The sequence below is a fragment of the Cavia porcellus genome, unplaced genomic scaffold (genome assembly GCF_034190915.1).
Source record: "Cavia porcellus strain 051 isolate PalLab524CR breed Dunkin Hartley unplaced genomic scaffold, mCavPor4.1 scaffold_21, whole genome shotgun sequence".
Classification (NCBI taxonomy): Eukaryota; Metazoa; Chordata; class Mammalia; order Rodentia; family Caviidae; genus Cavia; species Cavia porcellus.
This window is the reverse complement of record NW_026947504.1, coordinates 49,888,679-49,960,767: the sequence shown is the minus strand read 5'-3', so window position 1 is coordinate 49,960,767 and position 72,089 is coordinate 49,888,679. Positions and strand designations below refer to the sequence as shown.

The 72,089-nt window shown below is 37.4% G+C and overlaps 1 pseudogene; it reads left to right on the top strand.

Annotated features, from left to right (window-relative positions):
• The first annotated feature begins 20,496 nt into the window (after window positions 1-20,496).
• Window positions 20,497-21,956, top strand: LOC100726979 (elongation factor 1-alpha 1-like; annotated as a pseudogene).
• Window positions 21,957-72,089: the final 50,133 nt, after the last annotated feature.

The following is a 72,089-nucleotide window of genomic DNA, read 5'->3' as shown; positions in this document are numbered from 1 at the left end:
ACTCTTTGTAAATTATAAATTAAATGACCAATATATGTGGAAAAGAAAAGCAATTTGAATGAGTTCAGAACTTGCTTTATTGTGTAGCAGAACGTGGACTCATCAAATCAATAAGACACTAGTATAGGGACACATAACTAGATAAATAGGGCAGAATAATGTTCAGAAACAAATCCAAATTATACATGACAATTGGTTAAATTTCTTAAATTTTTTCATGTGAGTGGAAAAATGATAGATTACTTAATGAATTTTGCTGGCAAAACTGAATGGTAATATGAGAAAAGAAAATGATCCCATTTTAGACAGAAAAATAAATTTCATAGTCAGCTAAAATATAAAATGAAATCTCATTCTTTCTAAAAATATAGGGTAGAATATATGAATCTGTGAACAGAAAATTAAAATTTCTGAAAAAATGAGAAATTTGATCATTCAGAAATTTTTATTTTTGGGGCTGGGGATTTAGCTCAGCGGCAATAAGCGCCTGCCTTATAAGCAGGCAGTCGTGAGTTTGATCCCTGGTACCGATAAAAACGAAAAAGACAAAAAAAATTTTTTTAAAAAAAGAAATTCTTATTTTTAATTTTTATTATTATTATTGTTGTGATACTAAGGATTAACCCAGAACTTTTGTGCTAAACTATATCCCCAGAGTTTTTTTGAGACAGGGTGTTCCTAAGTCATTAATTACCCAGGCTTTTCATGAGCTCACCTCAGACTCGAAAAGTTTTGGAATTATAGGAGTGTGCCACCATGCCTGGCTAAAAGTTGAACCTTAAAGTTCTACTGTATGACAGGCTATTTACAAAGTCAATAGACAAATTACTTATATGTATGTGTGTAACTATGATATAAAGATGTATATTCATCATTTACCATTACATAATAAATTATCTTTATAATAAATTACTAAATAATACCAAAAAGAAATATAACAAGACAGTTGATTGTCTCACAGTTTCCTTGAGTTGGAAATTTGGGTGTGGTTCACTTGGGTGCCTCTGACTCCAGATTTGTCCAGAGGCTGAGGGTGAAGGTCTCTCCACAGAATCACCTCACAACCTAGCCACTAGTCATCCAAGAAAGAACAGGAGAAGCACTCATGGTAGAAGTCACAACCTTTTCTATAATCTAGATTCAAGTGGCATTTTATTATTTCTGCTGCATTCTGTTTTTAAGAAGTTAGTCAATAAATACTTAATATTAGGGGATTACACAAAGATAGAGATAGTCACTGGGGATGATCTGTGAGACCACCACCACCACAGTAAATTACACTTACAATTTTGAATCAAGTCATATTTCTATCCTTGGATTATCCTTGGATAATATCTCTGACTATTATAAGATGAGAAGACTACTTTTTCTGTCTCTCTGTTAGGAGTACCCACCTGTCATTTCTGTCAACTAGACTGTTATGCTTATACTTGACAGTTAAACCTGTCAACCTGATTATTTGGGGAGTCACCTAGGGGACTAGTAAAGCACACTTCTGGGTGTGTCCGGATGGATTGTGGAGGTCTAAACTTTGCTGAATGTTCCTCTCCTCCTCTTCCTGGCCACCATTAACTAAGCAGCTTCGAGCCAAATTAAACTTTTCCTCCATTAAGTTGTATTGGGATTGGATCCCTGTTCTGGAAAAGCTGGCAATACAATATTGTCTAATTTTATATTGTTTACCTGACAGATACAATGAAATCTAGTGATTGCCTTACCATCGAGCACAAATCCAGGAATAGTCAAGAGACTTTTCCCCTCACCCTTACTCTGAGGAGGGTTTACACCAGTGAACAGCCTTCCCTATAGAAAGCTTAACCCTTTTCTGGCTGGTTATTCTGTGTATTTTTTAGTCTGGGAGTGAAGATGAAGAAACCTGCACTGCTGGTCTATAGATATTGCTACACATGATGCCATGGTATCTGTTTTACATCTCACACCATATTTCTAAACCTAACAATAGAGAAACTTAAGTCTTCTATGGCTTGACATGAGATAGGCTCACATCCATGATAAGCTTTTCTGTTTAAGTTTTTGTCCCTAAATTTTCCTACTCAAACTATTAAAGCAGGACAAATTAATGTGAGTCTGAGAACTTTCTGTCGTCTTGAAATTCATTAAAACATTTTATCTGTTGGTGTTTTTCCTTACTTTTATTTGGTTCTTTCATTAATGTATTCTGTTTACTTCTTTACTAATATTTGAATGAAATTCTGGGGAGAATGAGAGATAAAAATCTCTTGGCTCAGAGTGCTGTCATGGAGCAGAGTCAACTCTATTTACAAGGTGGTTAAGGAATGCTTATAAAAGAGATAAATTCACAAACAAATGGTGAGTTTTATTATGTTAAATTCTATTGCTGTCATAGGAATTTACCAAAAGTTAAGCTTAAAACAACAGAAATGCATTATGTGGTGGTTCTGGAGATCAGAAGTTTGGAATGGGTCTCACTGAACTGAAATCAATGTATCAGTAGAGGCTGTATTTATTTCTGGAGGCTCTAGGGGCGAACTCATTTCTGTGCATGGGGAGGGTGCTGGCACAATTCTTGTCTTTGTAAATAGAGCTTCCCATTTCTTGCTGGTTGTTGGCTAAGGGATAGTCTTAGTCTACAGAGAACACTCACTTATCTTATCTCAAGCAACAGTTACAAAGAGTTTTCAGATGAAATTGAAGATACTTGCAGGAGAGCTAGTTTTCACACTGAGATTTCAAAATATGTTTTCTTAGGGGTCAACAGATATGGTGAAACTAATGAAGATAAGTATTAATTATCTTTATATGTATCCTGTATAATCTTATTACTATTTTTGGGGGGTACCTAGGATTGAATTCATGACCTCATGCTTGGTAGGCAGGCACTTATGCCACTGAGCTAAATCACCAGCCCTTTTCCCCTGTAGTTTTAAAACAAAACCATTCATAAAAATCCTGTTTCCACATCAGCAGTGTTAGAAAGCCAAATGCTGTGTGCCTGTATAATGGTTACTTTTTCTCCGTCATAAAGAACAATTTTTTCCTCCTTTTCAACATATTTTAAAATTTCCCTTTATTGTTGTTATACAGATATTTGTGTAGTAAAATACTATTAATAAATCAATTCGCAGTTATCTTTCATTTTTCCAATTCTATGCAAACTATCACTAATTGGGACTTGATAAAGCTGAACGGTAGGTTTAATTCTTATTTCAAGATTTATTATCATTGTAGCCTTACTGTGTAGATGAAAGTAAATGAGCATTCATTTTATATTTATATAAAACATTTATATTTTTTGTTTATATTTTATTGATGTTTATATGTTATTTATATTTTGTTGAATATGCAGGTTATATAATCAATAATCAACCATGTTGTCTATATATAATGCTATGTTGCTTAAAAAATGTATCTTTGACATGCTTATGTGGGCAAATAAACATTGAAAAACTGTTGTGAATATAAACGTGTTTAGTATTTCTTATGAATTGAGAACTCTATGCGATTAAAATAGAAAATAGATGTAATATTAGTTTTAAAAATATGTTTAATATTCATACTTAGTGTCCACAAGTGCAAAGTTATGCCAAGTGCATCGCAAACATCTTTAAGAATGCTAATTTTATTTTATAGAAAATTTCTACGTAGTACCATTTTTATCATCTTGACATCATATGATGGTTATGGGTCTATGAGCATTTTTCTAATGTCAGAATTTTAATATTTTAATTGTGAATAATATTATGAATTTCTTCTATAATGACTCTGACATTTTTTGCAGGGAATACATAATTTTTTTAAAGCAGAACAAAGTGTTTCTGCCTTTTTTTTTTTTTAAGTATTTCTGCTTTTAAAAATGTCATTTGTGGACTTCTGGGAGAATGTGGTGGATAGATAACAGCAGCTATGGAGGCTATCTGAGATAGCCAGCTTAGAATCCAGGAATGGTGTGGTGTGAGGAGTCCTAAGCAAGGGGAGATATACCCTGCCCACCCAGGAAGCAACTAAGCTGAGAGAAACCAACTGGAAATGCAATCCTGGTGTTATAACTGGAACAGATAAAATCTCAGCTCCGAAGCTGGAACCCGTGCCTCTGGAAACCGTGCCTTGAATTTCCTGCTGCCGCCGCTGCATCTGAATCAGCACAGCAGGGACAGAGATGCGAAAGCTGTGAGAGTGGGAATCGGTGAATGGAGTTGAGAGTGGAACTGGCAGGGAGCCCTGCATCGACCTGTGGTGAGTGAGAGGGATGGGGACCCTTCCATAGACTAGGAGGCTCCAACAGAGGACATTCTGGGACCAGGCAGACTAGCCGGAACAGGATGCTGCCATGACTTTAGTTGCACATTCCCCTCTCAAGCAGGATTGGTGGGGAGTGCTAGGCCTAGGTGACACCGGTGGACTAAGACCCAGTAGGCTAGCCTAAACCAGGTCCCAGCACCTGGCGGTGCACCCTAGCAGTGAAGCCTTCAGTAGGTTTACCTGGAGGGGCGGGCCCAGCAGAGGCTGCCCAGGTTTGTGTCTCCCTAGTACACTGCAGTGGGCAGGAACACCTAGCCGGCGGATTCAAACAAACTGTAACCAACAAAGAAAGAAACTGGGCCTCCTATATATACTTGTATGGAAGGAACAAAAAGTATGGGAAGAGGGAGCAACAAAAAAGGGTTCTTGGCCCCCAATCCTGAGAACACTGATCTAGGAAAGGTAAATGCAAAGGAGAATGAGGACATAAAACATGCAATATCAGACATGGCACCAATAGACATAAAGCGATATCTCTGGAGCCTCATAGACGAGTTCAAAAGTGAAGTATTTAATGAAGTAAAGCAAGACGTAAGTAGAATGGTTACAGAAATGCTAAGCAACATGCAAGAATAAATAGATGATGGAATGGAAGAACAGGAAAAAAGGGGAGAATTATTTTGAAAATAGAGAAAACATAGAATATGTGAAGCAGGTTCAAAGAGATTACCAGGAAACTAAAAACCCCATTGAAAGCTGGCATAACAGCTTGAAAGAAACTAAGGATAGATGATCTGAACTGGAGGACAGATTTGTAATGTGGAAGCATGAAATGAAAACCTTCTTAAAAATAACAAGGAAACAAACAGCAATAATACAAAGGCTAGAAGATGATAAGAAGATTCTATAACTTAAGAATTCAGAACATAAAAGAAGTAGGGACTCAAACAAATTATCTACAAAAGCTATGCACAGAAATAATACAGGAGAATTTCCCTAATTTAGCAAAAGGTAAAGATACTCAGATGTATGAGGCATACAGGACCCCAGCCACCTACAACCCAAACAGAGCTACACCCAGGCATATAATAATCAAAATTCCAGAAATCCAATATAAGAACAGAATATTAAAAGCCATCAGAGACAAGAAACAGATCACTTACAAGGGAACACCCATCGGAATTACAGCAGACTTCTCGGCACAAACCATCAAATCACAAAGAGCGTGGGGGGAAATAATTCAAGCTTTCAAAGATAATAACCTCCAGCCAAGATTGATATATCCTGCACAACTGTCCCTAGAAATTGATGGAGAAACAAGGTACTTCCAGAATAAAGAGGAACTAAGGGAATTTGCAACCACCAATTCAACTCTACAGAGAATACTGCAGGACAGTCTAAAAAAGAAAAATTCCAAGATTCCAGAAACAGTGGCAGAGAGGCCACAATGAATGGAGCAGAAAGTGAAATGAAGAAGACAAACTGACAACTAATGACAGAAAAAGAGCTCAACAGAAATGAGGCAGAGAAGGTTGGATGGTAGGAACAGCTATTTTGGAGAAAACAAGACATCATAATAGCTAGTGCTGATTTAATATCATCTTGTTTTGAAGTCCCATCAAGCTTTTGTTCTTCTGTCTCCATTGGTCTTAACCTGTTGTATCTTATTGGATTTTATTATATGTGATAATATAAACAAAAACTTTTATAGACAAGGAGATTATACAGAAACCATTGTTCATTTTCTGTTAGTTGGTTCTAAATATCCTGTAATACTGTCATTCTCTTGAATGGTTTTAGATTGTCTTGATATGTTTGATGCTACAGTATACGAAGCTATACTCAAAGATTTCAAGGAAAGACACACTATGGTAACTACTTTTATGTCGGGCTATCTTGTGGTGAAACACTATTTTGCTTAAATGGTTATGTTTTGACCTGTTTTGTTGTTATGTCCTCTTTTATCTCAATCTCCTTTTTTTTATTATTTACTTTTTTATTTTTATCTTTTTAATTAAGGGAAAAATAAATAAAAAATAGCAGGATATATTATAGTAACCCACTTTGATTTCCTATTAACTTGATTTGAAACCCTGTATACCTCTCACCATCTTGTTTTGACTGATTTTACTCTATTCTGTTTTGCTTGATAGTACCAAGTTTGAGAGTATAGGCAACAACTGTGAAGACAATAAAATTCATTATGATGCCCATTCTGGTTTGACTATTATCTTTTTGGAAGTCCTGTAATGTCTCCAATGTTTTGGTTTTATTGGTTTTGTTCAATTTTATTATAACTAATGATATAGGCAATTCTTTTTAAGATAGCAGGAGGTATTATGGTAACCATTGTTGATCACCTTGTATTCTGTTTTTATATTATGTACTATGTGCATCCTTTTGATTTGACTGACTATGTTCTGTTATGTCACATTTGGTTTTATTCTCTTCAAAAAAAGTAATATGAACTGTGGGAATAATAAAACCCCAAATGTGTAATTGTCATTGTACAAAAGAGAGGAAAAGAAAGTGCTCTAAAGGATATAACTGCATATATATTTAAGTGTATAAGATAGATAACCATATTACTGAGTTTGGTTGGATCATTGAACAGAACTGTTTGCAGTCTCACTGTTTGAATGTCCACTTTATATGCTTCAATTTTGTAACTTGAAGAATTATTTCTAAGATGACAATATGTAATCTATTAACTAGTGGTTTCCTACTGTTTATTTTTCTGAAATTCAGTATAACTTGTACCTTTTTTTTCTTTTTCTCCTTAAATAAAATTTTTAAAAAATGTCATTTGTTTTATGTTGTGCCTCTTATCTAGTGTTGGATACATTGAGAAAACTTTTAGTTTGTTCTAGTTTGTTATCAGAAAGAAAATAACGATTCAGTTTCTTGCCCTGCTTTCTTTCTAATTTTGTATTACTTGAAGTCAAATTTCATGTGTCCTCTAGCAGATGATAAAACTAAATTATGACAAATCCCATCATTTTTAAGCTTTATAGCTCTACATTTTTCAACAATAATTGGCTCTGATCATGTATTTACAAAGCTCTCTTTTCCTAAATACCACCCTATGCATAGTTTTTGCTATGAAATGACCATATGAGTCACTAAACAAAGTTTCATGTTGTGAGATGCTTCATGTATGGCCAGAAAAATTGCTAACCCCACAATCGATTTGAATGCACATGCAGGATAGATGGCTCACCTTATTCACTAAAGGACAGAAGTATAAGGAACTAGAATTAACATCTCTAGCAAAATTAAAAATCACTAAATGGCATGAAAATTTGAGATCGTCTAAGTAATCTAAGGTACAAAGATGGAATATGCAAATCCTTGAGAACAATTTTTAGGTATGATTGCCTAAAGGAAAATTTATTAATACCATTTAAAAAACCTTTAGGAAGCAAAGTAGAAAGGGCAGTCCCTCCTCAAATGGGAAATAATTAAGTAGACAGCTCTAGGGAAGATGGGAAAATCTGGCACAGCAAGAGAAATATGATGACTCAATGTGGCATATAGCCAAGCCCTGAAGATTTAAACACAAATTCTAAGTTTTTATATTACTTTGTCTCTTGGGCCTCGTGTACTCTTCAATCAAATTACATGTTGTCCTCGACTCTTTAGACCACAACCCTTATAAAACTTTAAGAAAAAAGCCATGAAAACATCAAAAATATCTGCAGGAGGAGAATGTTGAAGTGTGAGTACTGTGATCTTTATCCTATAGCACAAATTTGTGGTAGGGAAAATATTGCCTCTAGGAGGGTGAAAATTGGTACTTATGAGAAAAGAGAGAGAGAGAGAGAGAGAGAGAGAGAGAGAGAGAGAGAGAGAGAGATCCTGCAGTGACCACTGTGGAAATCAGTGTGGTGATTCCACAAAAAACTAGGTTTGGAGGTTCCATTTGACCCAGCTATTTCTCTCCTTGGTAACTTTTCTAAAGAATTAAAAGCATCATATTACATCAATGCATGCACATACTTTTATAGCAACACAATTTGTGATAGCTAAATCTTGGAAACAGCCTAAATGCCCATCAACTGATGAATGGATGAAGAAGATTTTTTTACATTGGAATACTATTCTGTCATAAAGAAGAGTAAATTTGAGACCATCTTCTTAAGTGAAATAAATTAGACAAATACATTTCAATATCACATTGTCTTTCTGGTTTGAGAAGCCAAAAGGGTAAATAAGAAGTAAAGTATATAATAGATGTTGAGATAGGAAGAAAATTTTCAAAGGGGAAGGGCAACAAGGGAGGTGGAAGAGAAAGGATAGAGGGAAGAAAATGAAAACAAAGCTTTTGTGAATAAGAAGGGAAAGAAGGAAGGGAAGGGGATTGTGAGGAAGAGCTTTTACAAATCCTTGTCACTACAATGGTCTGTTGCTCTCTAAAGGGTCCCAGTATACATACACACATGGAAGTCTACAGTGTTCAATTTTCATGAAGAAGTGATTAAGGTGTAAATGTTCATTATCGCTGTCCCCACACTGTCCCAGAGAATCACTGTGCCCTTGCTGACTCTGAAGCCTGAGCCCCTGATGATGGTGTAACCAGAAAGATGAAGGAGAGGATGGCAGGCGAGCGGACAGGGCTCTCTCCAGCTGACCACTCGGAAGGCAGAATGGAGGCCTCTGGGGGGAGAATAAACCCTTCCTTTCTCCTTTTTCACCCCCTTCCAGTTTTGCACCTCATTTTATTTTAATTTATTATTTTCCCCAGACCATATCTTTACCTGTAATTCAATTAACACTGTATTTTCTGATTCCCTACATTGATGAAGGAATTTTAATAAAATTATTTTACGTGGTATATATTGAAATTGATATAATTCTTTCAAAATGTGATCTTATTTTATTCCCAAACTATTTCTTGTATTACTATTTTATAGGGGAGAATACTAGATATAGATTGACTGCGTAATCCACCCAAGGACTAAGCAAAGTTTTTTTTGGTGTGTGGCATCTGCGACTAAACTTAGGGCTTTTGCACTGAGCTGTATCTCCCACCCTGTAAAATTTTTTATATTGAGAGAGGGTCTTGCTACACTGCTAAATTGTGGAGGCTGAGCTTGAACTTGTGATCCTCCTGCCTCAACTTCCAATAGTGCTGGGACTGTGCTTGTGTGTCATACGCCCAGCAACTACACTACACTTTAAAGACAGAGTCTGTGCTTTGTCCATTTCAGCAAGTTCCTCAAGTTATTTGCCCCTAAGTAAAGACAAAATCCTAAAATTAAAATAATGCTCACAATGAATCATTTTATTCTTACAATAATTCTTAATCTTTAATGCTAGATACTTTGGTGATACAAAAGAGTTAAAGGACAATGTCTTAAATCTTTTTAGGAATTTTTAAAACATGTTTTATTGTAAAATAAAAAAAGTTTGTTTTAAAAAAGTACTATAACCATGAAAACAGTTATGGGCAGAGAAAATTATTCACTTCAGTAGAGACTTGACTGTTAACAACTCATGAAAAAATTCCAAATAATCCAAATGCTACAAGAAAAACATGCATTAAAAATCAAGAGGTACACAAGTATTCTTTGAGGAGATTTAATTAAAACTCAGGATATCTTCTACCTTCTTTAGTTACAAAAATTCTAAGAAACAGTGGCTAACACTACTGAAAGATTTTTTTAAATAAATAAAATCTGTGAAATGAGAACATGACAGGGAAGTGAAGAAAACACATCAGAGAGAGAGACTAAACATTTGTTGAAAAGATACGTGTTTGCAAGTAACCATTATACTCTAATAACATAAAAGATTAACACTAATCAGCAAGGTGCTAACTCATTTATCAGGGGAAGGACATATAAAAATAGGAAACAAGTTTGCTAATAAACAAGGACAAGCACGAAATTAATTACATCCCTTAAAGCTTATGCCATCGAAGGAGTTTTTTAAAAACTTTAACAATGAAAAATGAAAAGAAACTGCTGTAACATAGAAATTATACAGCTCTTATCAAAGTAACAGTTGATAACTAGGCTGCTAACAAATTTAGGTATCCTAGACACACATTAATCAGCATTCACAAGTAATGTGGTCAGAGGTGAAGAGACATTGGACAGAAGACTTACTGGGTCCTTTGTCAATTTAATTGTCAAAAGCTGAATATCTGTAGAAAGAATTTGTTGAAAAGAATTTTGTGCTGCTGAAAGAAAAGGTCAAGGAACCAAAGCGGAAGAAATGACCATCTGGGAGACACATTGTTAACTATTAGCAAAACAGTGGTTTTACCTCCGCAGGTGGAAAACTATGTGTATCAGAAGAAAAAAAAATGATTCCAAGAAAAATGAATAGCAACACATTATCAAGATAAAAAATTCCATTTGGAATTATCTTTTTAATGGGATTATCTAGAAAATGTTTGGTATTTCAACATTAATAACACTTCTGTGTAGTCTTCCTGAACTTTCTGCTGGACAATGATGAATTCAATTTAGATAGAGTGTGGTTAAGGGTAATCAAAGCTTTCTGAATGTCTGTGGTAAAGATTTTAAGATGAAAATATATCAGATATTTTTCATACAAGCTACTTGACATTATCAGGAGAAAAACATGGTACCTACAGCTTCAACTTTTAACCAATCTCTTTCAGCAAAACCAAATTAAAGATTTCTAGCGTTCCAGCTGTCTGACATTTTGAAATAGTCAATAAAACATTTTGGGGGCTAGAAATTATTTTTAAAAAGAATTGGATTGATTTTGCTTGTATTCATTGCTTCACAATTCTTGAATATGTGTTTCTGTTAGAGAAATTCACCTTTACTTGATTAAAGTATATCAGGAAAAAAATCAACAGATAACATTTTTATTTTAAAGAGAATAAAACAAAAGAGAACAGAACAAAGCAAATCACAACAGAACAATGCAAGCAACAGCACTTCACAACAAGACAGCCGGATATCAACAGTAGCTACCATAATGTCTTCTTTTCTTTGAAATAGTTGAGCATTCCTTCACACACATAACATCAAACATAACAAAATACTATAAAACCATTCAAGAGAATGAAAGCATTATAGGATATTCAAAACCAAATAACAGAAGATGAACAATAGCTACTACAATATCTCATTTTCCTTAAAAATTTGTTTATACTATCACATGTATTAAAACCCTATAAAACACAACATGATACAACCAATGTAAACAGAAGAACAAAAACATTGTAGGACTTCAGAGTAAGATGATATTAAATCAGCAGTGGCTGCCATAATGTCTTGTTTTCTTCAAAGTAGCTCTTCATCCCATCACACATAATAAAATCAAACAGAACAGAATAAAACTATTCTAACCAATGAAAGAAAACATTATAAGACTTCAAAGCAGTGTAATGGGGAATCATGATTACCATAAAGTCTTATGTACGCTTACCATTTCTTACACTAGGGAGACTATACGATATTTATACATGTGAGTTTGATTTATTTCACTTATGAATATGGTCTCAAGTTGCATTCATTTATTTATAAATATCTCAATGCGATCATCCTTTATAGCTGAGTAGTACTCCTTTGTATAAAAATACAACATCTTTTTTATCCATTCCTGCATTGATGTTTAGGTTGTTTCCAAGATCTGGCTATTGCAAATTGTGCTGCTATAAACATGGGTGCACATATATCACTGTGGTATGATGTTTTCAGTTCTTCTGGGAATATGCCAAGAGGTGGAATAGCTAGGTTAAATGGGACTTCCAATCCCAGCTTTCTGAGACTGACCTCCACAGTGGTTGCACCAGTCTACTCTCCCACCAATAGTGTAGGAGAGTTCCTTTTTCCCCACAGCCTCTCCAGCATTTGTTGTTGGTAGTTTTCTTGATTCTGGCCATTCTTTCAAGAGTGAGATGGAATCTCAGTGTGGTTTTAATTTGCATTTCTCTAATGACTAATGATGATGAACATTTTTTCATGTATTTATTTGCCATTTGTATTTCTTCATCTGAGAACCGTGTGTTCATCTCAGATGCCCATTTTTGGATTGGGTTTTTGAATTTTGGGGATCTGATTTTTAAAAAATATTTTAATTTTATTTAAAGAGAGACTAAACAAAACAGAAAATAGGTAGAAATTAATACATATGTTCAGAGAAAAGGAATCAGATTTTTAAAAATTCTTTATATGTTTTAGACAGAAGTCCTTTGTCTGAGGGACAGTTCATTAAGATTTTTTCCCTGTTTGTGGGTTTTCTTTTCATTATGCTGGAGATTTCTTTTGATATGCAGAAACTCTTTTTTTTTTTTTTTTTTTTTGTCTTTTTCTTTTTATCGGTACCGGGGATCGAACTCACGACTGCCTGCTTGCAAGGCAGGCGTTTATGCCGCTAAGCTAAATCCCCAGCCCCCAGAAACTCTTTAATAAGACGTGATCCCAGTTATTAATTCTGGGAGGTAGTTCCATGCGGTTTGATTCCTGTTCATGAATTCTCTACTTACTTCTACGTCTTCAAGATTTTTACCTACTTTGTCATTCAACAGATTTAGTGTTTCTGTTCTAGTATTCAGGTCTTTGATCCATTTAGACTTCAGTTTAGGACATGGTGATAGGCATAGGTCTAGTTACAGTTTTCAGCATGTGGAGAGCCACTATTTATTAAAGAGACTATCTTTCTTCCAGTGAACCTGTTTGGCCCCTTTATCAAAGATAAGGTGGTTGAGTGTGTTTGTAGTTGTGGTTGTAGCTTCTAATCTAGTCCATTGATCTTCGGCTCTGTTTTGATTCCAGTACCATGATGATTTTATTACAGTAGCTTTGTAGTATAACTTCAAATCAGGGATTGTGATGCCTCCTGCCTTGCCTTTGTTGCTTAGAATTGCCTTTGCTATTCTAGGTTTCTTCTGGTTCCAGATGAATTTTAGGAGTGATTTCTCTAGATCTATGAGGTATACTAGTGGTATTTTGATTGGGATTGCATTAAATCTGTATAAAAATTTTAGGAGAATGGCCATTTCCACAATATTTATTCTTCCTATCCATGAACAAGGGCTGTCTGTCCATTGTCTAAGGTCTTCTTCAATTTCTTTTTCAGGATATCATAATTTTCCCCAAATAGATCTTTTACTTCTTTCATTAGATTGATTCCTAAATATTTCATTGTTTTGGATGCTATTGTGAAGGGTATGGCTTCTCTTATTTCTCTCTCAGTGGTTTTGTTGTTAGTGTATAACAATGCTATTCATTTTTGATAGTTGACTTTGTATCCAGCTACATTACTGAATTTACTTATATCAATGAGTCTTTCAATGGAGTTTGGGGGGTCTTCTATGTAGAGTATCATGTCATATGCAGATAATGATAATTTAACTTCCTCTTTTCCTATCCTTACTCTTTTTATTTCTATCTCTTGTCTAATTGCTCTGGCTAGTATTTCCAGCACTATGTTAAATAGTGGTGACAATGGACATCCTTGTCTTTTGCTTGATTTTAGGGTAAAGGCTTTCAGTTTTTGGCCATTTCATATGATGTTGGCTGTTGGTTTGTCATAGATGACCTTTATCATAATGAGGTAAAGACCATCTATTCCAATTCTCCAACAGATATCACTTTAAAATTCACGTTCAGTCCTTTTGATACCTGTGTAATACTTCACAATATATTTTACTTAATTATTTTAGGTGGAAACTTTTAAGTTATCTGTAGTAGTATTTAGTTAGAAAACTGCCTCTTAGTATCAGTTCATCTAGAAGTTATTTAAAAGAGTTATTGATGTTTTGAAGAAATACCATATTAAGGTACTTTTGCCTATCAAACAATTACAAGGCATGGATTTTTCTCTTTACCACTACCTGTTCCCACAACCCCACAGCAATGTGTTGAAACAAATATCAATTCTGGGAATCTATTAGTCAGGATGAGTATCTGAAATTGTAGTAATCACTACCAAAATATGAATGTATCAGGTCATTGTATTATACACCTTGAATATATACAATTTTATTTGTAAATTAGGTCTTTAAATTTTCTAAAGTTCATTTTTGTTTTTGTCTTGAGGCAAGGTCTCCCTATATAGTTCAGGCCGATCTTGAACACTTGGGGATCCTCCTGTCTCAATTGCCTGAGTTCTGGGATAACAAGCATGCACCATCACACCAGGTCAGAAATATTTTGCACCACATCAGGCCTAGAAATATTTTGGAGAAGATCAAACATCAAGACTATCACAATTATTTTATTTTTAAAGAATCCAAAACAGTTTTTGTACTTACAAAATACCAAGTCTCTGGTTTATTTCATCAGTTCATACAAACAACTATTCATTTAACAGCCACTTTAATTACCTGCTCGAACTGATTGTTCTCTTCAGTCAGAAGGTTTGATTTTCTTGCTTAGTGTAAATACTATCCCAATGTTCCCAATGGCTATTTCAGAGGATGTGTTTTCTCCAGAGACTCAAGACAGCACCTCCATGGCAAAGCACACTAACCTTTGAACAGATGCAGAGGTAATTCTGATGTGTGCATCGGTGATTCAAATCCTGTCACATATGTCTGAATAGCAAGCAGCTACCCTGAAGGAAGCTGTCTGGAGACTAAGTGTTGTGAATTCTCTTGAAACTTCAAATAATTCTGCAAAGGACGGGCATGGCAAAAAGATGTCTCAGGTGAATGGATTTTGGAAATTCTATTAGTTTGTAGAAGAAAAAGATGCCAAATGTGAAGCAGAATTCATTAGTCGAACCACAAACATTAAATGAGAGTGTTTTTTCAGGCACAGAGTGCTATAAACATTGTCACATAACTATGAAAAGTCATTCAGTCATGGATGAGAGTGCTTAAAAACCCTGAATCTTCAGTTAAATCAATATATTGTACATTTATTTATTGGTTTACTTGTTATGAAATAAAGGCTGATGTTATGTGTTCCTAAAAATTATTTAAAGAATAAGGAAAAACACTTTTCTACTTAACGCAAACATTTAGGTATCGTGTTTTACAAATTGCACACAACACAAAAATTGGAAGCTAGAGTAATACCTAACACTTAAAAAGATGATGGACATACTTGAAAACTTCATGGTCCAGAGAAATCATAAAAGTAAGAAATCATAAAGAAAATTTAAAAAGTCAAACTAACTGAAAACTAAATGGATAGGTGACAAGCTTGGGGAGAACTGTGATGGCACATAATGAATTAATACAAAGAAAACCAATAGAAAAATTGGTTGAGGTGTGATTGAAGACTTTAGAGAAATGGTCAATAAGATGATTCACTGGGATAACAATAAAATATATAAAAAGTAAAATATCAATTTGATACTTGTGTAGTCTATTACAATAATGTCTATAACTGAATAATGTGGGAAAAATCAAATGTTCCTGATCTGGGTATTTGTGAATGAAAATATTTGTATAAATTGGGTATTTGTGATTCCTCTTATTTCAAACCTAAAAAGAAAGCAATTTAGTAATAAATTTCAAAAAATAAAATATGCATGCACTTTAACCAAGAAATTCTGCTTCCAGAGATTTTCTTTAGAGAAAAGAATACATAAATTATCAAAAATAATGTACAAGAATATTTACTTCCAATTGTTCTAAACTAGTAAAGTTTTGTCCTTAATCAAATTATCAAAAGGAAATTGCATCAGTATATTTTGGAGTGGACATTTAATACGGTATTCTGCATCATTAAAAAAGTTGATGCAAGTCAATATGAATGCAGGTAAATTGCAATAGTATTAAACCAGGTTCTTTCCTCACTTGTCGATGAACCAATGGTTTGTTGGCATAAGAAAGGGACAAATATAACTGAGAACAAATATTTGCATGAATATAATTCTAAACTTATATTAAGAAATTTTTCATTTGCAAGAGCTGGACTTTTTGAGTAAAAAGTGCTTAGTTTAAAAAGTTTGGATTTTCATATTAATAGCCAAAATCTTGACATGCAAGAACATACAAGAACATATAATCAGTTTGGCAGAATGATGCCTGACGAATTTTTCCCCTTTGCTGGACACAGAAATGGGTCTATTTTTCACAGACAAAGTGTAGAGTAATAGAGTTGTACTCTGAGTTACTGTCTGTTGTGGTTTGTGCCTAGATGTTCCCCCAAAGCCTCCTAGCATCGCAGGGATTTTTCAGAGGTGTTGAATCCAGAGTGTGCAAAAGTGAGATTAAGAGTGTGTGATTAGTAAATCAGTCCAGGAAATTAGTCTTGGCTAGGATTAAGGATCTGAGTGCTATACTTGCTTTAGGGCAGGTAGCCTGAATACAATAAAAAGGACAGAAAGACTTTGTCTCCACCTTGGAGGCTTGCTTTTTTGTTGTCTTCTGATGCTATGAACTGTTGCCCCTCTGCCACAGGCCACACTGTCTTGAAGCCAGTTAATTATGGACTGAAACCTCTACAAACTATGAGCTAAATAAACCCTTCCCTCTTTAAATTTGGGAGTGTTGTATTTTGTCTCAGCAACAAGAGAAAACTAACAACGACAGCTCTGAGAAAGAATATGGTTTATGCTTTCTGTTGGCCATGCATTGAAGGTGGCCTACATGGGATGAATTACAAATCCAATGGAATTTATGTGCCTGGAATCACCACGGTTGAGGGAGGAGGTCAAAGAAAGTCATAGACAGACAGGCAGACACACAGACAGATTATGTTTTCCTTCCCTGGTATAGATGGTGACTACACCAAGGACCTTTAAAGAAACTCTGTTTGTGTGTGCTTTAGTTTTCTACTAGTGCTATGTCAAGTTGCAGCATACATATATTCCCTCCCTTAGAAATTCTCTTGTTATTACACGAGGCATACAAGAAGCTCATAAGCAGCCCCTTTGACCATGTCTGGTAACATGTGGGGGTTCTGAGAATGAGACTCTGAACATCTCTGGGGTGACTCCTCAGTCCACTCCAATGAGGAACCACTAACATAAGAAAAGGAATGAATGCCTCATGCATCAGCAGGTGGTCCCATGCTGGAAGCTGGGTGCAGATGGAAGAGTGGGCAGGTTTTAAGGGACTTGTGTTTGGAATACAGAGGATGGGGAATGCGGAACCTGAAAGCCAGATGTTAGCAGATGATTCCAGTCCTTTAAGGTGTAGTAAGAAGAGAAATCATGGATAAACAACAGACTCATCTCTAATCTGCCTACTGTACAGTTAATTCCTAGCCCTGTTCATTTACTGAATATTCATCCCATATGAAAGGAAGAAAAGAGAGAAAAAAATTCCAAAGTAATGAGACTACATAAAACCACGGAGTCAAGCAACCATTCGAGTGACTGAGACCATCATGAATGAGCCAGAATGACTTTCCTACTAATTATAGAATGAATTAAATAGCCTTTTAGAGAGGTATAATCTTATACATTTAAATTCATAAATAAAATACGTATTTCTTGATATAGAAAGTTAACTATAATATATTATTACACGAAAGGACCATATTATAAAATATGGTTATTTTAAATATCCCATTTTATTGTTACCTTGCATTTACATGCACTTATACATATAAAAATACATAAATGCTTATGTCCTATTTTGTGTGTTTCTCCCTTGGAGATTAGATTATGAATCATTTTTATACTTTTTTCTTTATATCTATTCAATTTTCGATGTGTGCAACTGTTGCTATGAGCATCCATTCTTTAAATAATGAGTAAAGACAGGAAAGTCATTTCCATTTTGAAGAAAGGTATGGAAGAAGATACTATCATTTATTACAGATAGTGACGCAGCAGAGAAAGAGCACTGAACAGTAATGGTTTCCAGCAAGACTTGATCAAGTGTTGGTTTTTCAGTTCACTAATCATATAACCTTGGGCAAGTTACCTATAATTTCTGGGGCTCATCTGAAAGCTGGGAATGATATTGTTCGTACTATGTGAAATGCATTGGTTTGACATTTAATGTGTTATTTAATCCTCAAAACAACTCTTGATGTGGCTATTATTATCCCATTATGCAAAATCAAATAGAGAGAATATGTATTATAGCTCACTGAAAAGCCATAATGGAGACCTAAGAAATTCTTGCAGCATAATCAAAAAGAAATGCTTACAGTTCTTAGCATAGTTATAGATGCCACGTACATGCTTGTAAAACAATATATTGATAAATTTGAGTTTAATATCAAATTCCTTTGAGAAATCCAGCAATTTAAGGAGATTTCTATATGTTCTTTGTCATAAGACAGTGGTATAACTTCTTATCTGCTGCCACCCAGGTCTCAGTGATTAAAATTTTGTCTGAGAAATAGACCATTGAATGAAAATATTATAAACCTGTGTTTACTAAATTCAAGGTGTTTTCCATAGCAACTCTGTGTATATACATGTAAATATGTATGTTTTATATAAGTATACAAACATTATCATTTAAAGTTATTAAGCAATTATTAATTATCTAGTACTATGAGACAAAATGTATAGACTCAAAGGAAGAAAGTAGGATTGGGACTATGCACCAAACATAAAAAACTATATGAAGTCAGCATCTAGGCTACTTCTGTATAATCTAAGTGTAGCAGCAATTTATACCTGCTTATCAAGAACCTTTGAGCCTAGAAATATTTTAGAAGTCAGAAATTGTAGGTTTTCAAGAAGGTGCTTAGTACACACACATTGTGTATTGTACTGATGTATGCTATGTAATATGCCCTACAGGTCCATGCCCTGAAATCAAGCACATTGTCATTTTTGCAAAGGAATGAATGAATATTCATACTGACTAGGATAAAGAGTGTCTTTAAGCAGCACTATATCAGTTCTGGTTTTACTGCCAAATGAGTTTGCATTAAACTTCAGGAAAACTTTTCAGTTCAGTTAAACTGTAATTGGAAATGAGGTGCTTCTATTTTCTTTGACTTGCTTTCAGGTTTTCATTGGCTCCTCATTTTGCTGCTCCAGCTAATGTGCTAAAAAGGACTGCGAGTGGTGGATAGAGAAGATATAAAATTACAGCATTGATTCCTATCAGAAGCTTTGTCACTAATGGCAATAAGAAAGTTGTCTACAGGCAGGAAGTTTCTTCTTCATAGTATTAATGTGTGGTCCCCATATGAGTAAAACATATCAATGTCACTGGATATAAAGAGCTGATAAACAGTTTCCCTTACCAAGGCTTTTAGAAGTCTTCAGTTTGCAGGAAAATCTAACTCTTGACTTCTGCTCTCTGGGCTCCTGCTAATGGTATGGCTTATTATCTATTTCAAGTTCTGGTGACTTAGTTGCAATTATTACTACTGATGATATATTTAGTCAAAGCTGTAGGGACTTTTATCATTTGGATGATTATGTGAGTAAGGTGAGTTAAGGGTACATTTTTTCCTGAACTTTGGATAAAATATTTCCATTAGTAATAGTTCAGACATAAACAGTGACAGGACCGTAGAAAAGTTTTAAAACAGAAAACTTTCTACTTCAAAAGGAAGCAGGTAGCTAAGCACTGGCATCAGCACTTAGAGTGTTATAATAGACAAGATATCTGTGAAGTATATGATAATGAGAAAGGATGTAGAAATAGTTTTAGCTCTTTCCCACTTCCCAGTCTGCCAGCTATTCTGTCAACAATGACCCAGCTATGAATGAGGAAAATAGAGGTGTTGTATTTATTGGGCTACGAGGAAGGAGTCTCACAACTGTAGGCTAAGGAGAACAAAAGTTTGGAAGACCCTCTCGACAATCCTGAAAAGAAAAACAATGAGAATGAGAGACGGGACTAGAACTTTTCAAATCTAATTATAAAAAAAATATATTTCTAATTTAATAAAGAGAGTCCCAGTACTCTCTTTATTTATTTATTTTTGGTACCGAGGATCAAGCTTGCAACCTCGCACTTGCCAGGCAGGCGCTTATGCCATTGAGCTAAATCCCTGGCCCTCCCAGCACTCTTATAAACCAGTGGGAGATAATTTTTAGCTTAAAATCCTCTACTCAGTATTTATGTCAAATGGTCTTAACCAAATCCTTGATCCTGTGAAGGCTCATCAGATGTTTTCTTACAACCCTGGCTCTTTATTAGCATGATGAACAAATTTTAATTTTTAAATGTACAAATGTGTTAAATATTTTATTCTCATAATATCTCCTTGGGATGAAAAAGTCAGGATAAGTGCAATTAGATGTTGAACCAAGCGTATAAGCATAATATTGAGAAGTCAAACTCGCTAACTGGAGACATCTGCAATAAATAAGAGGGAAAAAGAGAAAAAGAAATGAGGAGGGCTGTTTTTGCAATGGGCTTCCCATGAGAGCCACAGCTGTGATAAAAAACCACCACTAGATCAAAGCCAAATGTGTAAGGAAAAGACTCACATTAATATCATTGGCATTGGATGTCTGGATTCGGACAAGTCCATCATTACCACCTCTAACCTACAAATATAGTGGCATCTACAAAAGAACCATTTTAGAATTTGAGAAGGGGGTTGCTGAGACGGAGGAGGGTCTTGGATAAACTGAAAGCCATGTGTAAGCATGGGGTCACCATTGATATCTCCCTGTGGAAATCTGAGATCAAAAAGTATTATGTGACTGTCATTGATATCCCTGGACACAAATCAAAAATGTAATTTATCAAAAATGTGATTACAGGGGCTGGGGATTTAGCTCAGTGGCATAAGCACCTGCCTTGCAAGCAGGCAGTCGTGAGTTCTATCCCTGGTACCGATAAAAAAGAAAAGACAAAAACAAAACAAAACAAAACAAAAAAATGTGATTACAGGCACATCTCAGGCTGACTGTGCTGTCCTGATCATTGTTGCTGGTATGGATGAATTCAAAGCAGGTATCCCCAAGAATGGGCAGCCCCATGAGAATGCCCTTCTGGCTTATAGCTGGGTGTGAAACAGCTAATGGTCAGTGTTAAGCAAATTGATTCCACTGAGCCACCCAACAGCTGGAAGAGATATGAAGAAATTGTTGAGGAAGTCAGCATCTACATAAGAAAATCAGCCCCACCCTGACACAATAGCTGTTGCAATGGTGACAACATGCTAGAGCCAACCATTAATATGCCTTTGTTCAAGGGATGGAAGGGTACTCAAAAAGATGTCAATGAGTGGAATCACACTGCTTGAAGCTTTGGATTGTGTCCTTCCACCGCTCACTCAACTGGCAAACATTTGTGGCTATTCCTTCGGGGTGTATTCAAAATTGGTGGTATTGGTGCCATCCCTGTGAGTCAAGGGGAGAGTGGTGTTCTCCAGTCTGGCATGGTGGTCACCATTGTTCCAATTAGCATCACAAATGAAGGAAAGTCTTTTGGAATGTACCATGAAGCTTCAGTGAAGCTTTCTGGGGACAATGTGGGCTTCAATGTCATGAGCATATCTGTCAAACACGTTCATCATGGCAATGTTGCTGGTGACAGCAAAAATGACCCACTGATTGGATTAGCTGGTTTCACTACTCAGGGACTGATCCTGAACCATCCAGCCAGATCAGTGCTGACTATGCGCCTGTACTGGACTATCACACAGCTCGCAATCCTTGCAAGTTTGTTGAACTGAAAGAAAAATTTGATTGCCAATCTGGTAAGAAGCTGGAAATGGCCCAAAATTCTTGAAATCTGGTGATGCTGTCATTGACATGATTGTCATGATTTCAGGCAAGCCCACGTGTGTTGAGAATTTCTCTGTCTGCCTCTGGGACATCTTGCTGTTTGCAATATGAGACCAGTTGCTGTGGGTATCATCAAAGCTGTGAATAAGAAGGCTGCTGGACCTGGCAAGGTCACCAGGTCCACTCAATAAACACCAAAGGCTAAATTAATTTTATTCCCAATACCTGCCAACCCAGTCTTGATAAGTGTCGGAAGACTGGTCTCAGAATTGTTTGTCTCAATTGACTATTCAAGTTTAATAGTGGAAGACTGGTTAATGATAATAGCTCAGCGTAAGACCTTCAGAAAGAAACAAGAATGTTTTGTGAACCATTGTGCACGTGGCGAGTAATCCCAGTATCTTTAAAGTCCAAGTCCAAATCTCTTGTGAGATTCAAGTGCAACTCTTAGCTTGAATTTCTGTAAGAACAAAAAATGAGATATATAATCCCAAGGTACGCTGTTACTGGATAAACATTCTACTTCCAAAAGGGAGAAGTATGAGGCTAGAAAAGAATTGAGTGAATGCATGGTTGAAACCCAGCAGAGCAAACATTAAATCCTGTAGCTCTATATCCAAGGCAATAAAACGTGTGTTCCAATAGCCCCACACCAGTGAACTTACTGGCCGCAGGCACAGGACCTTTGTTTTAGGCTGGCTCCACTCACATCCTGCAGCGTTTGTTGGCAGAAATTCCATATTTTTGACATCTCTGACTTCTTGGTCTCAACTGCACTTTCAACTTCATTCTCACGGCTTTACCTACTGCCATCTCAGGGTGTCTTTGACCGCCCAGGCTTTCCTTTGAAATCTGGGTCGAAATTTCTCTAAATTTACAACTCTTGCCCTGTGTATACTGGTAAAATCAGCTTCATGTTGCTAATACCAAAGTCTGCTGTCAGTGGGAGCAGTAGCTAGGTCCTCTTGGAACACAGATGCAGTGGCCTCTGAGTGCCTGAATATTTGAAAAGAGTGAAATGAATACCACAAAACCAATTCGCTAGAAGGCTCTTATGGTGCAGAGGGCTTAAAAGATATGTTTTCAAATGAATGGTTGATGTTTTTTATCTTTTAGGCAGTGATGGGTGGGGTGTTGGTGATTTGATATGCTTTCAAGTTATCTTTCTTCTTCCTGTAAAAATTTCTTTTTTGTTTTTCAGTGAGCTTAATTTCTTCATCAGTCAGAGAACTCTTTTGGCCCCAGATTTACATTTGGTTTCCTCTAAGTTTTTCAAATTTTTGCTTTCCACCCTATGTTGGCGTTTTGCAAGCAAAGAGAAAATAAAAGGACACGCACACCAAGCATCAGCAAAACGCCTGCCATCCAACCAGCATAAGCAAGCAGCTTTGATTCAAATACAGAACAAAGAAACTCATACTGTGAATGCTTGGGTTATATAGCTTTTTTGCTTCTTGTCCTTATGGGACTTTATGTTTTCATCTTGAGGGGATGTTTCAAGGTCTGCACTTTCCACCAAGACACTGTCAACCAGATGTGTCTGGGACAAAATGGAGTCAGTGCAGCTTCTCTTCATCTCTTCCTTTTTTCTATAGTTTGGCTTTTCTTACCATTTTAGAAGCCAATATTTTAAGTATGAATACTTTATATAAGGATGGGATGCGTTGTACAAGGCATCCCACACCAATTAAACAAATAAGGACAATGATACCATAAAGAAATCTTTGTTTTGGCCAATTGGTATCTGGTAACCATCCATAGGGAAAATCCATAATCCAGTATTGAGTCCTTAGGACATATATATGTTTGGTAAATTCTCATAAATCATGAAGCTTCTCATGAAGGGATTTACTTTTGTTAGAAAAGTTAAAAGAGTACATTCGAGCAATTTCTTGCATCCATGATGGTATAACAGAAGTAGATACTCAATTGTAGCACAATTATCTAAAATTGCTTGTTGGTGTTCCGTTTGTTCTTTGTTTAATAATGCTAAAGCTGTGGAAGTATAAGTCATTTGTTTGACCATATTATAAGCTAGTATACTAACACTGTGATTGGCTCTGGCTACTAGGCCAGGCATGCTAACCAAAGAAATAGTTAAAGCATAAATTTCTGCTTTGGTTAACAGGTTAATAGAATAGTCCTCAAATAGGTCAGTAAAACTAGTTGTAGAAAAAAAAAAAAGACTAGTTGTAGACTGGTGTGAAACAGTGTAGATTCAGGAACAAGCAACAATATAGTAAGGTGGCTAAGGCAACATTCTGTGTTATGAGATAAGTTTGTAGGAATATAATTGAAGGTATACTCTTTTCTTAAAATTTTATTTTATTTTAAAGAGGATAAAACCAAGGAAAATAAAACAATAAAACCAATAAAAAAATAAACCAGTATAAGTGATACAGGATTTCAAAACCTTAAAATACCAACAATAGTTTCCAGTAGTGGCTACAGATACTTTTGGACATAGTAAAAAATTGAACAGAACAGAATAAAATAGGAATAATGAAGCCAAAACAGTGAATGCAATAAAGGGCTTCAGTAATAAAGTCACTAGTAAATCAAAAATGGCTGCCACAATATGTCTTGTTATCTTTCAGATAGCTGCTCCTGCCATCAGATTTAACATAATCAAATAAAACAAAAGAGAATAAAACCCAACCCATTAAACAATGAAAATGATAGGATCTGCTGGCTGGGATCACTTTCCCTGAGAGAGATTTGGGTGTGGCTGTCACCACTCTGGCACCAACTGGTGCATGGCACTGCTTTCCAGGAGGGGATCACACCTGGTGAGGCCCCTGGTTCTCTCCTCCCAAAGTTCTTGAATGGTGAAGACTCACACAGAGAGGCTTGGGTGTGGCTGTCCCCATTCCGGCAGCAGCTGGCCTTGCAGGTATACTCTTCACATGAAAAGAACCATTTAGCCGGGAGAGAAACATGTCCATTTCCATACAATATTGATTCATACCTAGAATAATTCCAAGTTCTACTAGGAAGGCAAGAACATTGGGCGGTACAATTTTCAGTACAAGCATATGAGGCATTTGAAGTTGTCACATATGTCATTTTAACAGCTTTATCAGGCTTTTTACAGGTGGGAGTGTTCCAATTTGGAAAGTCAGCATAAGATAAAATTTTGCTTGGAATAGTGGATAAAATGGTATAATTACTTACGGAAGAAGGGTCTTTGCATCCCAGAATCAGACAGAACCTGAGAATGCCTTTCATTTCTATCTTCTGAGTGAGACAGAAATGAGAGACATTAGCTATTTTTCCAGGTGAACCCAAATATTGTATTGCAATCTTTCCTTGAGGTTGTGGGACTCGAAGGTCCCCACAATCGGCTGTAGGACACATAGGAACAGAATGCAAATAAGCATTAAGGAGTTCATTGTCAATTTGGTAAATACCACCACGAGAAGTTTTCAGCAGTTGGTTTCTCTTCACAAGCATGAAGAAAGTCTTGTGCAGACTGGATCAGTACCTTTATACCAACCCAGGTCACTGGCAGAGCAGTTGTCATCCTGGGTCATTTCCAAGGTGGCCAGGCTTGATTCAGGGAGAGGTGAAACTGTGGAATAGGGTTGTGTGGCCCATGGTGCCAACTCATTTTATGCAGGGCAAATGAATGAGCAGGAATCCATACAGGGCTGTTGGGGATAACACAGAAGCATCTCTTCTACCCCAGCTTAGCAATGGTGCTGGCCCCTGTCACATGCCTGGGTCTGGGGCAAGACTCATTTGAAAGAAATGGAACCAACATAGTCAAAGAGACTTGAAGAGAAACAGTAGAACAGAGCAAAAAGAAGTCAGCCTTGGTAAGTGGTAAAAGGATATCAATTAGATCAGTCTCAAGGAATGCAAGAGCTCCAGTATGTCCCTGAGAGATAAGAGAGGAAATAGCCTTGACAAGGGGAAATGAAGTACTATTAGGTAAGTAGGGCAAATGTAACCATTCAACAATAAACACCTGCGGTTCTAGATGGCAACAAGAGCCCCTGTGGGCAAAGGGGCTGAATGAAAAGTGAGTAAAGAGAGAGGGCAGTCCTTTGGGACTTGCTCCCCCATAACTGTGGTGACTGTGTAAGCAATGCTCTGAAGGGCCTGCTATAGAAAAAGAGAATCAGAGATCACATCAGCAGGATCTGTGTGACCCCGTAAAGCATTGGTTTGAGTGGTTAAGGGAAATAAGGCCTTGCCCAGAGACAGCAGAAGTGGGAGGACCTGGGAGGACCTGGAAGTCCACTATGTGACATTCCATTTGTTCACCTGCCAAATTTTACAGCAGTGTCCCAGCAAAGGTGCAGACAGTAGGAGCTCAAGGCTCCTCACGCAGCAGTTTGTCTATCTTTTCCCAGTCCTCTGTCATGAGAGTTCCTCCCTCAGGATATCAAGGATAATAATCATGAATTTCTCACTATAGTTGTACTACAGTGTGCTCAGGGGCAATGTGGCCCGCCTTCTTAAGCCTGCCTGCTCTTCAGACAGAGAACTCCCCGTGACTTACCTGGGGATTTTCCAAACAAATGAAGTACATGTGTCAGGACCGTGTTCCACCCCAGGAGCACAGCAAAGGCAAGTCACCCTCCACAGCAGACTCCTTTCTTATTGAGTCTCTGTTCAGGAACCAGATGCAGGGGTTTGCAAGCAAAGGGAAAAAATAAAGGGACACACACACCAAGTGTCAGCAAAATGGCTGCTGTCTAGCCAATATAAGGAAGCAGCTTTTTATGAGATAAAGAACAAAGTAAGTTATATTGTGCATGCTTTGATTATAGAACTTGTTTGCTTCTTGCCCTTATGGGACTTCATGCTTTCTTCTTGAGAGGATGTTGCAAAGCCTGCACTTTCTACCAAGACACTGGCAACTGGATGTGTCTGGGACAAAATGCAGACAGTGTGGCCTCTCTACACCCCCCCTCCCCAATTCTCACTGTAAATCTGGTTAAAATCACCCAGCAGTACCCACATCACAGCCTCAACATTGTGCAATACTGAAATTTCATCTATTGAATTAATTACTCTACCATCCTTAATCCCAGTCCTCAGGACAAGGGCAAAACATAAGCAAACCTTGTGTCAGATATCTAAGTTATTTTTCTTAATACTGGAACAAAATATCCAACACCCAAAGGTCAAGGAGGAAAGGTTATTTTGACTCATAGTTTGTAGAGAGATTTCAGTTCATAATCAGCTGGCTCCAAGAGCTCCAGCTGGCAGAGTGGCATGGCACAGGGACATGGCGAGGAGAAATAGTCTATGGCAAGGCTGGCAGAAAGTAGCAAAACAGTGAAACAGCAGCAGTCGGTCTGTGTTTCCTGTTTCTCACGATATTTCCAACAAGGGGAGTCTATTGTTTGTGCCATTCAGGTTGGCGCTTCTATCATCCAAACCCAGAACTGATGAAACCCATTTAGTTATCACATGCATAATGAAGCAGCACACAGCCATGATTCAGCCATCATGCAAAAGCCCCACCTATGAATTTCTGAGACTTTGAAGGAAGATCCAGATGCAGGCCATAACACCAGAGTATAACACATGCAGCCTGCAGTTAAGCAGCTAATGGAGCACTGAAACCTGTGCCTGGCATTTGCTGTCTAGTTTTCTGTAAGCATTCTAGTCCTTTGAGTGCTGACAGAATCACCTTAAGGCTCTGCTTATTTTTTTTCTAGCCTGCATCTCCAAATATTTTCAAATACCTTCAGTAAGCATTTCCAAAGGCTTGTAAACCACTTGGTCAGTCACAGTTGCATCAGCGACTCTACTTCTCCAGTAACATTTTTCTACCGAACATATCAAAAACAACCAAATAGTCAAGAAAACAAATTTTCAAAAGTTAGTCTGGAAATCAAGGAACGTGAATTTATTTTAATTAGGTTTGTGACCTGCTACTTCCTCTCTTAAATATGAAATTACTTTGTAGGCCAAAGTGATAACAGTCATAAGACATTATTATAAACAGAAATGTTTTTAGAATCCAATTTATCTTCTTATGCACAAAATATATAAATACTACCCAACAATGAAAAACTACTTGATTAAACACAGTGGTCAGAGGGTTACCATAATAAGAAGCTCATTAAAATTGATAAGAAAAACACTGAGACCCTAATATGAAAATGAGCAGAGGACATGAACAACAATACATACTGGCAAAGATAATTAGCAAGGAACATATGGGGAAATGTTTAACCTTGTTAGTCTCAAAGGAAAACAAGCTAAAATAATTGTGTTAATATCTTACACCATTTAAATATGTAAGATAAGTGATAAATTCTGGTGAATTCTACTAAATATTATTTAAGAATAATTAATATCAACTTTGTGCAAACTCCTCAAAACAATAGAAAAGGGAAGATTACTCAACTGATTTTATTAAATTAGTATTAACTTAATTCCAAAACCACACAAAATATTGTAAGAAGATAACGCTATAGATTAGTATCTCTTATGAACACAAGATACAAAAATCCTCAAATCAAATAAAAATCAGATAACCATAACCAAGTAGGTTCTATTCCAGGATTATAGGAGTAGTTTAACATCAAAAAAGTCAGCTAGTATAAAATGCACATTATTGCAATGAAGGAAAAAAACTCACACTATTATCTTGAACCATAGAAAAATTATTGACAAAATACAATAGTTCCATAAAAAAAACACTCAATAAGCCAAAAGTAGAAGGAAATTTCCTTAACTTACTAAAAACCATCAACAAAAATTGATAGCTAACATAAACTATATAGGGAAAGACTTGGTACCTCTCCCTATGTTCAAAAACAAGGCATGAATATCTGCTTTCATTTCCATTTGAGACCAGTAGCAGAACCAGTTAGAGCTTGTAGACCAAAAAAAAAAAAAAAAAAAAAAAAAAGAAAAAACAAAACAAACAAACAAAAAAACCCCAACAACAACAACAACAAAAAACAAGTACCAAAATCAGAAACAATCCAAATTCTCCTCAAAATACAAAACAAATTTTCAAAAATTAGTCTGGGAATCAAGGTACATGAACCTATTTAAATTAAGTTTGTGATCTGCAAGTTTAAGTTTGTTTCTCTGATGAGCTAACAAAAATATTTAACAAGTGTAATGGTTTATGTCTGTGTCCCCCAGGCCTCATGAGTTTGCATTGTGCACTTGTGATTGGTTCATTTGGATTGATGGTGTCAGTGCTCCACCCACAAAGGGGTGGAGCCAGGATGTGATGTAATGACAGGAAGAAGGTGTCTCGCTCTTTTGCTGGTTCCTGCTTGCTGTTTGCAGCCGCCATGAACTGCAGCCCAGCCATGCCTGCCTGCCTTGGAGCTAACTGAGTGTGGACTGAAACTTCCAAAAACTGTAAGAAATAAACTTTTCCTTTCCCAACTTGGGCTTCAGGTATTTTGTCTCAGCAACGAGTAAAAAATAACTAAGACAACAAGATTACAGGATATAAGATCAATACATAAAAACATCATTGCATTTTATAGACTACCAAAGAGAAATCTGTAGTGAAATCAATAAACTAATTGTATTTATCAAAAAGAATGTTAAGTAAAAAATTTAACAGAATACATGCAAAACTTGTCCAGTAACAACTAGAAAATATCATTTAAAAAATTAGAGACCTCAGTAAATGAAAAAGGCATCCAATGTTCATGGATTGAAAAATTTCATATTGTTAAAATGACAATAGGTTCTAAATTAGTCTGTAGATTTAACCCAAAATCTTTCAAAATCTCAGCTGTCTTATTTGGGACACAGACTGACAAGACAATTGCAAGATTCATATGGAAATCTAACAGATCCAGATAGTCAAAATACTGAAAAAAAAAAAAAAAACAATTGGAGGACACACCTCCTTTTTGAAAAATAATTTTTTTCAAATTTTTCTTAGTGCATGTTTGTAGTAATGCTTACATTATTCTATCTGGGGAGTTGATACACATACAGCATACATCTTAATATCTTGTATCGTCCCCTTTCCCTTCCTCCTTATTTCTTCCAACCATCTCTTGATCGCCTTCCTTTTTTCTGTATATGTTTGCAGGGCATAATGTTCACGTTTTTTTTGTGGAGTTGTTACATGTACATCCCACATTTTAATTCCTTTTTAAAGTCCTCTTTCCCACCTCTCCTACCCCTCTCCCTCCATCTCTTGATCCCCCTTCCTCTTTGAAAAATATCTATTTTCCTACTTCTTATTATTTGCTTTTAGTCTGTTCTTTATTTATAATTTAAGAAACCATGTGATATTTAAGGTGTGTGTCTGATTTATTTCACTTAATATTATGTTCTCAAGATGCATCTACTTTACTCTCAAGTTTATTTTTCTTTATGGTAGAGTAGGACTTCATCGAATGTAAATACCACATTTTCTTTATCTATCCATCACCTGTTGATGGACATGCAGGCTGTTTCTGAGATGTAACTATTATGAATTGTTCTGCTGCTTCCTGGGTGTGCATGTACAATATCACTGTAATATGATGCCTTTAACTCTTTCAGGAAGATAGCTAGAAGGTGAATATCTGGGTCAAATGGAATTTTTAGTTTTCATTTTTTGAGGAATCACCATACTGATTTTCACAGGAGTTGTATTAGTTTATTATTATTTTTTGCCATCAACAATGTAGAAGGTTTTTTTCCTCTAAAGCCTAGCCAGAATTTGTTATTATTTGATTGCTTCATAATGGGGTAAGGTTGAATCTCAGAGGTGTGTTAAATTGCATTTCTCAAATGACCTCCCATGTTGAGTATTTCTTTATGTATTTATTGGCCACTTGTACTTCTATGAAGTGTCTATTCATCTGACTTGCCCAGTTTTGACTGGGTCTTTTATTTGAGGGAGTCTAATTGTTTTTAGCTCTTCATATATTCTGGGTATTAGTCCTGTGTCTGAGGAATAGCTGGTAAAATTTTGTCCCTTTCTCTAGGTTATCTTTTCACATTGTTGGTTATTTCCTTTGCAGTGTAAAAGTTTTTGTTTTGATATGATCCCATTTGTTGTTTCTTGGTACTGTTTCCTGACTACTGGGGTTCTGTTCAGAAGTTCCCTGCCTACATCTATGGATTCAAGTGTTTTAGCTATTTTGTCTTCCAACAGGTTAAGTGTTTCTATTCTAATATGCAGTTCTTTAATTCATTTTGATTTTAGTTTAGTACATGGTGAGAGATTATGGATGGGCCCAAATTCTTGATTTCAAAGTTTACTGTAAAGGTACGTAATAAAGATAACATTGTCGTGGCCTAAGGATAGAAGTATACATCAGTGGAGGTAAATTGAGAACATATGAATAAATCTTTTCACTTATGTGAATTAAGTTTTGACAAGTGTTAAAACAATTCAATGAGGGGAAAGAATAGCCTTTTCAATAAATGGTGCTGGACAGTCGCATTCAAAACAATAAAATTGGATCTCACCTCATGTAAAAATAAACTCAAAACAGTTCATAGATCTTAATGGAATGAGTAGCTAAAACTGTAGAAGAGCTAGGAAAAAACATAAGTATAAATATTTGTGACTAGGAATAGGGAAAGATTAACTTAGTTATATCACCAGAGTGCAAAATGTAGGGAGACCCCAAGATAATCAACCTAACAGAACTCAAAACATTTGTGTTTCAAATAACATTATCAAATAAGTAAAACACAATCCATAAAATGAGAGATAATACTTATAAGTCATATATGCTATAGAAAATATAAACTCAACCAAAAAGGGGGAAAAAACCAACTTATACTTGGGAAAGGATTTGAAAAGACATTTCTCCAAGGAAGATATACAAATGGACAATGTAAATGGGAATAAATGTAATAACATACAAATAGACAAAAACATATATACAGATATATAGATGAATGATGAACACATAGAAAGAGGCCCAATAACATGTAATTACATCATTGTAAATTAAAACACAATCATATTCCACTTCCCAAAAAAGGGAAAGCTAGAGCAAAAAACAGATAATAACTGTTGACAAGGATATAGTGGAACTGGAACTCTCCTACACAGCTGATGCCACTGGAAAGAGACGAAGCTTTTGGAATACAGTTTAACTTTTCCTCAGGAACTATCCTCATACTCAGGAGGCTGAGGCAGGAGGATCACTGTAAGTCTGAGGCCAGCCTGGGCTATAAAGTGAGCTCAAGGCTAGCCCAAAGTGCATAATGAGACCCTGTCTCAAAAAATCAGACACATGAACAACCAAAATGCCCATCAACCACAGACTGGATGCAAAAGATGTGGTTTTTTAATACAATGGGGTGTCATTCAGCTATAAAAAGGATGATCTTGAGGTCTTTGTAGGTAAATGGAGGCAACTCGAGACTATCCTCGTAAGGGAAATAAGTAAGACTCACATTGATAAATATCACATTGTCTCTCTAGTGTAAAAAAATAAAACAAAAGAGTAATAAGATCTAAAATGTATAATAGATACTGTAAAAATGACAGGAAGGAAAATGCTCTAAAAGATATAACTATGTATACGTGCGTAAGATAGATGACCATATGACTAAATTTTTTTTGGATCATTCAAAGAATGGTTTACACTATCATTTTTCTGTCTATACACTTTTTATGCTTTGATTTTGTAACTTGAACAACTATTTCAACCATGACAATATGTAACGTATCAACTAGTGATTTCTTAGTGTTAATTTTTTTAAATTCTGTACCTACCTTTACCCTACTTTTTTTCCTGTTTTTTCTTTATTTCTTCCTTTCTTTATTTTTTCTTTTTTTGTCTTTTTCCTTTTTATTGGTACCGGGGATCGAACTCACGACTGCCTGCTTGCAAGGCAGGCACTTATGCCGCTGAGCTAAATCCCCAGCCCCTTTTTTCTTCCTTTAAATAAATAAAAAAACAGATAATAAATAAAAAACCAGACTTCAAATAAATAAAAAATAAGATAATAGGAAATAAAAAAAATCAGACACAAAGTTTTCTCACAAAGTTAAACATAATATAGCATTTTTACCCCATTTACATATCTAAGCAAATTTGAAACATTCACATAAAACTTGTATAGAAATGTTTATAGCAGCATTGTTTCTAACAGGAAAAAAGTAAAAATATTTCAAATAAAGACAATATATTGCAGTCAAACAAAGGAATTGCTGCCTGGTAGAAAACCAAGCTGGTGGGGAGATGTGAACATCGCTTACCAGCAAAATGTAGGATCATGGAGGGTGGTGTACAGTGAATGATTAAAGACCCTACCTTCGATCTTATGGAAGCTGAGATTGGAAAGGTGTTTACCCGAGGCTGGAGAGAGTAGCTGACAGGGAGAGGCGGAGGAAGGCTGAACAATGAGTCCCACGTTAGGAGTAGAAGGCAACTATAGACAATCGGAAGGGACTGCACATCTCAGAAAACCAGAAGAAAAGATTCTGAAAGTTTCTATCATAAAGGAACAGCAAATGTTAGAGGGAATAGATATGTATGACCCGATTTAAACATTACACAATATATATATTTTTGGAAACATTACATTGTACCCCATTGACATGGCCCATTTTATGCTACCAATTAAAAATGTTAAAACTAAAAATAATAAACTATCTCAAAAAGAGAAAGGGTGAGATAAAAATTCACTTAAAGATCTGACTCCAACAGAAGGTCAGTGGTTGTCAACTAGAGAGCTTTCATTTTTGCATGAATAAAGTGGGCTGGGAAGATCTGTGTGGTTGTGGTAGATAGAAGCAGACAGTGTAGACAGAGCTGGACAGAAGAGACAGAGCAGCTGGCCAAAATAGCAAACAAAGAAAGCTTCCAAGCCTAGGAGAGTTTGCAGGCAGCTTTGTATTCTCTGGATTCAGGGTTAGAAGCACTTGCTGTGAGATCTAGTGGTCTCTTCTGCTGAACCAGGAGTCCAACTTTCCTGTCTCGGGCAGAAGATCAGCCCAGATTCCACAAGGAGAGATGAGGTGCAGCTTTCATTGCAGTCTATGTTGTTAGCCTCTGTTTGCAAATCCCAGATCTCTGTGCAACAGCAGATGGGCTTTAGTCAAAAAAGCAGAACACATTTAGGAGGGCTGCAAACTGCATTTTGGAGCTTGCTTTGGGAGGACATAGAGTTTACGGTAGGTTACATAATACTAGTGGTACTAACAGTAATATTAATTGGTAAATTTGCTCTTACTGAATGAGGGAAATTGAAGAAAGTGGTTTCTTCACCTAATCTGGTGACTTCAGGGGTTTCTCTCTCAGGTCTGCATTGCTTTCTCTCTCTAAGAGCTTGTGGTACTGAATATTTCCTAGAAAGGTAAGGGAATTACTAATTTTTGATCTATGGAAGCTGGCATGTTCTATACCAGAAGCTCGGTGTCTGTTTACCAACCCAGCTTTCTATTGATGGAAAAATCATTTGTCAAAACTAAACATTAAAATGTATAGAAAATATTTGAGCAGTAAAAGTGTTTCACTTTTTCTATAATGAAGATGAAGCAGAATTATGTTCTCATGTAAGTTAACACTTCAAAACTAAGATCTGTCTAACCTTGAAGGACTGACTTCTCAGAGTCTGAATTTTCTCAACTGTAAAACTATGATCTTAAATTAATAAATCACTAATGTGCATTTTTAAGTGCTAATATAATTTATTTCTAAATCAAGTCATGTAGAAAACCCCAAAACAGAAGTTCCTTTGATGTGTGGCTTAGCCTTCCAATAGCATTAATTCTAGGAACAAGCTTTGGATTAGAAATGACCGATAACGATGCTCTGCTCCATTTATGAGCCTGCAGTGCACCCTACCTACACAGCATGTGAGCCTCGGGAAGTAAAGCAACAGTCACTCCTAGAAAAAGAGTGGTGAGACCCTGGCTAGAGAGTGGTCTTTTTGATTGAGACAGAGAAAGTGCCAAATGTCAGATAACATTAGATTAATTCGAGATCCCAAGAACATTTGGGTCAGTGTAACAAATTTATCTTTATTTGAGCTCTTAGAAACATTATGCCAGGCATTTATTTCTCTTGGACAAGTGCCTCTGTTTATCTGGGAAGTGTTCGTTGAGACATGAGTCTCCATTATGCAGGTGTGACAGTAAGTGATGGGAAATTGATGTGTCAAGCTCATGCTGTCAGGATGTGTATCTTATTATGAGGAAATGTTCATGATTAAGAATTTCTTAGACGGAATTTAGATTAGACTTGTGCTTTAATTGTCTCAGATCATAACACCATGTTCCGAGAAGTGTGTCACCATCCTCCGTGGAATTGTACTTATCTCAGCCACAGTTATTTCTAATGCCATCTCTCCCTTTTGGTCCCAAATATACAGTATCTCTAGCTGTCAAGTGCTGATGCAAGGCATGGAAATTCCATTTTTCTTTTCTTCTACAGGAAATGCAATGATCCTCCCATGCAATCTTCTGGGCTATTGTCATACAGTATGATTTATGTATTTCTTGTATGTTTCTTTCTTTTTAAATCTGGAAGTATATTCTTTTGTTTTATTGGGCTATTTATTCTCTTGACATCCTTGTGTGTGAGTTAATGGAACCATGATAAAAGGATAGAACAGTAGCAAAATAAGCCTGATGGTGTAGATTCAGGGCTGCCTGACAGATTAGGATGGCAAGGATAAGAACAAAAGATAAAAATCACCAGATTCAGGTATAGTGAGATGGTCCAAATGAAGCAGCACTTGAAGGTTACACTGTAAAATAAAGGCAGAAAAGATCAGAAGTTATACAGATTTTAAAAAGGTATTTGATTTCCTTATAAAATTATAATATGCAAAACCTAAAAATTTAGTCTAAGAAGCTGGGTGTGGAGGCACATGCCTGTAATCCCAGCACCAGGGAGGCTGAAACAGGAAGGTCACTAGTTCAAAGTCAGCCTTGGTTTACATAGTGAGTTCAAACCCTGCCTTAGCTACATAGTAAATTTAAGGCCAGCCTGGAATACAGAGAAAGATCTTGACGGGGAAAAAAAAAAAAAAAAAAAAAAGATAACAGTTGAATCTAACATCTCAGCACAATATTTTACACTACATGAAAATTTAATAAATATTCATTAAATAAAGTCAGATAAAAGAGTTGGTAGATGTGAGAATAAGGATCAAGAGTGGAGAGACAAACAGTAAATTTCTTTTGCCTGCAAGACTGCCCACTCCCATTCAGGCTATACCACACTGGCGTGGCTAACGTTGGAAGGGGCCATCTTCCTCCAGATACTGCTGGTGATGGTTGGTACAGGGGCAGGGATCCAAACCGAAAGAATCCTAGCAGCTTCCTTCCTAGTGGCTCAGAGAAGTATACTTAGCACAAGCATAGCCAATTAAAAGATTTCCAAGGATTTTTCACATTGGAATCATGAAAGGTGATAAATACTGAGTGATAATATCTGGAATATCATAGGCTTGAAAACTGCGAGTGGCTACTATTCATACTCAGGAGAAAATGAATCCGATATTGTGAAACTAACCTTTAGGTAGTGCTGTCCACATTTGTCTCTGATTTCAGCCGTCCCCAAGACCCAGCTTTATTCCAATTCCTCCTTGAAGGGATTCTAGCTAATGAAAGGGCCAATCAAAGTAGAAATAGATTGATTTGGGAGTAACCCAAGTCTAAGCAATGTGAGGTAAAGGGTGATGTCTTTCATTTTTATAAACAACATGCAAACCATGTAGTGCCTGGTACACTAGCTCTACAGTCTTTCAAATTTACTAAGTGCTCAGGAAACTTGTTTAGTGGAGCAAGACAAAAGAGCAAAATAGTGTAAAATAGTGTACTGGACAAATGCAATCTTGCCTAAAGAAGCTTTCAATCAAGTGAAGAGCATAGCCAAGATAACTGGTAATGACAATAAAAAAGGGTGTTTTTGATAGTGAATATATTTGGTACTATGTTAGGGTGATAAGTTGATAGCCTAGCTAATGCAAGTTAAAAAGGTAATTACGTAGTTCAGTGTTTTACAGAACCAAGAGGAAGAATGCAGCCTTGCGGCTTGACTATAGCTTTAGGTAGAAGATGGACCGGAAACTGGAGAACTATTGTATCTCCAGAATTAGTGTGGTCCAGGAGAGAGAGAGTTGGGAAGCAGAGAGGCGAAAGGACTAAACACTTTCTCTTCCATTCCGTTTACAGTGGACAGTATCCACGGAGACTATCCCAGAATCTTGCAATGAACCGTTTTCTTAATGGGAACTAAGGAAAGAGTGATTTATGAGTTTGAGCAGAATGAGATGGTCCATAAGACAAGAGGCAGAGATGTCCAAGATACACAAGTTGAAGGCTTGGTCACCTGGAGGGACTGAGTCATTCTCTTGATTAAATTTCATATTGGGACTTTCAGAGTGGCAATGCAGTTTCATTAATCAACACATTATAGTGGACATATTGTTTTATTTTTAGCATCCTTGTGTTTTGACATTTAGTAGCAGAAGACTCGAAGCCAATTCTACTCGACATGGAAAACTACACTAGACCTCAGCAAAATTAAAGGCTACTTTATATTCTAGTACTTTAAAATTTTAAGGGCTAACTCTGAAGTTATTTATTAATTTAAAAATTCTTTCAATGTTGTTCCATCATTGCCTTTTCCTTTTTATAATTAAATTAATCATTATAATTTAGATATGCACAATGATCACAATCATCAAAGGGAATTTGTACCTGTACGTGATATATCTTAGTTTCTCTTTTATCCCCACCCTCTCCCTGCCTTCAAGCCCTCTTTCCTCATTATTTACAAAGATTTGCTTCCATTTTATCCTTTTCTCCTCCTTGTTTTTTTTCTTTTCCCTTCCACTCCCCAAAATCCCTTTTCTTTTGAACAATTCCTTCCTATTTCACAGTATCTATTAGATTGGTTAAAAGAATTTCTTATGAACTGGTCAAATCTCTTAAAGTATTCAGTGCATAGTAGAAATGGATGTCTTTGGAACATATAGAAAAGGTATCCAATGTGGTCTACATAGTCTTTGAATAAACAGAACATTTTTCAATTTTTTAGTAAAGACTGCGATGTACATAGAAGGCAAACAAATCTGTGAGGCAGTAAAAGACCAGAGTAAGATTAAGATATTAAGTAGAAAAGAGAGAAAAAAGAATCATTAAAGGCAAGAGAAGTCAAATCTAAGACAGAGACATCAGAAGCCTACTAATGAAGAAGGTATATAACATAGCTTGCATCTGACGTCCCCAAAGCCTCACGTGCTCCCAGGTTGGGGTTTTGAGAGGTGACAGGGTCTAAGGTGTGTGAATGTGGATTAAGCCAGTGTGATAACTAAATTGGTTTACATCGATCTGAGTAAGGATGATGGAAGCCACACCCAGGTGAGGGCGGCAAAATTCAAGAGGTTTTAGCCTGAATAAGATAAAAAGGGAAAAGGAGGCTTGGTGATTGCTCCTTCCTGCCTCCTGTGGGCAGTTTCTCCTTCGTGATGCTTCTCTGCCAAGACACCCAGACATGGAGCCAGACTGAAACCACTAGGAACTGGGAGCCAAAATAAACCTTCCCACTTCAGCTTTGGGTGTTGGGTATTTTGTTTCAGCAATGAGAAAGCAACTACGATAGTGCATAAGGCATTGCTACCCGCTGGCAGCTGAATGCTGGAGGTCTGACTTTTTAAAAAAAGAAGCTGCTGTTTTTAAGCCCTTGTTGTTTCTTACTTTCTTATTTTTTAAAGTCTCCTTATAAATCACTCCCATTACCTGAGGTGATAAAAACATATTGGTGATTATGAGGATATGAAAAAGTTTAAGAACAAAACTACCAAGGAAGAAAGGGTGGAAGAAATGAAAGGAAGAAGAGAAGCAAAGGGCGGGGGGAAAAAGAGGAGGAAGGGAGGAGGGGAGGGGAGGGAGGGATGGAGAGAGACAGAGAGAGGAGCAGGAGAGCGGTCAGTGACTCTCTCTGTTTCATAGCTGTCTTTACCTGTACTTCTTTTTTATGGGGATAATGGAAGCCCTTATAATCTTTTCTCTGCCTCCAAATAAAAAATCTCTACCTTATCTTTCATTCTCATTTTCCTTTCTCTTTAGTTATGGTATAATGATGCATAGATACCAGGATACTTATGACTTGACGTATATAAGTTTGACCTTCTACAGATTGTTACATAAGGCACGCAGCAAAATCTTAGAGACAGAATTGTTGGAATTCTTGTCTACATTAAAGGTGCATGTTGAGAAGCAGGCTCCAAATAGCCCCTCCTGGCAAGTGTTCGTCTTCCCTCATCTCTTGATGTTCTGTGCTGCTGCAATTACTCCTCCTCCACTGCTGTCATCATTTCTCTTTACTACAGTCTACAGGTTAAGTCCTCGCATCTTGGAATCTGGCTGCTTGGATTTGTATCCTTTTCCTGGCGTTTTCTAGTTGAATGACTCTGGGTAAATCACTTCACCCTGCTAAGGCTCACTTTACAAATCTGGGAAGTAGGGAGAAGGTTTCTTCCTTTAGAAGTTTTATGAGACATAAATCAGATAATTTTAGTGTAATTTTTTCGCAGTCTGTAGTAAATACTAGTAAGTTGACAGGCTGATATTGTTGGCTCCACTAACATCTTCTTCTCTGATCTATTCATTAAATCCTTTTGACTGGTAAGTTAGGAGAAAACAAAATAGAGTAACTGGAAAAACTAGGGAGCATTTATAATAGAAAATTTAAGCTGGATGTGGTGTAAGCCTGTGACCCCAGAACATGGGAGACAGAGATGTCACCATGAGTTTGAGGCCAGTCTGAGCAACATAGTGAGTTCGGGGGCAGCCTGAACTACATAGTGAGACCCTATCTTTAAAAAAAAGCAATTTTGTGGGGCTTCAAATCTAATAGTAGCCCTGCCCCCAAATTGCAGTGATCTGATTTAATATGGTGATGAAGTGGGCTTGTTGTTTCCTCAAAATTACAGTTATTTAGCACAATTCTCAATTCCTGTTCTCTTTCTCGATCCTTGTCATTCATTCTAAGTTATCCTGGATATTAATGTGGACGATTTTAAAAAGATAACACAATCAAAAAGAAAAAAACCCACTTAGGCCTTTTTTCAGAGAAAGAGATAGAAAAGAGTAATACTTAAGAACTGTAACTAAATATTCTCCCTTCAAAGACAACTTCCTGCAAAAACTCAGGTCGGTGACTAAACTACGTTATGGTAGAATAAAACGTTCTCCAGCTCTCACTGAATGGGGAATTTATCAGGCTGCATTTTAGAAAATCTGCTTTTGTGAACTAGCCAGAGTCTAGGGAACCATGTTCATATCCATAATAATAAAGCTAGATAAGGGGACATGACTCAGATTCTGCCCATCAAAACAAACCATCCCAGCACCATGTGAAGGGCTTTGATAAGGCTCCTAGGAAGACAGTTCATGTAGTCCATTTGTCATTGAATATGGTTTCATTCCTAGCACAACATTTTTAAACAGCTTCATTTTAAAAAAATCAATAGTCCTTGAGTAAGAATATCAGGACAACAATCTTCCATTTAAAACTGAGGGCTTCCCCCACCCCATGTGTCTTTCAGTTTTAAACCAGCTGGCCTATATCATACACTAAATTCCAACAGAGACTTTCCAGTGCTGTCAGATTAATTTTTTCTTGCTTTTGTCATGGAGCAAAGGCACAACCTCTTTTCTTTTTTTACCAGGGGTTTTCAAACTTGAATTTTGTTTGATAAAATCTTACTCAGAATAGAATAGTATAGTAGAACTTCTCAGAAAGCATTTCCTGCTGGGGAGATCTCTGGAAAACCATTATCCTATACCAGAAATACTTAGTTTGACTGGCAGATTTCATTCCAGAATAGAGAAACTTTAAAAGGGCAGTTTGCTCAAAGAATACAAATTTGTTAAGCAATGTATAAATAGAAAATGATAATAATATACATAACTATATTCATGAAACATTGCATTAGAGTGTTATGCTTTGTCACTGGAAATTGAAATGGCTGTATGAGGCATAATTAATAAATACGTCTATAAATAAAAATGTTTATTGCAGTAAAAGACACATTGCCATTAATCCCCCTTAAAACACTCTTCCATCCCTTCACACACTATTAATCCCATTATTCCTAGCACTTTCTGATGCCGTTCTGGGTGTCTTCTTTCATAACAGTCTTTAGTCATGCTATTGAGATTGCCTTGAATCACTTCAAAAAGTTTCATGGTCATTTTGACTTTGGATAAGATCCAGAGGCTTCATGGTGCCAGATTGGGTACAAGATAATAAGGTACAAGAGGACACAACACAGTATTTTTACTGCCTCACCATTATATTGTACTCTGTAGCAGTATTTACAATATTTTTAATCATGTTTCTTAAAGACATTCATAAAAGAGGACTTCTAGAACTCCTCCAGACAGTGGCAAGACGATGGGATAAGTGTGTTTGAAGTCAGGAGGGAGCAATTTGAAGGGAATTAAAGGCAGTGTGTCTTATGCCATAATAAATGTTTAAAATTTAATAGTTCACTGTGGTTTTTGATAACTGCACTTCATAGTCCAAGTTCTTCATCTATAAGAAACCTATAGCAGAGATCATACAAAGGTATTTTTCTAAGTTACTCTGACTTTGACATAAGACTGGCGAGGATGGAACTTTTCTTCTAACACAAGCATGCCAAATTTCATTTTGCTAAAAGGAGCTTTGATCCCAAAGGTATTGTTCTACAGATAATAATTCACTCTGTATCATATTTGAGAAGACTAACCATCTTTATCATGAGCCCTCATTTTTCAATTCAGAGTGAGTCCTTATATTTTTATAAACCTGCAAAGAAAAAACATCATTTCAGTCTCTTAAATAAAGTTGCCTCTCAGGACTGTGGAGCAGGACAGACTTGGTAGCGTGGACCCACTTGCAGAGCACAATGCTAAACATGTCAAAGCAGTATGAATTGTTCAGAGGGTGGGACAGTTATGGCGGTAGATTCTAATTTTGTATCACTGCACTGAAAACTTCTTTTCCTGAGCCTTCTAGTTTCTCTGTTGTGCTTTCCAAAAGGTAGCCACCATTTCCCGGAGGTACCGCTATTCCTATACACGAAGAATTCTGTGTTTTGTATCTGTCTGTCATAACCAACTCCTTTCATGGATCCGGACTGCATGGGCTTGTTAGATCTGACTTGGATTTTCAGGAATTTTTCAAGCCATTATTAAAAATAAAATTGTCTAAATTTAGGAGTTTTCTTTAAGAAGTAACAAACACCCAAAACGTATCACATCTACATGTACTCATTATTTACAGGCAGTTCATTTCTACGGTAGATGTAGCACATGCTAGTGAGCTATTGTGCAACTCCTTCTCATTCCACACTCAATGTCAAGTTGATAAGCTGAAATGACTCATGGTCACTTCTGCCATAGAAATCAGCAAATCCCAAAATTTAAGAAAGGTAAATATTATGTGTTTCCCATCATCTCACGGATGGTGAGAGCATCAATAACAGTCAATTTCTTTGCCAAAACCTGTGACTGGCTAGTGGGCTGTTTGCCATCAATCGGCTATTTTTATAATGTTGCAAGCTTTAAACTCACTTGAAAATTCTCTTTGTAATCACGAGACTTGTAAATCAGCAGCTATAAGGAATTAAATTAGGGTTTAACAAGAAATTAAAGCTATGTCAGTCAGGTGGGAAGCACTTCTGCAGTTAGAAAAATAATAAAGATATGAAACTCATAAATCTCTTGCATGAATATATCAGACAGAGAAGGAGAAAAAGGCTATCATGAAGGAAAGCAAATACAGAAATGTACTGCCTCGGTTCACAGCTTGGTAATAATAGGAGCTCATTAGCATGGTTATTTTTGCTGGAAAATATATTGCCACCGATACAAAGAACACTACTGAGTATCTATGAGTTAGTCATAAAAGAGGGATTTTGAGGACATTTTATCAAATCAATAATGAAAGAATGATTTATTGGACATCTAATTTAATCAGGCCCATCTGTGGAGGGTGAATCTCTAGTATGGTACATTTCTGTTTAACTGCTTTTCTGGATTTTGGACCCAGAGTCCTAGAGCACTCATGTACATCTTATATCTTATATCCTTAGTGCTTAGTATTTGCACCAAGAGTAACCAGTTTCCTGAATCCTAACATTTTCATTTTAGTGTAAGAGGTATGTGTGTGCATGTGTGTGTGTGTGTGTGTGTGTGTGTAGGGAGTGTTAACCAGGGTTGGGTTGCAGCATTTTAGGGAACTAAAAACTATAAATATGATTTTAATGGAACATCTTGAAAAAACCAAAATGAATACCAAAGATAAATTACAAAATATCAAAATCTGAAGTGAAGATGGGATCTTTTCACTTTTGTAAAATTTGTGTTATTTGCACCAACTGTACTTCAAAATGGAAAGCCTTTGGTTTTTTGTCTCTTCTGAGTTTGGTCAACTAATGATTTCCTTTTTCTCTTAAATTTTTAGTTTCTTGCTCTGTATCACTGTTCTTTCCCTAACGCCTACAAACATGCTTGTCTAAACCACTTTAAAGCAAAAACAAAAACAATGGTCGCATCTCAATTGCCTCAATTTCCTTCTGTCTGATACTTCCCTTGGTTCATCCTTTAACACCAAAGTTCCTTGAAAAACTAATCTACGCTTAACATCTTTGTATCTCATTTGGCATTTCTTCATTGGTAATGTTCTTGCTTTTGCCTTCTTGAGAACTCTCTTCTCTTTTGATTCTACGGTGCATCATTTCCATTATTCTCTTCCTACCTCCAAGCATGCCTTCTTTGCCTCGTTTGAAGTCTTTGTTTATTTTCACCCTTTCTTAAAATGTCTATAATTTTCAGGTACTTACAATAGTCCTCTTGACCCCTTGCACTCCCTGGGTGATACTCTTACCACCCACAACTATCAACAAATAGATGTGTGGCTCTTCTTTCCAGACTCTGAAGTTTCTCCTGAGCAACAGACTCCCACAAAGCACCCGCTGAACATCTCTGCTTGGCCACCACATTGCTACCATGAACTCACGTGTCCTAACTGAACTCCTGGCCCATCCCAGCCCCTTTGCCTATACTGCAAGTCTAGTCGACTGGCACAAAGAATTCAACAAAAAGGCTTGGAGTCACTCTTGAGTCTTCCTTTACTCTGTGGGGTAGTACCTGAGTATTCTGAATAGATTATTTCCCATCAGCAGAGCTGCCAATTGAGGCTCTCAGAGTTCACTTAGTATCTGTACACAGGACCTAGAGGAAAATTCATATTCTGTAGGTAGGTCACCCCAGTCAGCTCAAGATTAGTCTGTCAAATATTTCTTCACTGGCCTCTTTTCTGTCTTGTTTGACTTCACTTCAGCTGTGCCAAAAACACTAGCTTTCCTGTTACTGTGTGATGGTTAAGCTTACCTGACAACTTGATTGGCTTGGGACTCATTAGGGGATTAAGTAAAGCACATTGCTGGGCATGTCTGAGTGGGCTATTATGGAGGCGACTTTGGAGATTTACCTCTGGTCCCTGACCTTCCCTCTCTAGTGCTCTTTTCCACTCACTCTGTTTCTCTGCTGCCCTGGACTGAGCAGCTTTGCTCTCCCACACCCTTCCCACATGATGCTCCTGTCTTGGAGCCTGCTAGCCATGGACTGAAACTTCTGAACAATGAGCTAAATTAAACTTTACTTCCTTTAAGCTACGGGTGTGGGGTGCTTTGTCCCAGAGATAAGAAATCTGACTAATTTCTGCTGCCTGAACTTTTCTTCCCCCAGAAATTGATGTGGGTATACATCTTCCTTCCCCAGCTTTTCTGCTAGTGAAGATTTCTAACAGAGAGGACTTCCTTGACCACCTACATAAAAATAGCAATCAACTTCTCTCCTTGTCCTAGTTCATTATTTTCCAGTACTTATACATCTCTGACTTCTACCTGTCTATTAATTTCCTTTCCTTAAGAATTGTCTTAGTTATTTTCTCTTATTATTGAGACAAAATACCCAACACCCAAAGTTAAAGGAGGAAAGGTTTATTTAGCTCATAGTTTGTGGAGGTTTTAGTCTGTAATCAGGATTGTACATGGCAGAGGGATAACAGTTCATGGCAGCAAAAGAAAGACAGACAGACAGACAGACAGAGAGAGAGAGACAGAGAGAGAGAGAGAGAGAGAGAGAAATACAGACACAAACTTCCTTCTCTTGCTTACCAGAATTAGCACAGTGCCAGTGCAATCAGTGGACTGACCCAGCAATCACCCTTAAACCCAGCACCCTTAATCCCAGCACCATAAATCAGTTCCACATGCTATATTCAGCCACTTCTGAAAAAGCCCTGTGACTGCATACGGCTTTTGGGGGGACATCTAGACACAGACCACAACAAGAATAGAGGTTTTTTTGTCTTATTAATTGGAAATTCTCATCACCTAGAACAGTGTTTGACATTTCCGAGTTCACATAGGAAATCTTTACCTGCCTTCTCCTATGATATCTACATAAAGCTGAGTCCTAGCCCTTTGTCTGGACTCTTGCAATTGTCCTAGCTGGTCCCCTTACTTAGTCCTCTTTATTTGTTCTCTACACTGTGGCTACCTTGTTCTTACAAGTTAACTCAAATTTGTAGCTTCTTTGTGAAGCTTTCTGAGTAATCTCAGTAGGATTACTTAAACTTTGTGCCTCGATGTACTTTTCGTGGTCCTTGGAGCACCATGGTTGTCATGGCACATAGGTCACGGCACCTGCCTAGATTCACACATCTGTCATATTCTGTTTGACTGTAAACTCACTGAGGGAAGATGCTGTCTTGTATTTTTCCTGTTTAATTTATCCTCAGTATTTATCACAATGTCAGGGTTTCTGTGAATGTTTGATAAATGTTTGTTGAATAAGTGAGCTAACAGTGTAGCAGTCAAGTTTAAAGCACTTGTACACAGGTCACAGTAAATTTTCTAACTCAAAAAATGATGTGACCACATATCTTTGTATAATAAGTAAAAAGCACGTATTACTATCTTGCTCTAACAGAGGGAGGATTTGATTTATATCTGTTTCCCGAGATTAGCTAGAACCAAAACTGGATTTATAGCATCAACTCCAGTGTGCAGATTATTAAATTGGACGCTGAGGGATTAGCAAAGAAAAATAGAAACGTTTTCCGCTTTTAAGGATCATCCTGTACTAAGGGGAGGACAATACCCATAGAAAACAGGTAGGAAAATAGATTCACTGAACTCTTTAACAACCCTAAAAATAGAACAACTAAATGTCTAGACAGAAAAAGCAAAAGTGCAGAAAGGGCCCCCGTGGCCACACCAGAATTTCCATGGGAGATCAATGTCCTAATTCAGCTGACAGCCCTGTGCAGAGGCTCGGAAGCCGCCTCTTCCAAGCCTGCAGCGCTCCCCACCGGCCAGCTGTCCACGGCCTGCAGAGGAATCCAGCATTCTGTTAGTTGACATCTGGTCATCCCTTCCTCAAGCAGCCTTGCGGGGAGACTCTGAAGGCAGAATGGACAGGGGAAAGCCTAGACGCCCCTAATAGCCATCCTGGGGTAAAGGTCGCTGACAAGTTAATAGATGTTCCACTTTGAAGGAGGCTGCTAGAAACAACACCATGTTTTGAAAACTGCATCTTCAAAGTTATGATACTCTAGCTTTCTGGGAAATAAGTGTGCATAAAAAGAAAGAGGTGAGAATGTAAAAGAACATGTGTAGGTTCAAGTACAGGTTATAACAAGCTTTCGTGTATTTTGAACTGTTTTCTCGAAGTCAGTCCCTGAATTAATTCTCGCAACAATTTGTAAGATAAATATCACTAGTCCCATTTTTATAGGTGAAGATATTGTGGAAAAGAAAGGTCTGCATAAAAATTACTTATTTATAAATGCATGCATTTGGATATTTAATTCTATGATATTAATTCTCTTTCATGTGGTTTGCTGCTTCCCCAGCTCTGGCCGCAGGGAGCCCCCTGTGTCCTTTCCTAAGCTCTGTCCATCTTTGATCATTTCCTTACTTTCTGGCGCTGTAACATCCTTCAGACTCCCCTTGTATTTCTTCTTGTTACAGCTGTGGAATAAGTCAAGAAGCCGTGGCTCATCTTATTGAAAATGGCTTTAAAAATGAAACTTAGATCTCGGTGGGAGCACGGTGGACTCACTGCCAAGGTGTTACCACGTGTGGGCTTCCACAGAGAAAGCAGATGAGCAGAGAGCCTGCAAGAAAGCTCACACAGGCTTGGGAGGAGACTGATCCGTACCTACATGGGGATCAAAACTGTGAATAGCTGCTAGGTATGAACTATGGCATGTTTGACTTACAAGTATGTTGTAGATGACTTCGGTTAGGAGACACAAATAATGAGTGTTGTTGGTGTCTGAAATTTACCAACATTTTAATGAATGAGTGCACACGCTTGTGTTTTTATCTATTTTTACCTCTACTTTTTTGAAAAGCATAAGTTCACATTCATAACTAAGATTTCAAACATCACCATAGGATATGGTCTATCCTGCTACATCTCTGTCTCCAACAGTGAGAACTATATTTATTTGAGCAAGACTAGAAATCACAAAAAGTATCTGTTGTATCGCTAACCCACACCTCAGTGAAAAACAAATTTAGTACCTCACAGTATTTGTGTACAATATTGTACAAATTTAGTACCTAACCAATATTTGTGTTTTTTTTTTGTCTCTAGTTTTAGAACTAGTCAAAATATTGTTTTTCAAATTTGTTATTGTGCAAATTCACTTTGGATTTCTTTTACTAACTTGTTTCACTGTTTCTTGAGCATGACTTACATTATCGTGGTCCCGAAAGTCGGAACATATTTTGAAGAATGATGAACTAAGGTTTCTCCCTCCTGTCTCAGCCCTACGGCTTGGTCCTGTTTCCCACTCCATTCTGCTCTGCCTGCCTCCCTTAGGTGACAGATCTCATTAATAATTCTGTTTGCACAGTGAGAAGATCTGTTGGTTGACAGGGTGGTAGACGGTCACCCAGGGAGGACAAGGGGTCAAGAGGACTACCCAAGTTATTTGATTTCTGTGATACCCCATTCCCATTATTTCTCTCCCTACCTCTCAACATACCTCCTTGGTTTTGTTAGTCTCGTTTATTTCCCACCTTTCTTAAAATGTTGGCAATTTTCAGATACCAACAATACTCATCCTGTGTATCTCCTAACTGAAGTCATCTACAACATACTTGTAAGTCAAACATTTTATAGTTCGTACCTAGCAGCTCTTGACAGTTTTGATCACAAATGTAAGTATGGATCAGTCTCCTCCCAAGATGGGAGGCAAATTCATTTTCCCTCAGAATATTTAGTGAGCATGTATTTGGTGGCAGGTGTTGCACTGGACAATAGGAGTGTGATGGTGAGGAAAAAGGACACCATTTTCTCTCAGTGGGAACAGAAATATATCAAATAAACAACCATAAAAATAAAAGTGAATCTTCTACACTGATCTTCTACATGCTACGGCATAAGAAAAGTGATTCTTAGATAAAATGTGTCAAACATGTTCAGCCTATGATGAGAGTAAGTGGAAATTTCCCGGACAAGCATCCTCCATTCCAAATCCAGGCCCCAGTGCTTTTGGAGAGGCTTCCGCCGGGTGGAACATCTCTCTTCTCAGGGGTAGTTCTGGCTTCTCAGTGAGTGAACTTGCTTCTTCAGGCAACAAGCCTCTGCTTTGTCCCCAATTATAGCTTGTAGGGGCTCAGTTCTCGGAAGAGTTTGGTTCCACTGAGACTGTGTTTGTCCTCGTGTTTTTGTTCTTCAGAGAGACCTCTTGCCATGTCTCTCTCTACTAGGATTTAGACAACGCCATCTAGGCCACAGCAAAGCCTGCTATCAACTTGAGTCTAGTCAGCCATGAGGTTCAGGCTGCTTCAGAGTTCAGAGGGGTAGAGAGCCATGTCTGCACAGATGAGTGTGTCCTCCAGATGAAGGCGTCACCTACGAACAGGATGGAAGAGGAAGAGCAGTGGCACGGGCCTGGCTTTCACCTGTCGCCCAGCCCTACTCTTTCCCACACTGCCCACTGCCTCTGAGCCACCTCTGCCTCTCTTCTCTTCCAAAGCAACTGTGGTATTTAGTGTCTGCTTCATTAGTTGAAGAAGGACTCATTATTTTCTTCAAGGTTTCCCTGTTAGGTGATATCACATAACTGTTTCTTTCCAAATTAGTTGCTTGCTATACTTTTCAAATACTCAATCAGCCTTGGTCTTTGCAAGTTCCCCCACTCCAACCAGGGTGCCTTTGTGTGCCTCTCTACTTGGAGAACTCTGGCCTGCCTGAAAATATGTTGCTTCTCTTGTTGCATGGATCCAGGCTCCCTTCTTTGGGAAGCCCAGCAGATTGAGTAAAGGCTCCTCTGTGTACTATGTTGCAACACTTACCCTGTTATGCCATGACATTGTAATTAGTGTTGGCAGATCTGTCTCCCCCCACTGGACCAGGAATGTTTGAGGCCTAGGGTAATTATGCTTTCTTGTGTCTTTAGCACCTTCGAGATCTGCCTCAGAGTGGGTGCCAAGTAACATTTAAGTGATTTCATTAATTCTGCTTTCATATATGCAGCGATACTTGGGAGAGATGTAGAAGTTACAACTTGAAAGTGATTTCACTTACTCTGCTAATGAAAAGGGGAAAATTAAAGCACAGTGCTTGGGTGAGATTGATCTCAGCTAATGAAGGTTATTTAACTCTCTCTCTAACACTGAGAGGGGCAGTGAAAATAGTGGTCAGATTTTCCAAAATCCCACCCAGGCAAATTGGAGAAGTTTTGCTCCTAACAGTCAGTGTACATCTTGTCTGGACCCAAAGATCTTGGAGTTGCATTGAAGTGTTGCCTTATTGGATAGCTCTTTTTCTTCTAGGGGTCAAATGTCTATAATAATTTAGGTTTCACTGGATTGCATATCATCCCATTTATTGCATAGCTCATTAATTTGACCTTTTAGTTACTAACCACCTATTGACCTCATATATCTTAGGGTTCTCAAAGCAAGAAAACAGGAAGAAGAAGAAAAATGAAATAAAACCAAAAGAAGTCTAACACCCAGCTATGCTGACATAGTACTTTCAAAAGTACTGTTACAGGCAGCTAAATTAGATAAAAATATTACAGGCAGTCAAATCTGAGCCCTCAAAAGAGCCAGTGCAGAACAGAGAAGGTGCTTTGCAACTGTGGGGGAGACAGAAACCTGCTGTGGGCCAGACCTGAAGACAGAAGCAAACAAACCAAACGAATGCACCCACATAAGGATGAATATCAGAGACTGATATTTTAACTGGGTATCGCTCACCTTGAGAAAGCCAAAAAAAGCCACTTACCCAACCCTTCAAAAAGAACCCCTATTCTGTATTCATGCCTGCTCACTAAGTGATTCGCTTCCTCATTTGATCCCAATTTAATTGATTTTACTTCAGCAATTATATTTGCAATCTTATTGGCTGACCATAGTTTTGTATCACTCATGCCCACATTGTGATTTCTCATTTTTCCCCACCTTAGACCCACTCTGCTCCGTAGATTTGCTCAATAAAAACTCCTAAAAATGCCAGGGTCCTTAGCAACACACTCAGGACTCCTGTCTTGCTCTTGGACAAAAGTTTTCTTTCCCCACAATAAGTATGTTCTGCTTTTAACCTCTGTTGCTCCTAAAATTCATTCTTTGATTTTAGAGAACATGAACTAGTACCAGACTTCTAGCAGGTTGGGAGTTTCTTTGCCTTATATCAGTACTAAAACACTAATCAAGGCTTTCTGCTTCTGTTTCATTATGTGACAGTCAGAGATGGTGAACACTGTCAGCAGCAGAGAAACCAGTGCCTAGAAACAAACAAAAACTCAAGATGAAACTGGGAATATGTGCACAGCTTATGCTTTGGTATTCGGTGGTCATGACAGCTTTTGCTCTTACAAAAGTACTGCTTGTTGGTGCTCTTTTTCTCTGTAATGATTTCTGAAAGCGGGTGACTTGTGGAATTTGCCTTAAAAAAATGTAGTGAGTGTTTAATCGCTCAGGGTGTGAGTAACCACATTCTGTTCAAGTATGTTTCCAGTCCTCGCTTTCCTCCTTATCAGTGACAGGACTCCAAACACTCATCTCAATTTTCAGATCAAAGCTGATGAAAAACAGACCTGTAAAGGGTTGAATTGCGTTCTGCATTTTTGTTCATCAGAAGAAAATACCTTTACCACTTGAAAGAGCTGTGTTTTTTTTCAGTGCCTCATCTTTAGATTGTAATTTCTTCTTTGCCTTCCTGTTTTGCTTATTTCTTACTCCGTCAATGTCATCTGCTTCATAATGTATCTCTTAATTAATTACTCTTGTCTCAACTTGTCTGCTGCGGCTTACTGTCAGGGCAAGAATTCATATTAGTAGAACAGAATCTGCCTCTAAAGGGGAATATATTGATTTATTTCATTATGGAATTAGCCTCTTTTATCCAATAATCACTTTAACTGATTTTTTAGATAATTTTTTGTTATGTACATTTTCTTTGAAGTTGCATGCAATATGGTTTTTCTGCAAATGGCAGAGATTCAGAAGCATAAAAATACTAAATTACAGAAACATCCAGGCATCTGATTAGAAAATATCTAGAAAAAATTCCAATGCCAGAAATCACAGCCAACAGCAAAAGAACAATTCCACTCATATTTGCTCCGTGAAGAGCCAATATGGGAAGACCTTCAAGAAATACTTCTCTGAAACAAGTCTACAATATACGTAGTTCTATATACATTGCACATATTCTGCCTGGATTTATTAAAATAATGGAAGTGACTACGAGTAAAACAACAAAAGCTTATAAGTCAAATGGAAGGAAATAAGCTTATAACAAATGGGAACAAGGTGAGTGATAAAATAAATTTCTATAACTTTCTGCAAGGCAACCCAGAAAAACAATGGTAGATTTTTCAAAATTAGGATATTTACAAAATTGAATAGCACCAAATTTTCCTGTGCTTTGGAGAACCATAATTTAATCTTTTTGGAAAGAAATTGAAGTTTGAGGATTTACATATTTTTCTACACTCTTTTCAGTGTAATCCTCCAGGAATGAATTTGCACTTTTTTTTTCCTGAGAAAGAGGAATGAAGGTCACCTTGTTCCTTTTTAGTCCAGATACTAGGAACACAATGATGTGAGGTTTAGTCATTAAAACTGACTGCACAATGGAGAAAGATCACTGGACTAGAAAGAAAGAACTCAAGGTTCTCGTCCCAGATGCACCATTAACTGTTTTTGTGAACTTGGGAAAAAAAATCAATGAATTTGACAAATTTGCCTTAAGCATCTAGGTAGTATACAGATACAATGGCAGTAGGAAAGTTTCTTTGACTTTCAATTGTTTTTTCCTTAGTAGAAAGAGACTGACAGTAGCAAATAATGATGCTAAAGGCCCTGCCCTGTGTATACAACCTGGAGAAAGATGGAATAGAGAGGAGGCAGGGGCAGGAGCAGGCATTTCAGGAACCTGGAGCCCTTTTGTCTTGCTTGTTATGTTAGTCTGTTTTCCCCTGCTGTAATGAAGTATCAGAGACTGAATAATGTGTAAAGAAAAAAATCCTATTTAGTTTCAGTTTTAGAGGTTCAAGGGCATGACCCCAGTTTCTGGTGACCGACCCTGGCTGTGTCCCAAAGATAGTGAGAATGGACTGCAGTGGGACCACATGAAGAAGCAGAGGGAGACTAGGAAGTGAGGAGATTTAAGGGTCATCCCAACTGGGTTCTTGCTCTCACGGGGACCAGCCTGAGCACTACACTGATTCCTTCAAGGCTGGCAAGGATGGCACCCCCAATAACATAGTCACCAACTGCAAAGCTTCGCCTCTTAAAGATTCTTCTGCTTCAGGAGCCCCATATGGGAACCACTCTCCATAGCACACTACACCTTAGGAGACACATGCAAACCACAGGTAAGCCATAGCACTGGCTTTGAGGGTACTTGACAAAGTGGGTCAGACACGGCTGGAGTCACAGATGGGAACCAATGGTGGAGTGTCTATTAAATTATAGTATGGATTTTAGACTTTAGCATGTGGCACACAAAAGAATTATTTGGGGAGTTTATGGAAATATACAGCTCTGCCATTGGGCAATGACATCAGAGTCTCCAGAGGTAAGGCCATGACACACATGTTTTTGATGAGGTGTTCAGGTGCTTGTAAATACACAGAAGTTTAAAGGCAACCAGTAGCCACTATAGGTCCTAAAGTAAGAGTGTGACCCCAGATTTGTATTGTAGAAAGATTATTCTGCTAAAAGGATGGAGAACGGACCAGAGGAGTATGAGGAAGAATAACTAAAGGATTATTTTCCCTATGACCCATGACCTAGTGTTTCTTTCTGGCTATCTGTCTAAGAAAAACTGTAATATGCATATCTTAGGAGACAAGTAGGCAAATATTTTTAGTAGTGATGTATATAGTAGCGAAAATCAGGAAAAACCAAAATACTTAAAAACATGTAAGTTATAGTACCTCCCCATAAGATGATATTTTACAACAGGGAAAAGGAGTGAATCAAATCCACATGGAACTGAATAGGCGAAGCCTATAGAACCTTGAAATTTAAAAAAAAATGAAGTAATGGAAAACTACCAGCATTTGAATTGATTTTTAAAATACACAAAATTAAACAGCTTGTATACATACATTGTTTTTGAAAAAGCAAACAAAAATATAAATTAAAAAAAAATCAGGATAGCATTTACAACTTGTGAGGGTCAGTGAAGGGGCCTAAGAGGAAAACAAATGATAGCTTTGATGGTATAGGTAATATTTTACATCTTTAGTTGAATGATGGGTTTATGGCTCTTTGTGTTTTGATTATGCTTCATTTGGCAACCAGTCTGCAAAGATGCCCTCCAGTGTATCCTGCCCCTAATATTCATGTTCTTGTGTAATCCTCGATCACATTGAACCTGGGGTTATAATCATGAAGGTGCAGCAGAAGTGATGTTTTGTAACTTGCATGTCTAGGTCATAAGAAGCATTCCAATCTTTCCTCTTGGCTTCTCAGAATGCAGTCTGGGGAACCAAGCAGCCATAGAAGAAATTCAGCTATTCTGTAAGCACCATACTGTGAGGAAACCCAAGTTAGCTACACACAGAAGCTGCATGGGGCCAGCAGGATGTGTTGGCAGTAGCTCCCAACTCAAACGCTACAAGCAACAAAGTTATTGCAACAAAGTTACTGCTACAACAAAGTGTCAGCACCACTGAGTCTGCAGAGGACGCTAGTCCAACCCCCCTCTGACTGTGTCTGCATGAGAAAGCTCAAGACAAAACTGCCCAGTTTACCTTCAACACTGCCATTCAAGTCACAGAGTTGCAAGTAGTTTGTCATGTAAGAGATAGCCAGGACAGTGTGCCCTACAAGTTTTGTTGTGTGCAAATATTACAATTATCTCACAAAAATTAACTTGCTAAAATACATTGAAATCAAATAGCTCTGCCTTCAAATTCTGGCTCTGTCACTCCTGGATAAATCACTTAGCTTCTCTGAAAGTCTATTTCTTCATCTCACCTCAAAAATGGGGAAAATAATCCTTCTATCTAATACGGAAGCTTTTACAAAACACAGACTCTCTATGATCTTAACTAGACAGGGGGCAAGGACATTGTAAATGGCAGAGAACAGGACATAGGACAAAAGCTTGTTTCCTCTGAATCTAAGAAAGGATGAAAAAGGCTTTTGTAACTGAAAAGTGTAGATTATAACTCAAGAACCTCTGCGGGTATTCATGGTGAACAGGATTCACCTGGAACAGGTAACTAGAAAGTCTTTTCACACTCCATAGTTTTATGAAGATGTATTGATTTCCTGTGGTTGATTTCACATATAAAACAGGTGAATTCAGATTTTTCGGAAACAAGTCTCCCTATTTTTAGCATCACTTCTGTCCTTGGTTTGCCTTTATTGTGAAGCTCTCCTTTGGGGCCCTCTCACCTTGTGTTATGTAATAACAAAAAAAATGAAGTTCTCAGTCAACCCACTGCATGGATGATCAGTACACCCGACAGGATGAAGTGGATAGAAGGAGAGACATGAGACTAAAGATGATTATTTTTTCTGCACAGTAATTTGAAATCTGGGAAGATTAACATGCAATCTTATTTGAAAACTGATGCACTCACAGCAAAAGCAAAACAGTTTCCACACTTTCTAATTCAGCTGGGGCCTCAAGCAAGACTGGTCAGGAGGAAAAGCAAGCAAGCATCCAGGAGAGAAGCATCGCTGTTGTTCTGAAGAGCCTGTTGCCCATAGAGCTTGTGAACCACAAAACACAAATGCCGACATCAGCCGTAGGAGATCGAAGGGAATCAGGCACAGCGTGACTGCAGCCCGGGCCAGGGCGGACCGTCTATCTGCAGGCCCTGGAACTTGCCAGGATCAGAGGATGACTTCCATCTGTTCTCCACATCCGCAGGGGCAGAACAAAAGGGTTGGGGTTGTAATGCAGTGGGGGATATTTGGGTTAAAAGAGATTCAAGAAGTCTCTTTCAACCTTCATTCAATGAACACTGGGCTTTTCTTATCTCTGAGAAGAGGGAGGATTCTAAAAAACTTAGAACATGTTTGAAAAATTGTTGAAACTTCATAAATGTCTGTGCTTTTAAAACAATTTCAGCTATAATGTAATGTTCTGATTTGCTAGGGAGCTGCTGAAGAAGTTTTGGATTTTAATTCCATACTCTCTTTTTCTCTCTCTTTTTTTTTAAGAGGGTAAAATTAAATATAACAAAACAAGGAACTGAACTCAGGGCCTTGTGCATGCTAGGCAAGCAACTCTACCAATGAACTGCATCACCTGACCATACTCTTTTCCTTTACAGATTTTTCTTCAACTAAATTTTGAGAAGGGAATATAAATCATTTCCTATCTAAGAAGTCCCTCTACGCTTACTGTCAATGCCCTGGGTTTTTTTGCTCAGTTCAAATGGAATTGAGCCTCTTGGAGCAGTGTTAGCAGTCAGATAGCACCAGATTATGTGCGTACCAACAGCTGATACAAGCAGCTGCAAATTATCACCACTGTTGGCATCAATAGTCGACACACCTGACTTCTGGTTACCCCCACTGCTGGCTGTTGTTCTCTGATGCCAGCTTGTGCTGGTCATTGTAGGCTACTCTGGGGGGTGCTGGTATCTGCTGCTGGTATTTATTGGCTAGTGTGTGTGTGTGTACGCTGAGTTCTAAATGTTTATTGCTGTTTCTTTGCAAACTATGACTCTATCCACACTACTCAGGATAAAAGTCCCAAGTAGATTTGTAGGACTTTTAGAGTCCACACTGCCTAAGAAATAAGTCATGAACAGGTATACAGGAACGTAAAAGTAAGTCTATTTCAACAGGGCCTGTGCCGTAGTGAGGTTGGTACCCAGGAAGGAGCCCTCCTAGACTAAATCCCAAAAAGGGGAGAGCATTGCTTACACCAAAGCTGCTAGCCTGTGCCAAGAGGGCCAGAGCTGAAATCTTGCTATGAGAGTTATGTATGGAAATAAGGGACCCAGATCCTTCCCTTTCTGATCTTAGTTAAGTCAGGGTGCCTCCTCCCTTCTTCAAAAAGGCAACAAACGTGGCTGAAGTGATGGAAGGGAGACAGAATCCCATGTTGACAGGCTGGCTGTATTCATACGGGAGCAGAGGGTGGAAGACTGATAGCCAGGGAGACATTGCTAGTAGTCAGGGAGGAGCCTGAAGCAAACTACTCCAGGCCACTGGGGCAGGAGAGTGTTGGAGACCACTACGAAGCGGCTCTGAGCAGGATTTAAATTTAACTAATTGGCTTTCTGTGTGTATCTGTGAGTCTGTCCTAGGCCTAGGCCCCTTGCCTGGCAATGGGAGCTGATTCATAGTAAGTGAACCTCTATGAATCATTGTGCTGGCTGAGGCCTGTGGTGACCTGTGAGGCCAGAGATACCTCAAAGGGCACGATAAGGCCACAGCTGAGGACACTCTGGCTCCGACCCCAATTAACAAGATAGAGACTGCAGCTGTAGGAATTACTCCTACAGCCTACTTCTACCGTGTCTTCATGATAAGACAGTACTGCTGAATTGACTTGATTCATTACTTGGAGACGTCCTTGAAGTGACTCCCAAGGTCCTGCTCATTGCCTGCACTTTCCTCAGTTTCTCCGCCCTTTGTCCTTGGTCCTAATATAGTGGACTGACCCAGAAAATCCTTTGTCTTTACCCTCAAAGCCTCGAGCTTAATTAAAGGCTTTTGACCCTCTCAGAGCCCTAAAAATCATACTTGTCTTTTTAAAATTTAACCTCCACCATATACTCGTTTGGGAGATTGGGGATCTAAGACAAAACCTGAAAGGAGGAGCAGCAAAGAGGGACAGGAGGAAGGAGTCTGACAGTCACTGGCCAACCCATGTCCTCACTCCACCACGCACAGGAAATATGAGAGTCAGATGCTTCTCATCTGTCACACTCCCAGAAGTCTACTATCGTTTGTAAGGGTCACCCTAAACATTGGCAGGTAGGCACACAAACTTAAATATCTTGTGGTTTCTCTTATATGCGAAACCCAAAAGATAAATAAATTAGAAAGCCAAATAAAAGATAGATAACAGGAAAGAGGGAGTTGGATCTTTTGCAAAAGTAAGGTGGCCAACGGATAAAGTAAGGACAGAACAGAAGGGGATGAAGAATTAAAATTTGTTATGTATGTATACCAACTCCCCATAATGAATGAAATCATTATATATGGCAAACAGGTATAATTAAAATTTAAAAATGACAGAAGGGAAAAAACAGTCATTAGAATTTCTAGGTAGTTTTTTGTTTTTTTGTATTAGAAGTCGAATTCAGGACCTCACACTTGCCAGGCAGGTGTTGAGCAACTGAGCTAAGTCCCCAATGTTTAGGTAGATTTTTGGTACTTACTGTGCTAGTTTTTCATTACTATAATGAAATACCAAGGAAGCATTGTTGGGAGCTGTTGAAGCTAGAGATTGACCACATGTGAGGGGCTAAAGCAAGGCCAGGCCAGAAAAAACAGAAAGACCAAAACAAGCTCTGTAAACAAGTTGTTCCAGCACCAAGAAGGCAGGGGCCCAGGCCTGTCAAGCAATGGGTTGCTAGGCCGAGGGGCTGAAATTGACATCATCTTTCCCAGTATATAAAATAAAGGTGCCACAGTGGTTGAGCAGTTCCTTTCCTCGCATCAGAAGGATAAGTGCTTCACCTGACCCCAGCTTTGTCTTTTCTTTATTTTTCTCAGCTTTTCGCCAGTCCTTAACCCCAAGAACATCAGGAGCCACATTGGGTCGCAGCATACGGTGCCAGCACATGGATGGGGTAAGAGATTGGGGGCGAGGGGACACTTCTTATGTGCGTGCAACTTAGGGGGAGAAGTGCATTGGTGGTCAATAGTTATCACAGGAGTGTATTGATATTGGCTTCATCAGATATCAGGTCCTGACCTAGATCCCTAATCTCCCAAAAGAGTATATGGTGGAGATTAAATAAAAAGAGACAAATTGTATGATTTTTAGGGCTCCAGGAGGGTCAAAACTCTTTAATTAAGCTCATGACTCTGAGCGCTAAGACAAAGACTTCTCTGGACCGCCCACTTTATTTATGAGGTCCAACAACAAGGGATGGGGAAACTGAGGAAAGTGCAGGCAGTGAGCAGGACCTTGGGAGTCACTTCAAGGACGTCTCCAAGTAATGAATCAAGTCAATTCAGCAGCACTGTCTTATCGTGAAGACATGGCAGAAGTGAGACTGTAGGAGTAATTCCTACAGCTGCAGTCTCTACCTTGTTAATTGGGGTCGGAGCCAGAGTGTCCGCAGCTGTGGCCTTATCTTGTGCTTTGAGGTATCTCTGGCCTCACAGGCCATTACAGGCCTCAGCCAGGCCAGTGATTCATTGAGGTTCACTTACTATGAAGCAGCTCCCATCACCAGGCAAGGAGCCGAGGCCTAGGACAGACTCACAGATAAACATAGAAAGCCAATTAGTAAAATTTAAATCCTGCTCAGAGCTGCTTAGTAATGGTCTCCAGCAATCAGGTAGAAAGAGTGGGACATTGAAACTCCCTTATTCTCTAGGGCCCATTATAAACATCCTCAGAGAAACCCGTTCCCCTGAAAAGAAAAAAAAAAAAAGAGGTATATTGATTATCTCAGCTGTCTAACTACGGGACAAACTTAACCAAAAGAATTACAAATGTATAAGAAACTGTCTGTTGTATGCTTGATTCCAGTATTTACATTCCTTCTGTGGATCTGGATTAGATAGGGTCTTAATAAACTTAAGCTTCTTGAGACAGTTACAAGGGAACTGGCTCCAGGTACTGCTTCAGAACCAAGTCCCAAGCAGGGAAAAGTCGGCAGGATGACTGCCAACCACCCTGATAACCTTAACTGAGCCACTAACTGTCCATCCAGCAAAACCTTCCACAATCTGCCCAAAGTGTAGAGGACGGTATCATTGGGCCACTGGATGTAAATTTGCAACCACAGAGCAGGGGTGTGAGGGCTCAGCCAGCTCCCCGAGATGGCCTGGTCCTGCTTGGCCTGGCAGGCTCCTAATGGTTGGGAGATAATGTGGTCCTGATTTGTGGTTTGCTGATTCCTGTTTACAAAATGCTCTTACAAAAGACAATTTCAAATAACCAATATGACAACAAACCTTTAAAACTTTTAAAAATTCAACATTTGGCTTTTACAGCTGGTAACAGACTGGCTCCAGCATATCACTGTCTCACTGTGGCTTGATATCTGGTAAGGTAAATTCTCAAATTCCATTGTTCTTTCAAAGTTATTTACTACAGAGCTACTTGTTTCAAATTCATGATTAATGTAACTCTACATTTATTTAGGTCCGTTCTGCTTTCTTAAGTCGTTTGGTTGTCACTAGACTGACACACTACATAGCTTGCTAAATTTCTTGAGTTTTTCTCCAGAATAAAAAATTGTAAATTTACATACTTGGGAGGAAACTGAAAAACAGCTTAGAGCAAGACTAGAGAAAAAAAACAAGCCAACACAAATCAGCTGGCCCTCTACAGATTTTAAAGGGTTATTTAATAAAACTGCAGCTTTCTGTTCCTCTCACTGCTTCTCACAGTCTCCCAGGCATGAGGGGAGGGCACCAAAGCCTCCACTGAGCCTGGAGTTTGGCCCAGACAAGGAAGGTAAAGAAACAATGTTGCTTGTTTCAGCTGCAAGGGGAAATCAGGTTTATGGTTCAATCTACTCAAAACACAGTTCAAATCTGCCTAGATTATTGTGTTGCTCAATTGGTTATTCTTCCCTTGACAAACATTGGAAAAATCTATAAATAAAGGTTACCTAAGGATTCTGGATCTTCTGATACTTATTAGAGAGGTGGGACATAGCTCTGGCCTGCCCAAGCCACCTGGTTTTTCCTAAAGCCTGTGCACATGCTTTATGAATCAAAAGTTTACACTGCATTGGTGCTCAGAACCCCAACAACAGCAGAGCCTCCAATGCAGAGCAGGAGCACCACCTGCATGTCACAGCAGAGCCCAAGGTACCTAATATAAAATTCAGGTTCCATTTTCTTTACATCTTACCTCAAAAATTCTTTATAATCTTCAGGTCTAAAAGTAAGCTAAATGTGCTCACAATTTAAATTTCAAAAAAAAAAACCAAACAAACAAAAAAACAACAACAACAAAAAACAAACCCCAAAAGAAGAGTTCACCTCATAATAGATCTCACTTGGCAGTGTATACCATTTAAAATATTTAAATTCTAATAAAGATGTAACTACCACAACAGAAAGATAATGCAATAAAATAAAGGTTAGAAAGAGTCTGTTGAAAGATCTTCATATTGGAAAATAAAAACACCCAGTCCAGTGCTAATGTGGGGTTGAAGTATGCTTATGTTTTTTCCAGGAAAAGCTAAATGGTCTATCTGGGTGCCAGTGTGTGCTGTCCGGCTGTACCATGGACCCAAACCCAGAAAAGGAGTTAATTTTACCTCTTAAGAAGCAGATGCTTAGTCCTATGACAGTGATGAGTTAAGAGACCATACCACAACTCATAGAAAAAGATGAAGCTAGAACCAATCTTAATTGACCCAAGATGCCCAGGAGATGGTAACAAAAAATTTAAAAAGGTCCAAATAGATGATAGAAGTGCATGCTAAGTCCTATGACAAAAATATGTTAATTATAGATAAGATTTTGTCTCTCCCAAGTTCTTTGAGATCTCTGCTAATTGACAATAATTCTGATTAGTCTATTTAAATTTACAAAATCTACAGTTATAAAAATTTTGTGTAATTCAATTTGGCTAAAATATATTTGAGTGCACTCTGACTGTGTAAAATGTTCCTCAGTCTGCCTGTGAATGTCTGTTTGTCCAGTCTGTTAAGCTGTTGTTGGAAGCTGCTGAGCTAGTGATTGCTCATACATATGGAGCCAATAGCACAAATGCCCATACAGGAGTGTCCAAGTGGTACAGGGTGCCTGAGAAACACCCTGAGGGCATGGGGTGCTGGAGGTGACAGGTGTTCCAAGCCCTAGGGCACAGGGTGTAAGAAGCAAGCTAGTTCAGCAAAGGGGGATGAAACGGCCCCCAGGAACTTGGAGAGTTCTGCGGACACTGAGGACTTTGCCTTTGTTTCTACGTCTGTTTGAGTTTGTACAGATTGTCTACCCATGTTTGTCCATTTGTCCATTTGTGAACAGCTGTTCTTTTTATTTTGAGCTCAGCAATTTTTTCCTTTTCCTTTTGCATTTATAGATCATTTAATCAAGGTTTATTTCAGTTATAGAATTATAAAACATGCCTCCATCTGGGTTCTCAGATAATCAAAATGATGCTAAAGTCAGTTGTGTAAATGTAGTGTACATTGTTGATTATCATAACTTGAGAATCTCTCATTGTTCAAAAATAATATGTTAAATGTTATGATTGAAGTTTTCTTTTTTTTTTTTTTTTTTTGTCTTTTTCCTTTTTATCGGTACCGGGGATCAAACTCATGACTGCCTGCTTGCAAGGCAGGCGCTTATGCCGCTGAGCTAAATCTTCAGCCCCGATTGAAGTTTTCTTAAGAAAAATTATTATAAAAATCATTAAACAAAAATCTCTTGGAGTTGGGATTGTTGGACAGGACTTCAATTGATGAATAAGAAAGTGGACACCTGGTAACATTTGCCAGCTCTCGTTCACTGATTGGAGGCCTCAGTGATCTCCATAGCCTTAGGGAGACACCCCAACTAAAGTTATATAAATATTATTGTGCTATATTCACATTGGTCATCATTAAAAGAAATAATACAAAGGTTTTTGATTTAAAAATGCCCATACAAAGGTTTTCATATAGTCATGACAAATAATTGTTGTTAACCTCCTGGTGTATTCATATATTCATACCTCCTGATGTAGAGGTCTTTGAAAATGTAAAATCGGATTGTTTATGGTGACAAGCTTTTGTTTCAGATTCAGACTTCTGCCTCTTACAAAATGCTTATGCGATGTACATCCTACTAAAGGTCAACAAGTTAGGTAAAGGCTTTTATGTATTAGATAGGGATGATTGACCAAAAGGGAGAAATTTGAGGTCAAAATGAAAATTCAATTGTGTTACAAAATGTCATCATGGCTTTTATGCTATAACATTGTACATGGTTTGTTTTCTAATTTTCTATGCAAAATATGTAACTGTTTGTTAATATTCTACAGGTATTCAAATGTCAAAACGCCCACGGTTCTTGAAAAGTAATGGTTCTATTTTATGTTGTAAGATGTTTGATATTTAGATAAGATGATAAGGCCTCTAACTACATTATACTGCTATCAATCTTTTCTTCTGGATGTTCAACAACTGAGGTTTGGAGACCAACAACTAGAGAGACAGATGGGCTAAGAGGACAGCCAGTATTTGGGCACTAGCCCTCCAAGGTCAGTGAGGGCCCAGGACATAAGGGAACCTCTCCTGTGTCATTCTATACTCGGTCAGTCCCTGATCTTCTGACCATGAAGACTGTGAAACCACTGAGGAAAGTGGTCATCGGTGTGTGGTGTGCCTCAGGAGAGACACCAGGAGCAAAAATCTCCCAAGGTTTCCCAGAAAGCAACTTGGTCAAAGAATGGCCGTGACTCATCTGAACAGCTGATACTGATGGAAAAACGAAGAGATGCTATAGCTAGTTCCAAGGTTCCTGAGGAGACTGAACTGAACTTGATGACAAAGTTGTTTGTGTTTAAAACAGGTCTCACCTTAACTTGGTCTTGAACATCCTGCAGAAAATGTACAACTACTAGTTAGTATATAAAGCAATGCTAAAATAATATGTTATTAAAGAAACTCAAGTCACTAATACCTTTTGGCAGTTGCCAGCTACACAGGCGGCTGACTACTGTCACAGATTAAGGGACTGCACAATTGCGGAATGCAGGGACTTAAAAGCTTTGGACTGCACTTAAAATAAAAGATATACAGAGCTCTCCAACACAGCTCCTCCAGCTTCAACTGACCACTTGTCCTGTGCAACAACAAAACAAAAAAGAGGGATACATTGGGAGCTGTTGAAGCTAGAGATTGACCACATGTGTGGCGCTAAAGCAAGGCCAGCCCAGAAAAAACAGAAAGACCAAAACAAGCTATGTAAACCAGTTTTCCAGCACCAAGAAGGCAGTCTGATTTTACATTTTCAAAGACCTGTACATCTGGAGGCAAGAATATATGAATACACCAGGAGGTTAACAACAACCATTTGTCATGGCCATATGAAAACCTTTGTATGGGTATGGGCATGGCAATGGGTTGCTAGGCAGCAGGGCTGAAATTGGCATCATCTTTCCCAGTATATAACATAAAGGTGCTATAGTGGTTGAGCAATTCGTTTTCTCCCATCAGGAGGATAAGGGCTCCACCTGACCCCAGCTTTGTCTTTTCTTTATTTTTCTCATCCTCTCATCAGTCCTTAACCCCAAGAACCTCAGGAGCCACAGTGGGTTGCGTCAAAGCATATTTTATAAAGAAAAGAAGTTTCTTTATCTCAGTTTTAGAGCAGAAAGTTCAAATAGCATGAATATAAGAAAGGGATTTAAACTACTGCCTGCATGAGTTTATGAAGATAAATCATATTCAAGTCATATCATATACTTCGTAGGTTTTTACGTTATGTAATCATTTACAATGTCTGGAGGATTGTTATTGTTTCAGGAATTGAGATTTCCTAAAAAACTATAATGCACTAATTCTTGAAACAATTTTATGTATTAAAAAATTACAAATGTAGTATAAGGAATTTTTTCTTAAAAGATTTGAGAGTAAGTTGTTGACTTGGTGTCACACAGTCCTCAAATACTTCAGTTTAAAGGTACATTTCTAGAAGTAACAAAACAGGTTATCAAAATAAATATTTTACTGCTACCTAATCCTCAGGCTCCAAGATTCGCCAACTTCTCCAATTAGAAAAAAAGATCCAGTTCAGAATCAAGTGGCAGACTTCATGTCTTAGTTACTTTTTACTGGTTGCTGAGACAAAAATACCTGATGTCGAAAGTTGGGAAAGGAAAGGTTTATTTCTTACAGTTTTTGAAGGTTTCAGTCCATAATCAGTTGGCTTCAATGCAGGGTGGCATGGCAGGCAACAGTTCATGGTGGCTGCAAACAGCAAGGTGGAAACCAGCAAGAGAGAGAGAGAAAGAGACATGCCTTTTTTCCAGCCATTACATCACATCCTGGCTCCACACCTAGTCAAGTATAGCACTGACACCGTCAATCCAAGTGCTAGACAATGAACCAATCACAAATAAACAATGCAAATGCATGAAGCCTGGGGCTACTGACAGAAACCATGACACTTAGTTATCATATATCTTTAGTTTCCTTCATTTTAGAAGGGTTCCTCAGGTTTCTCTTGACTTTTGTGACTTTGACACTTCTAAAAATAATAGATTTTTTTTTTTTTAAAAAAAGCATATATCTCAACTTGTTTCCTCCTGATGAGTCAAATTATGAGTCCTTGGCAGGAGCACCACTAAGAGATTCTGCATCTTCTCAAATGTAAGGTAATTTGTTTGACTAAGGTTTAACGGTAACTTAAGTCAACTGATTAAAGTTGTGTCTGCTTGTCTTCTCTATAGTTACATTTCCAATTTTTAAAATATTAAGTATTTTGCAGAGAGATACTCTAAGCTATGTAAATATTTTGATTCTCCACTAATGTTTGTTGTATTTATGTCAGTTTGATTCATATCAATTTGATCCCAATTTTACTCAGTGGATTATAAATTAGAGTTTGGTTGCTTTTCTCTCCTTGCTAGGACAAAATACCTGACACCCAAAATTAAGAAGCAAAGTTTTATTTAGCTCGCCGTTTGTGGGAAGTTTCAGTCTGTAATCAGCTGACTCCAAGGTAGGGTGGTGTGGTAAAGACAGCAAAATCAACAAGAGCAAACCTCTTTTCTTCCTTATATTATTTGCAGACTTCCTGCCCTTCGATGGATGTGTGTAGCACTCACAGTATCTAGGTGCTTTCCTCTTCACAGGCTCAGGATGTTTTACAAATTGAGGACCTTGGCTCCCTGCTGAGTCATTTAGTCAAACTTCTAAACTTCTCAAATTGATCCCAGGATGTAGAAATGTTGATTAGTTAAGCTTTTAAGCTTCTCAAGTTGATACAATGTATCAACCATAAAATTAGTATATTTATTTTAATACACAAATTATCCTAAATTTAAATGGTAGGATCTTGTAGTACACATATCTGCGTGATGGTGAGAAATATATATTTGGGGGGGGGGCAAGTCTGAGCCATGGGCTGACACACTGTTTAAGGGAAACTCAAGGCTAGACCCAGGTTTTTGGACATGTATTTTGTGACCAGTTATAGGAATCCTTATCTGAACTAGTGCTTTCTTACTCTGATGAACCATTATAATTACCTTGAGAGATTTTATAGAACATGCTGGTACCCATTATTTACCACAAAAAGCACTCAGATTAGAACTGCTTGGGTCTGAATAAGGACTTTTACAAAAGAGCCTATAGATGATTCTAAAGTGTTGCTAAGATAAGAGATATGAAAGCTAGTCTAGTTATATCTCCTCACAGCAGCCTGTTTCTACAAGCAGTAACCATTTCCTTTGGAGAAAACAATTTCCTCTTGATTTTTTAAAAAAAATTAATTAGCAAGGCAATTTAACATTGCCACGTTTCTATTAAGTTAAGCACTAGTGAACATAGCAGACGTTAAATGAAGACACAAATAACAAAATCATCATTTGAAGAAACTATATACATATCTTCACTTCTCTGTGCATTTTTTACACAGGAGATAATGCTACCTAGGCAAAGGTGAAACAGGTGGAAACAGAAAGAATGTTTAGAGAGGAATCTTAGTGATATATCTGGAATCCCAAAACAAGAGTAACCTAGGAGATATGCGATCTTAAAAATATGGTTCATCATCTGATGATTATGTGAAAGTTACTTAATTTACTTATTACACTAAAATTCCAATATTGTGATATTTGCACTGTCATATGTAAGTATCATATATTCTTAAAAAGTGACATTAGAACTTGTGGTGGTCATGGATGATACTAAACACAGAAATTCATCATGATGCTTAAGCTAATAAGTATATATATGTCTTATCTCACCTGATGCATAAGAATCAACCAACCTTGTGACAGTTTGAAATAATAGATGAAGCATCTCAGAAATAGGATCAGAATTATGTAGCCTGAGACATGTACAATTTCCTGTAGTGTCAAGTAAAATGAATATGAAGTAGATCCTTAACAAGCAGAAACAAAAACTGATCACCCTTACAAAGGTGGAATTCTCTCAGGAGCCATAAATGATGGAATTATTGTTTCTGGCAATTGCAGACATCACATTAGGTTAAAAAGAAGAGGCATATTTACAGATTGAAGATTTTACATGACAACTAACTTTCATGGTACTCTACAAAAAAGTTGACTTTTAAAAGTGTTTTCCATTTCTTTGGGGAGCCGGGGCTTTAACTCAGCAGTGTAAGTGCCTGCTTGGCGTATGTGCAAGGTCGTGAGTTCGATCCCTGGCAACAACAACAACAAAAAAGGTTTGAAGTAGCACAAATACAACTAGAGATCAAGTCCAGGAGTGAGAAAGTTCAGAAATACTTAGGTAAATAGCAGGTTGCCCTCCCAATATAAAACTGAGGGTGCTGGGGAGACCCAAAAATGCACAGTACACTCCGGGGGGAGGAATAGTCATAAAAAAGGACAGCAGAAGATATTGCTTAGAGTGTATCAGGAATTAAAACCCATATTACTCACACCACTCTGCTTAGATAGAACTTATTCCGGCCCAGTTTGTCTACAAGCACTAGATCTAAGGGCTCAGACAGCTATCCCAAAAATATCAGGATATAGCACAGCAATCATCTTTAATTTCCTATTAACTTAATCTGGATCCCTATATAACTTAACTGTTATATCATGACTGATCTTAGTTAAATCTGACTTGCTTTGTTGATGTATGTTATTGACAGATTTTATTCAAAACTGGTAAGGTTGATAGTATCAAGTCAGAGAATATTGGCAACCATACTGAAAATGACAATGATTCACTACGATACCCATTCTGGTTTGATTACTACCTGTTTTTGTAGTTCTACACTACCTACAAAGTTGTATTTCTGTTAATATTGTTATGTACTGATATATGCAATTATACTTTATCTGATGATATAGCCAACTCTATTGATGATAGCAAGAGACAACTCAGTAACCATGGTAGAACTCCTTGGATAGCAGTTTTATATGTCTTTTTAGTTTTATGTTTCTATAGGAATATGTTTTGTTCTGTCCTGCTTTGTTCTGTTCCTCCCTCTAACATAGAAAGGATAGAAATACATGTTAAGACTCATACTTGTGTAAAACCTATAAACAGTTTATGAGAACTGATCTTATGACACATGATGCAATGAACAAATACCTTGAAGAAAAAAAGGTACTACAGGGCCCAAAGCTGATTCTGGAGTGTCATGATGTGAAGGCCAGCAATACTATTATTCTCTGTTTAGAGTGATTTTAGTCTGCTTTGGTTTGTTTAATCTCAACATTAATGAAGATACAGATAAATGTGTGTATGTTTAAGTGTATAGGATTGATAGCCATGTTAGTAAGATTTTATTAGATAGTTGAACAGAACTATTTGCAGTCTCCATTTGAATTTCCATCTATATGTTCCACTTTTGTATCCTGAACAATTATTTGTAAGAGGACAACATGTAAATATCAACTAGTGATTTATTACTGTTTTTTTTCTTTGAAAGTATGTACTATTTCTACCCATTTCCTGTTTTGTTTTGTCTTTCTTTAAATAAAATTTAAAAAAAGAAAAAGAAGGGTTTTCCATTTCTTTAGAACATCTGAAAAGAGAAGTAATTGAGTTAACTGAGTTCCAAGTGGAGGAAATCTTAAGAGGTCACTCTAAAAGTGGTTGTCTTCAAAGAGAAAAATCATTTAATAACAAGTAAGGATTTTAGATACTCATCATACTTACCAATTTGATTAAAAATTTATTTCTTTAATAACTCAGAGTTCAATTGTTATTACCTACTGTTACTCTTCAAATATCCACATTGTTTTAGTCTAGTGACTTTGCTTTTCCCAAGACTTAATACATTTTATATGCAAAGATTCAGTCACTTCCTATGAACAAAGGAGATGATGAAAATGCCTGCAGTGGGACTTCAAAAAAACAAAGCATTTATCTCAATTTTTGTCTGTTGAGATGTTTTAAGGTTAATAATTGGGAATTGCTCATTTTAAAGTCACATTGTATTAAAAAAGACACATGGTTCCTGCTGATAGGATTTTCAAACCACCTAGGATTTATTATGATTTTATGAGAGAAAAATCTTAGTAGCTAAGTGATCAAATACATTATAAAATAATTTTAGAAAACCTAAGTATTTATAATTTTTCTAATTGTTCCTTGTAAATTTCACTGTCCCCTCTTGTATAGTTATGCTATCAGGATTAAAAATTTTAAATTGCAGCTTTAATTCATTTTACAACAGTATGATGAATGCTTTATCTTCTCCGGGAATTATTATTTCTGGAAGTAATAAGCACAATCATTTGTTACATAGTCTACATTTATTGAGTTGTTTTCTGTGCTTTCTGTTGTCAGCTTAGGAAAACTGATTAGATTAATTTCCTAAATTCTAGAGAATATTATTAGATATCAATTAAGCACTCAGAAATAGTTGTTTTAGATAGTAGTTTATGGACTAATTTTAAAAGAAAGTAAACCCGTCTAGATGCATATATTTTAATGCTTAGTGTCATACAACTTAATATCTATTAAGGCTTTTCATTATTTTACAAAAAGTTGTTTATATGCAATCTAAATAAAATATTAGTTGACTTCAGGCATTATTTTCCTGTTTGTTTCTTTATCTACATTTTAAGTAGGACTAACTCCAGTATAGACTTAAAAAGAAAGAAGGAAAGGAAAGAAAAGGATGAAAGACTTATAGAAAAGCATATATTCAGACTGGTTACCTGCTCTAAATACTTTGCTAGTTGTTCTCTTATTTTATGCTTTTATTAGTTTTAAAAAATTAATTTAAGAAATAATTTTCAGAAAGTCAACATGTATTACAGTTTAACCATGAAATATAATGATATATACATATATATGTACTTAATAGAGATACAGCTTTCAAAACTAAACTATTTTGTTTCTAACGCTCAACTCTTTTGAAATTTTTGTTAGATGACATTCATTCCACCTGTCTTGTGTTTTATTTTATTCTAGTAAGAACACTTATCATGAACTCAACCCTCTTAATAAATTTTCATGTGAATAGTATAGTATTGCTGATTATAGATACAATGTTGTGCAGCAGAACTCTGGAATTAATTCACATTTTTAATTGAAACTTTGTGTCTGTTAAGTAGTAATTCCACATTTCCCCTTCCCTCAGTCCTACCCAACATCATTGCATTCTTTGATTCTATCATTTTTGGTGTCTCATATAAGAATGAAGTAATGTTTGTCTCTGTGCACCTCAGTTATTTCATTTAGCATAATGTTGTCCATATTAATCAATGTCATCACAGATGACAAGGTTGAATAACATCTCCATCATAAATCAATACCACATTTTCTTCATTCATTAATGTTGATTTATGTTCATGTACTACCTATTGTGAGTTGTGTCAAAATGAATACAAGAGTGCTAATAACGTTTCAAGATTCTGATTTTAGGTTTCTTGATAAGTACCAAGTGGTATTGTTGGATTCTATGATAGTTTTAATTTTTTGAGGAATAGCCATACTGTTTCTATCAGTGATGCAACATTGTACTTTCCCACCAAGAGTATGCAAGATTTCAGTTTCCCCACATCCTTGCCAATACTTTACAATTCTATAACCTACATAGAATTTTGAATGATCAGGAGTAGCCATGTCCCTCTTCATAAAGAACAAAGAAGAATTACACTTCCTGGTATCAAATATGTTACAGAGTCACAGTAATCAAAGTGGTGTAGAATGTAAACTGAAGGGCAAAATAGAGAGCTCCGAAGTAAATGCACACATTTGATCAACTGATTCTTAGTAGAGTGCCTTAAAAAGGAGGAAATAAGGAAAGGATAGTCCCTTCAACAAACAATGTGGGTAAACAGGATATCCACATCAAAATAGTAAAATTGGGCCCTTGTCTTATACCATATATGAAAGTCAATTCAAAATGAATCAAAATTTTAGAAGACACGAAACTATAGAATTCCTAGAACATGTAAAAGGAAATCTTGATGTGATGATTTCATGGATATTATCGGGTGACTGTGTCCTCCAAATCCACATGTTGAAACATCAATACTCGTGTAAGGGAAGTTGGCAGTGAGGGCTATGAGAGGAGATTAAGTCGTGAGGGTTTGGGATTAGTGTCCTTACAAAGGAGATCTGGAGAGGTCTCCCATCCTTTTGGCCACTTGAGGTTTTAGATGGAACAAGGATGTTGTATATGAAGGTGGCCATCTTTGAGGATGTGGTTTCTTTCCACACACTGAACCTGGTGGTGCCTTGATTTAGGACTTCATAATATCTAGAACTACAAGAAATAAATTTCTGTTGTTTATAGACCAGACTATGATGCCTTGTTATAGCAGTTTGAACAAAACAAGACAATAGATATGACACCAAAAGCACAGGCAACAAAAGCAAAAATAAATAAATGGAAATACATCGGACTGAAGAGCTTCTGGGAAGCAGAGCAATCAACACAGTGAAAAGACATGCTAAAGAATGGAATAAATATTTGAAAAATCCATGTATCTGACAAGTTTCCAAAATGTATAAGGAACTCTTAGAACTCACTGGAAACTATCAAAACCTTAATAATTTGAATAAAAATAGGGAAAGGATATGAATAGATACTTCCTCAAGGAAGACAAACATGTCTAAACAGTATATGAAAAAGTGTTCAGCCTTACCAGCCATCAAGGAAATGCAAATCAAGACCACTGTGAGATGCCACTTGCTTCATATAATGCTACAGTGATAACAATGTACTGGCATAATAGCTGCTGTTGGTTTTAATTAATCAATTAGGAGGAAGTGGGGTATTTTATTTAACATAAAGTGGAAGTTATCTTTGGTATCTGAAGACTAAACAGGATCCTAATAAGGAAATTTGCTTATTTTCTTCTGTTGGCATTAAGTACAAATCCATATCCACATAAAAGCAAAACCTGTCACTGCTGTATTCCACTTATAACTGTGTATTCTCAAGTAACAAAATTGATTTTTAAAGATGTTAATTTGAAAAACAGCAGAGATAAGATTCAAGGATGCTTGCTCTCAGAGAAGGATTATTTATTAAGGGAAAGACATCCTTTGAAAATTATTATCATAATTATCACTAAGAACCCAATTCTATAGTTCTTATTAAGGCAAAATTCCTATTAGGCTCATGCAAGACGGATGTTGATTGCAGTGGGATGTATGCGTCAGTAGGGCTAAGTAATCAGCTTTGAAATGTCACTCAGAGAGAATCAGCAGAGTGGTAGCTATTCTCTGGCAGGTCTTAATATATCTTTTTATTTTTATTTTTGAATTGTCAAGGATTTGACATGTTTCTTGTATCAGTAATTGTTCCAGATAGTTCCAGAAGCAATATTTAGGGCTTAAACTGTATTGGAACAAGGAGAATGTACATTGCTTCCACAAGTCTTTGCTTTTCTATCACTTCCCTAAAACACCATCTCACATCGACGACCGTGTGGGGTTCCCCACTAGCTGCTGACACTCATGACTCTTCCAACCAGCTTCCCTACAGTAACCACAATAACCTTCTTACGTCACAAATTATTGTAGGTTGCTTTCCTTGGGGTTAGCAGGTTCTATATGTATATCCTCCTGCAAAATGGCTACACTGGACAGCCTCAAGTTTAACCTGAT